The 71897-nt window shown below is 43.6% G+C and overlaps 1 protein-coding gene across 6 annotated transcripts; it reads left to right on the top strand.

The window, feature by feature from the left end:
• Window positions 1–13149: 13149 nt before the first annotated feature.
• NAB1 (NGFI-A binding protein 1) lies at window positions 13150–68212 on the top strand. Of its 6 annotated transcripts, XM_036422116.2 has the most exons (8): window positions 13150–13284; window positions 22600–23437; window positions 31087–31220; window positions 34535–34586; window positions 41969–42058; window positions 43850–44012; window positions 46752–46868; window positions 50571–50763. In XM_036422116.2, the coding sequence occupies exons 2-8, from the start codon at window positions 22619–22621 to the stop codon at window positions 50675–50677; spliced, it is 1482 nt and encodes a 493-aa protein (XP_036278009.1). In that variant the 5' UTR covers window positions 13150–13284; window positions 22600–22618; the 3' UTR covers window positions 50678–50763. The 6 variants fall into 6 exon arrangements, with proteins under 6 accessions (XP_036278009.1, XP_045431734.1, XP_036278012.1 ...); XM_045575778.1 differs by lacking the exons at window positions 13150–13284; window positions 50571–50763 and adding an exon at window positions 68138–68212; XM_036422119.2 differs by lacking the exons at window positions 13150–13284; window positions 50571–50763 and adding an exon at window positions 53503–54108.
• Window positions 68213–71897: the final 3685 nt, after the last annotated feature.

Raw genomic sequence — 71897 nt, 5'->3', positions numbered from 1 at the left:
CAAGGAAGGAGACCTCCAGCGCTTCCGAGAACATAGAGCCCGACAGCACACCACACGTTCCATGAGCGTGGGCTACATGGGGGCGAGCAACAGTAGGTTTACAGCTGTGAATATGTGAAACACAGTTTATTCTTATATTATTATTGTATTATTACTATTTTTTAAAATATATATTTTTTTATTAATTTCAGAGAGGAAGGGAGAAGGAAAGAGAGAAAGAAACATCAACAATGAAAGAGAATCATGGATCAGCTGCCTCCTGCATGCCCCACACTGGGGTTTGAGCCTGAAACCTGGGCATGTGCCCTTGATCAGAATCGAACCCTGGACCCTTCAGTCCAGATGCTGACACTCTAACCACTGAGCCAAACCGGCAAGAGCTATATTATTTTTCATATGAACAACTGGAAACCTACTTTTGCCCCACCCTGTATGTGTATAATACACTTTTCTTTAAAAATAGAACATCAGTTCTGTAATGCCTGTTAACTCCAGCATGAAATACTGAGTGAAGAGCATTCCCCGTACCTGAGCCGGGCTGATCAGAGTCTCTCTCACAGAAGTCTGGGTCGGAGACAGAAAGGCTTACCTCTGTCTGTCCTGGTTTCTCTGACAGAAAGCTGTGTACTGGGATCCAGATCAGCAGTGTTTGGGGCTGTGTGCCCCGAGGCAGTGAAAACATCTGCAAAAGAGAGAGAGGGAAACAACGAGTCTACAAAGAAGAGCATGCTTCCTGGCTTCCACAGGCTCCCGGGCTCTTGGTTCTGGTCCCTCAGGAGACTGGGCTGCCTCCACCCTTGGCCTGAAGTTCATTTTTCTTATAAGCAACGAAAAGTCTTTCCTAAAGCATTGACTTCACAAGTTTCCTGATAACAAGCACAACCATAATCCTTTCATCAAGGTCAATTGTCCAAACTCTCAGAATCTGAACTAGAAATGAGAACCAGGAGTAATCATCTGACATCCCCGACAGTAGAAGTTTTGTTTCTGATCCAGGATGATGCAGAGCCTCCCTCCTAGCTGCGCCTGACCCTGCCAACTACCCCTTCCTGGAAAAACAAACAAACAAAAAGCAATGCACCAAATGCCTGTGGGCAGCAGCTATATGCTCTGGGCCAGGTCACATGTTCAAGGCTGGAAAGCCCTCAGAGCACTGCCCCTGCCTCCATAGGGGAGGGGGTGGGGAGCTCAGGTAAGCAGAATGGACCATATTCACCAACGCAGCTGGCGAAAGAACCCAGTCTTCTTCAACATCGCTCCCAATGAGAACCTCAATGCTGATGACGAAATGATAATACTCCTTGGTACATTTTATTGGTTTAATATTTCAAGAGGCCAAGCATGATGGTCAACTACAAAAATCTCAAGAATTTTAAAGGCGTTGGGTGAAGGTCGCAGAGTTCCAGATGAAAAAGAAACAGTGTCTTCTAAGACACTTACATACCCAACCAGGCGACTTGCACACAATTTAACTGCCCTCCCTGGTTGTGTGGATCAGGTCACACAACTCTGACGTGACCATGCACCCAAGTGTGTTGCTTTTTTAATCAGGAGGGAGGTCATCTCTGTGGAGATCACCTGAAGGAGCAAGGGGTCCCAGCCCCACAACAGACCCCCAGCCAAGGGTTCCAGAGCTGGGAAAAGAAGTCCATTTGGGCAGTAAGAACTATGGGCTGTGAAAACCAGTGCGGATTGGAGCTGAGTGACAGACAGGCTACTGGAGACCCAGCTGTTCCTCTTAAAAGGCTGGTACACAAACTGAACTTACAAGCTCCCGCTTCCTCTGGGCTCCAGTGTTGAATGAGGCCCTGGGGGACCCAGACACACACAAGGAGAAACTGGAATATCTGGCATCAGGACAGGAACTTGCAGGCACTTTCTTCCAGCAGTCATTGTTCCTGTGCTGGGACCTCCCCAATTGCAGGGATGACATTTATGTTTACTCTTCCCTGGTGATATCCTGAGACCCCACACCAACCAATTTACAACGCCACCCAAGCTGTAGGCAATGGCTTTTGCATATGAATGGCCTGTCCTTTCTCATGCTAAAAACCTGTCAAACAAGCTGCAGCTGGGTCAGGGAGCCCTAAACCTATTAAAAGGCCCAAGACCCAGAAGGAGAATCAGGCTGCCTTGCTTCACAGCTGGGCCTCATCTGGACACTTCCAAACCTGATACAAAGAGGAGGAATCTGCAGATGTCTCTGTAGCTCCTACTGGGTGACTGCAGGCAGTGGCTGACTTTGCACCTCCCTGGAGGCCCAAGAGCCAGTGTACCCAGCGGTCAGTGTCAGACCATACCAGATTACAACTCTTCACATCCATAAGCAACACAGTCAAGGGGCAGACTCAGTGAGCACCAAAGCTCCACTAAAGCAAGTCCTGCCCCATAAGGGTGTCTCCTGCACAATAATTCTCCCAATGTAGTCATAGCTGGTCCTCATAGCCAATTGGCCTGGAAATCAATTCCTCCCAGTGACACCAAAAGCTATCAAGGCTCAACTACAACAAGACTGTGCACATAGCCCACAAAGGGGTGCACCTAGAGTGTCCACATCAGATGATTGGGGAGGCTGAGCCACTGGGCCCTATAGGACACCTACTATGCAAGGCCACTCTATCAACTCAAGGAGACTTAGCAGCTCTATCCAATACATAGAAACAAAAACAGGGAAGCAGCCAAAATGTGGAGACAAACATTTCACTAATTAGAGAAATGGCAGAAAGCAAACTACTGGATATAGAGTTCACAATCACAGTTATAAGGTTACTCAAGAATCTTTTAGAAACCTCCCAAGGACTTAGTGTAATTTTCAAGGATCTTAGTGAAAATGCAAAAAAAAAAAAAAGGAAAAAAAAAGTTGAAAAGGACCAGTCAAATTAAGCATACAGTGACTGAAATAAAGAATAATATACAGGAATTCAACAGTAGACTAGAGGATCCTGAGAATCAAATCAATGATTTGAAATATGAGGAAGCAAAAAACACCCAACCAGAAGAGCAAAAAGAAAAAAGAAACAAAAAATATGAAGATAGTGTGTAAGGAGCTTCCAAGACAACTTCAAGCATACCAACATTCACATTATGGGGGTGCCCGAAGAAGAGAGAGAGCAAGATACTGAAAATCTATTTGAAGAAATAATGACCGAAAACTTCCCCCACATGGTGAAAGAAAGACTTACAAGTTCAGGAAGCAAACAAAACTCCAAATAAGAGGAACCCAAAGAGGACCACACCAAGACACATCATATTTAAAATGCCAAGGGCTAAAGACAAAAAGAGAATATTAAAAGCAGCAAGAGAAAAACGGTTATTTGCCTACAAGGGAGTGTCCATATGACTGTCAGCTGATTTCTCAACAGAAACAATGCAGGCTAGAAGGGAGTGGCAAGCAATATTCAAGGTGATGAATAGCAAGAAACTACAACCAAGATTACTCTATTCAGGAAAGCTATCATTTAGAACTGAAGGTCAAATAAAGAGCTTCACAGACAAGAAAAAGCTAAAGGAGTTCATCATCATCAAAGTAGTATTATATGAAATGCTGAAGGGTATTCTTTAAGAAGAGGAAGAAGAAAAAGATAAAGATAAAAAATATGAATAACAGTGTGGCAACAAATACATGTTTATCAACAATTGAATCTAAAAATCAAACAAATAAAAAATCTGATGAACAGAATAAACTGGTGAATGGAATAGAATCAGGGCACGGAAATGGAACAGACTGATGATTCTCAGAGGAAACAGGGTGTAGGGGGGTGTGGCAAGAGATTAGACAAAGATTTTATATGCATGGATGCATTACCTATGAACACAGCCAAAAGGGTGGCAAGAGCCTGTGGTGGGGTGGGAACTATGGGGGTGGGGGGTGGGGGTTGAGGAGAGGGACCTCTGTAATAATCACAACAATAAAGATTAATTAAAAAAATAAAAAGAAGTACGTGAGTCCCTATATTCTTAATCCTAGCCAACACTGTGTTGCCAGACTTTAAAAGTTTTGCTGATCTGGTGAATGGATGCACTCTGGTTATAAAGAAGTTAGTAACCATGGCAACTAAAAAGCCTCATGGCATTTCCTCAGTGCCATCGGTCATGAAGGAAAAGTCTGTGCTAACTCGGTGTCAGATTTGTGGACTTTCCCATTCCCTGTTCAAGGCCAAGTAGTTTCCTCTTTCTCTTTCCAACTCTGTGAACACTGAAGAAAAAACAACTTTGCAACAAAATGTGTCATCCCCATGTCCCCTTGGGATTAGGGTTTGGGAGAATACCATGTCCGTTGCTTTATGTCACAAAAATATCCCTATGATTATAAAGGGCACAAGGAAAAGAATTTAGCCGCTTTCCTGCAAATCTGTCATCACTAAGCACATGGCATAATGATGGCAGGTCAGGAGCTGAACAACCATTACTCATAGGCTGGGAATGCCCTCATCTAAAAATTCTAGAAAGTTGTTCTTTGCCCAAGAATATCTACTCCAAGGCTTTGTTCCATGCCTTAAATTCAAGTATTAGAAACTAGAGGCCCAGTGCACAGATTTGTGCACATAAAGGAAATTAATTAGAAGAAATATTTTAGAGGCCGGGGAGGGACTGAAGGAGGTTGGCTCCAGGGTGTGTCTGGCCCATCCTATCCAGTCCTGATTGGGGCCTATCAGAGCTGGGGAGAGACTGTGGGAAGGCTCCGGCCCTCTTGTCCAGTCCCAATTGGCCAGATCCCAGCAGCAAACTAACCTATCAGTCAGAGCATCTTCCCCCTGGTGGTCAGTGCACATCATAGTGCCTGGTCAAATGATCAGACACTTAGCATATTAGACTTTTATTATATAGGATGAGTGTACTTGGGTCAATCTTTTTCCTATTTCAAGAATCTCCAAATGAAAACACATCTCAAGTAATACATTAGTTCTTATAACCCATTAGCACCTATTTGTCACCACTCCTTCAAGAGCACACCAGGGAGGGGACCCAGGGCATGCAGATGCTGTCCTCTAAGACTGTGGCCATCCTCAGCTTCCTCTCCCTCATCCAGCGCAGGCGGATAGGCAGAGCTTTTGCTCTTAATTTCTTGCTTAAACCTTTTAGGTAACTCCCCACCAGCCCCAGCAGTGTTGTCCAAGTGTGGTCTAGGGGTCCCTTGTGTTTTTAGCTCCTCTAACATAATTGCTTAAAAAGTCAGATTCCTTATCCTTGACCCAGCTTCCTCAACCTGAATGACTGAGTGTGAAGCCCTGCAATCTGTGTTTTCAAGAAATTTCCCAGCTTGATTTTTTTTAAAACTTTTTTTTTTTTTAACAATTGAAAAGACTAATGCACATGGAAAAAAGTAGTGGAAAGAAACATGCAGCACAGGAAGTTCTTACAGAGAGGGCATTGTGTAACCATGCCGAGGACTGAGAAAGACAGCCCTGAGGGCACTTCAGAAACCTTCCCAAACCCCCTCCCCCCGTACTCAGGTTGCTATGCGGAGGTCTACCACCACCAGCTGGATGCTTACATTCTCTGGAGACGGAACCACACTGACAGGGTGAAATCCACGCTGCTGCGAGTGTCATACGAGGCCATTGCCTAACTTGTTCTTTGCAATGTCACCTCCCACCTCTGCCCTCTTCACATTTCATTCTCCAGTCCTTTGGGAACAGTTGTATCTTTTACAATATGGCTCTAATGCATTGCTCATGCACCATGCTGTGTCATTGACTCAGTACTCGCTGGAGATGCTCCTCGTTCCTGAGTCTTTCTGCTAAGGTCATCCCTCAAGACTTGTCCACTTTTTACTTTCTTAAAAAAAAAAAAAAAAAAAAAATATATATATATATATATATATATATATGTATATGTATATGTATATGTATATGTATATGTATATGTATATATTTCAGAGAGGAAGGGAAAGGGAGAGAAAGAAACATCAATGATGAGAGAGAATCATTGATTGGCTGCCTCCTGCATGCCCAACACTGGGGATAGAGCCTGCAACTGGGGCCTCCGCCTGGGAATTGATCTGTGACTTCCTGTTTCATAGGTTGATACTCAACCATCGAGCCACACCAGCCAGATCCATTTGCCACTTTCTTATAAGCCTCATGACTTTCACCTGTGCCCCATCCAAGGCAGAACCATCACTCTATCGTGTGACCAGGAACCTCTTATGAGGTGGAGCAGCTGTTGTTTTACAGTCCATTCCATTTTCTAGACCAGAAATCAGGGCTGAGAGATCTCCTTTAAAGTTCTGAGTACATAGGCTTAGGCTGTGTCCCTCAGTAGGTGCTTAACAGTTGAACAAACAAATCACTTCCAAGCATGCACATCTTCAGACACGTGGCACGTGCAATCAGCACACCTCCAGGCCTGTTTGGATCCGATCACACCCTTCCTTGTTGGGAAGCAAACTTGGATGTTAGGAGAATGTGGGGTGCCTGGAAGTGAGGCGAAAGCAGGTGCAGGAAGTGGGATGGAAAAGAAAAGGGCACTGGGGAGCCAGATCCCGGGGCCTGCAGAAAAAGCAGCGCCGACTGCTCCAGGCAGCACTGCGGGGCCTGCCTCGCCTGGTCCTCCCTCCTTTCTCAGATAGGACCCCTAGGAATCAGACCACTGTGCTGTGTGGGAAGCCTAGACTGTTCCGACTTCTTTACATCTTCCCCTGCCTCTAATTATCCTCAGATTGCCTGTGTGCCGGTGAGTGCCCATTCTTGCTTGAGAAATGCCACCTTATAAGAAACCTGCCTATTTCTTGACCTTAGCACACAAGGAAGGTGGCGCGTTCAGTTCTTCAACTCCTACCCATCCACAGTATGCGTGCGTGGGAGGGCAGGGCCGCAGCCAGACACACAGAGGGCCTTGTGTGGCTGCCCTGGTGCTCGGATTAGAAGCATCTGGGCAGCCTGCCACGGGACCTTCGCAGCAATGCAAACAGTCCTGGCACAAATGAGCCTCGACTGTTAGGCAAACTAAGAGATTGGAAGAACAGGAATGAGAATGACTCAAAATGGATGTAGTCCAGAAAAGATACTGTAAAGCAAAATCAACATCAATCAAGTCATGTTCTGAAAGGGAGCCATTGCTGATGGTTGAATCCCAGGGCTGGGGAGAGGGATGGTTTGAGTCTGGAGGTGCACATGCCAGCAGGGAGCCCACACTCTTGGGAGGTGAGCAGGGAGCCCACAGGGCGATGGCTGTGCTTGTGAAATAAGGAGAGCTGAGCCCCACAAGCGCTGTCTTGGAGACAGTGGCTCCTCTGTCTTCCCCTAAAGAAGGGGAAGGGTCTCCAGCAGCAAAAGGGTCTCCAGCAGCATCAACCAGCACTGCAGTCAGTTTGGTGGCAAAACAGGACCAGTGAGAAACAATGACATCAGAGGCTGGCCTATCACCAGTTCTATCACTGTTGGGATGTGGGAGCCCAAGGAACTAAAGCCATGCTGAATGACAAAGGCTTGGGATTGGGCAAGGCCCTGGAGCAGGGGCACCTGCAAGAAGATAGAAGTGGATGCATGCTTGAACAACTAGTCAGAAAAATATATGGCTGTATTTGTAATGACAAATTAAAGCAGTTCAGGCAAACTTTATCTGTATCTACCTGGCAGGTGATTGACTCTCAAGACATGTGGGCTCAATTTATTTGTTGGGCGAGTTCCCAATTTTTGTTGTCCTCTTCAAACAAGTAGATAAATATAGTACAATTTTGTCTTAATTTCCATTTCATTGTAAGCCACTTTTAAAGTAAGATCTTTGTTAAAAATAACATTTAAAGATTTCCTGATTTTTACACTAATGCATATTTATGGTTGAAGTTTTTGAAAATTAAAAAAGCATGAAGAAGATAAAAATTATCTATAGTATTATCAGCTAGAGATAACTACTGGTAACATTTGGTAAATGTCCTGCCATATTTACTTATAGGTAGAGAGATTATAAATTGTTCTGCTCTGTTTTGACCAATAATATTTTATCATGAGCATTTCCCAACACTATTAAATATTAATTGAATATATTTCATCATAAAGATGAAATATAAATCAACAATCATAATTTTTAATGTTTTAGTTTTTTAATTTATAAATCAAGTTGTGATAAATATCCTTTTCTTAGATGTTAATAAACTTTGGATAACATCCTAGAAGTGAATCTGTTGGACCAAATCATATTGAAACTCATAGTTCAATTTACCAACTGCCCTTCTAAAGGTTGTTACCAGCAATTTGCACAGCAGCCCCTAACCTTACCAACAACAGGGAAATTTGGGAACTTTTATCTAAGGAACATATTTTATGGCTGGAAAGAACTCTCACTCTCACTAATAGAGATTGTTCTTAGAGGAGGAGGTAAAAAGTATAGCAATCAATGGAAAGATCCTTAAAATGTTTGACTATTGCATATTATCGCCAATCCTGGGCCAGCTGATGAGTCACGATGTCTAAATCTGGGTAAGCACAAAAATATAATTAAAATTGTAAACATGTTAATTGGCAGTAATTATAAGAGAACAGAATCATCTTTGATTTACCTTTGCTTCAATAGCTTCACATCTCTCATTGCGCAATATAAGCACTGTCCTTCCCAAGTGTCTGCTCTTAGAAGGCAGGCAGAGTTGAGTAACTTGTGGTGACAATTAGCTCAACTCATTATTAACATACTCACCTTCTTTATACCTTAGCTGCATGGTGAAAGCACTTGGTGCTTCTGAACCCACTGAACCCTTTGTCTTCCTTTTCCTGACGTACACATGCCCCTGATACACGCACCACTTGTTACCATCTAATTGAAGGGCATGCGCAGGATCTCCACCAGTGAGAGAGGCTTTGCTGACTGCTGTTCTCTTTCCTTCTTCCTGCAGATCTGACCCAGCCACTCCATCTCAGCATTGCCACCTGTCCCCAGTCAAGAGCACACTTTCATGGCCCGGATGAATTTAAGTGAAGATGATCTCTTTTCTGCCTCTTCCTTTTCCCTCTTTGGGACAGTCCTGTACTTGGGTACTTTTTCTTTGGTTTAGTACTTCTCCCTGAATAGTCATGTCCATTGCAGTCAGCTTCTCACAAGTGCAGTTGTCTTCTTTCCATCCTTTGATTTCCCCTCATTTTCTTCCAACTCTTGCCCAATTATTCTAAGACTCTTCTCTTTACATGCTCTCTTCTTATAGCCTTGCTCCCTTTTAAATATATATATTTAAAATATATATTTATATATATATATTTTTTAAAAATATATATTTAATATATATATTTAATATTTTATATTAAATATATATTTTTTTCCTTTCCTAGCTTCCTTTCCTTCTCCACTGCCCTGCTTGCTTCTCCTGCAGCGCTTGACTTCCTTCTATGCTGTCTTCTGTTTTACTCTGTGCCTAGATATGCAAATTAACTGGCATCTTGGTTGGGTTAATTTGCATACTCACTCCTGATTGGCTGGTGAGTATGGCTTGTGGGCATAGCAAAGATACAGTTAATTTGCATGTTTCTCTTTTATTAGATAGGATTTCAGAGGAAGAAGATAGAAACACCAATGATGAGTGAGTAACATCGATTGGCTGCCTCCTGCACATCCCACACTGGGGGACTGAGCCTGTAACCTGGCCATGTGTCCTGACCAGGAATCAAACCATGACCTCCTGGTTCATAGGTCGACACCCAACCATCTACATTTGAATATTTTAAATCTACAATATACATCTAAAGCTTTAAATTCCATATTGCACAATATGAGAATTTTAAATTATATTTCTGGTAATATGCATATTGAACATAACTCAGTTAATTGCAGGGCCTCCACCACACAGAGCAGAAAGCCGTTAAGTGTATTATTGTTCTAAGGGAATAACAGAACAAGAGAACAGAATTGTACCGCACCATAGACCTTGTAGGTCATAAACCATGCAATTCTTTCTCTCTCCTGAGAACATTTTAAGTCAATTATAAGTTCTTTTGTTTTGAATCACTGAAGCATTTTAAAGTAATATGACTTTCTGAAAGTAGTAAATTAATGTTCTTTCAGGGAAATTTTTGCTCAAATGTCAGAACCACTACCAACTTTCTACATTATTAGTTTTACTAAAAACTTTTTTAGTTCCACAATGTGGAAAAGCTTTTTTATTTAATCTAAATAATTCCTTATTTTTGCAAAAGCATTAATAATTGAAGTATTTTTAACAATATTTTTTAAATCCCATTAAACATATATTTTCTGAATTCAAGAGAATAAGATGCACTTACAGATGGAATGGAATATGGAATAGACACTATAACCGTTCTTACAGAGGGAATACTTTCCCTCTGCAAACCACGAGCCTAGCAGTGGGAGAAGACTGTGTGTGTGTGTGTGTGTGTGTGTGTGTGTGTGTGTGTAGGAATGGAGGTGGTGTTTTTAGGGGTGGGATGGGTGACAAAAGTGGTAAGAGATAATAAGAATCCTAGTTGTATCAGATACAGGTGAAGGCCCCTTTTTGAGCAGCCATATTGAATAAAGTGTTGTCATATAGACATACACAACTGGAAGCCTACAAGCTTAACATTTTATCTTTTCTTCATTTTCCTTCCTCCCAACACCTGCCCCAGCACCAAAGGACACTAAGGACGACACAGAGTGGGTCAAGAATGCCATTCCTTTTTGTGTATTCATCCTCACCCAAGAATATTTTTTTCATTGATTTTTGAGATTAAAACAGAGGGAGGGAGATATAGATTGTCTCCTGGATATGGGGGTGGGGGTTAGGGGGCAGGGGTGGCAACCAGGGATCAAACCTGCAACCTAGGAATGGAACCTTCAAACCTTCGTGCATGGGCCAAGGCTCTAACCACTGAACACCACCAACCAGGGGCAACAATGCCATTCTTAATGTGGAAAACATTCTATCTAAATGTGCTTAGAAACCAAACCAACCAACCAACCAACAGGACAGTTTCAGCGTTTCCCTGTAGAAAGCACCAGCCGGAGGCAGAAGAAAGGGTGTCTGCCCCCACACCCTTCCTCTCAGCCTCACAGTCAGCAGCAGAAGACAGACAACTGGCAGAGAGGATTGAACGTCCTTTGTCCCGAGGCCGGAGGCAAATGTCCCGGGAGGCTCAGTCCAGGTACAGCGACGCGTTTCATGACTCGTGAATCACTGATGGTTCATCTTTGCGGAAGAAAGTCATTTTCCCCTAGCTGCTCATAACCAGCAATGTTTGCACAACATCAGGAATCCAGAGAATAACCGGAAGAGAAGACAGTTCAGACTTCATTGCCTGACAACTTAACTTTCATCTTTCCAAGAAATTGTCTTTGTTTTGTAGCAACTTTCTTTTAGCAGAACAAGGTCCACAGATGCAAAACCAGGACAATGAGGCTAAGACAAACTTCCAGGAATGATTTATTTCTTCAGGAGAGGAATCCGGTGAAGCAAACATGCTTATTCATTTGAAACATCAACACAACTACCCAGGACAGAACTTTTTACTAACACTGGAGAAAGGCATAAGTACGTATACAGGCTGTCCCCCCCCCCCCCCCCAAAAAAAAAAGAAAAAGAATACACACTTTGAATGTAATTATAAAGGCGGTGCTTATTAAAATACATTTCATTTGCATTTAACGCTATCAGCTAAAAATGTATACATTTGGGGGGAGGGCATTCTGTATGTCCCATTGTGGCATTGCTCATTCCTATAACGTTTTCCCAGAAAGAAGAGAAAAGAGGTTCGGCACTTTAATAAGCTCGTTTTCTTTCAATGTTATCACACCACCCAGTGCTCCAACATAAAGATGTGGCACGAAGAATTCCCCATCTCAAAGCATGCCTTGTGTCTCCAGAGCGAAGTGGGCCTGCCCCGGAGGCCGGCCAGGCTGTGGGCGTGGCCGCCCGTGGAGCGGGTGTTCCGTGTGTGCTAAGCAGACTCCACCTGCATTTGCGCTGGTCTCCTGTTTACCGAAGCTCCCTGCCCTTTCAGAACGCGGTGCCAAACACGGGGGAACTCTCTCATCTTCCCATCTTTGCAAAGAAAGGAGTAGATTTTTTTGGCAATGGTCCAAGTGCATTTTTGGAGGTGTTTTAATACTTTCTTTGGCTAGAAGTTCATGCAGGCTAACCCCAACACTTCTGTATCGTGTCGCGGGCACTCTCTTTTAGCACACCCCAGGCCTGACATGGAAGATGTTAACCGGCAAACCAGCAGGCAGGCTTTGAGGAGGGTTGGTAAGGTTGGAATTAAGTTAGCAGCCAGCAAGACCCTTGTCACCGCTGTACTTGGGGCTGATGGGTTCCTATCGCCCCCGCCTCCCCGACTCGCAGGGCCAGGGCTGCGGTGGGGAGGAGGCACCATGGGCCAGGCAGGTCCTCTGTGAACCCCGGTTTTCCACCCGCGCCTGCACCTGCCACCCCCACCCACGCGGTCGCAGCCACCTTCCTGGGGCCTCCCAGCCTCCAGAGGCGAGGACGGGGGCGCCCCGGCGCTTGGATCCGTGGGCCCCGCGCGCTCTTTGTACGTTTTAAGCCTGTGTGTGTGTGTGGGGGGGAGTCGGGTTTGGCGGGCTTGCTCTTTGAAATACTATATCGGGAACCCCACACATTAAAAAAAATTTTTTTTTTTAATATATAAATATAAATGAGTCTTTTTCTTTCCATTGCAAACCTTCCCGGCTCCCTCGGCAGCTGGAGAGCAGGCCCGAGGCGGCGTCCCCTCCCCGCTGCCCCCGCCCGGAGCCGGAGCCCGAGCCGCCCCCGCCCGCCGCCCGCGCGGACCTCCCAGCTGCCGCGTGCGAACGGGCCGCCCTTCGGGGCCGCGGCGCCCACGCCGAGCTGCGTCACTCGGCCGCACGGGGGCGGCCGCCGGAGCGGCGCTGGCGGCGGAGCGGAATCTCCCGACGTGACAGCGCGGGGGCGGCGCGGGGGCGGCGGGGAGGGCGGGCCGCGCGCGGGGCGGGAGGAGCCGGCGGAGGCGGGGAAGGGAGGCGGGGAAGGGAGGCGGGGAAGGAGCGGGAGGAGGAGGGAAGGGAGGAGGAGGAGGAAGAAGGGGGAGCAGGAGGGAGGGTCCCGCTGGGGAGGCGCCACGGCCGCAGCCCGCGCGCCCCGCAGCGGAGGAGCTGCCCCCCCACCGCGCGGCTGGGCGAGAGCCGTCGGGGCTGCGGGCGGGAGGCGGGCGATCGGAGCCGGCGGGGAGCTGAGCGCGCGCCCGCCGCCGTCCCTTCCCCCCTCGATGGGAGCGGGGGCGTCCCGGCCGCCGCCGCAGTCTGTGCAGGGAGAGCCGGGGGCCGGCACCTCGGAGTCGGGGCTGAGCAGCCTTCGGGGGAGCGCGCGCCCGGACCGCTGGCCGAGTACGTACCGAGCGCCGTCCGCGGGTGCGGGGCGCGCGGGCGCTGGGGGTGGGGTAGGAGGGGGTGGCGGGGTGGGGTGCGGGCGTCCGTGGGAGCAGGCCCCGCGCCGCCGCCGCGGCCGCCGCCGCCGGGAGAGGCGGCATCCGGCTTGTGTGGGCGATTCCCGGAGAAACGCGGGGCGCGGGGGCCGCGAGGCGAGGACGAGCCCGGCGGCGGGCCTGGCTTGGGAGGCTCCGCTCGGGGAAGCCGGGGCGCCGATCCCTGCCCTCCCGGCGGTGGGGGCGCGCCCGGAGGGCCTCCGGGGCAGGGTCTCGGCGGTTTGTTTACTTTGTGGAAGTCGGGCGCACCGTCCTCGTTTGGTCCTGGGCATCCTCGCCCGAGCGGAGCGCCCTGCACAGCGGAAGGAGTTTGCCGGGAAGTGGCTTCAGAAACTTGGCACCGGGGCGCGGGGAGGCGAGAGACTCGTTGTGCGCGCCGAGGGCGAGCGTGGAATTTGCAAACACACGTGGGACGCTCAGGGCTCGGACGCAGAGGTGTGTGACCCTCCTCGTGGAGACACATTGCGAGTGCCATCAGAGGGTTAGGGTCTGCAAACGCAGGGCTCAGAGCGCTGGGGATGGGAAAGGACCCTCAGCGAGCTGCAGAGGTCTGGGGGGAAGGCGACTGGAGGAGGAATATGCCTCTCGGTTTCGCTGACCCAGCTCTGCAGCTGGCGATCTGGAGGATTCTTTAACTTGCATAGACTGTACTGACCTCTCGCACCAGCAGACCTTGGGAGCGTTCAGAATTTGGGGATAGCTGTCATTTTAAAATCTCATCCGAGTTAACCTGTCACTACCAGTTGGTTTGCCAGTGATGTGTCTGCAAACTTGCAAACTTAGGGAGTGCAAAGATCAGAAGCTGCAAGGGAAACTCTCGGGTCTTGTTTAAAAACATTTTGGCAGTTTTAATAGGTGATATTAGATTGCATAGGAACAGAGGAACGCAGTTTAAGATGGATTAGTCACGCAGGAAATGCTAGGCTGTTTTGTTAGAAAAGTGCACGCAGTGAATTACCTTCTCAGGTTTTCACTTTTTGCAAGTTCCTCCCTGTGAAACAGCAAACGATGACATGTCATAACGTACGTGTGGGTTTCTGGAGAAATACTGGCAGAGGATGCATAGGATTTACTTTCTTTCTGGTGGAGGCCGGTGTCTTTGAAGACTTGAAAGAGCTGCTTCTAATCTAAATGCCAGGCGAGTGGCCTTTGGGTGGGTTCAAGGGGATCCTTTTCCCTTCGTTTTTCAGTAGTAAGACATTAAATATTGTCCTCTCATTAACTTTTTAAAATTACGTTGTTCTTAAGGCTGTCGATCCTGCATGTATGGGTCCTTATAGATGTCTGATGAGGTCAGCCGCCCTTATTCTTGTTTGAGTGTAAGATAGTGGAAAATTGGGTCTGGCAAAAAATTACTTCAAGGAACCATTGAAAGGTTCCTTATTTTAATTTTATTTTTAGCATTTTGCACAAACGTTAACATGCCATCTTGGTATTAGAAAAGTGTTTTCCTTGGCTATTATACTTTTCTGTTATATGTGAATATCAATGAGAAGAATAGGAGTAATAAAAACACTGCGGCGTATGTTTTATTTTATTTCATTCTGTCTCTGATTAAAATGACAAAAATCCTTACGCATACTAAATGTAGTCAGCTTATATGTCTAGTAAATAATTTGCTATGTTTAATAACTAAATACTTTACATCTTGGCTTATTTCAGAATTATTGATAAAATTGAGTAATCTAAGCTAAATTAATTTTAAAATTTCCTTTTTGTGACTAGTAAATAACATCCATTGTTCAATAGGAAAGTTAATAGATCTTCATTCTCCTTGTTTAGAGAATAAGTTAAAGCAACAGAGCCAAATATCAACAGGACGATTGAAATTTCTTTTTAGAGCCAAATTTTTTAAACTTAAATTTCTTCTAACGCCACTTCTTCCAACATCGACTCGCCCAGGTATTTTGTGTAAGAGCCACACTCAAGGGCCCAAAGAGCTGCATGTGGCTCTTGAGTTGCATGTGGCTCTCGAGCCACAGTTTGCCAACCACTGAGTTAAAGCATTAAATATTTTTTCTTTTTTACAAAATATTTTTATTGATTTCAGAGAGGGAAGTAGGGAGAGAGAGAAACATCAATGATGAGAATCACCGATGAGCTTGATGAGCCCACAACCCGGACATAGGCCCTGACGGGGAATCTAACCTGACCTCATGGTTCCATCGGTCTGCACTCAGCCACGGAGCCACCCAGGCCAGGCACAGATGTTTTCCTTTAATACCACTTTAAGGCATATTGGTTTGTTATTCTAGATTCTGGAGCGTGGCACTGTGGGTTCTTTGAAATAAGAAGTTACATGTATTACAAAATGGGGGTTTGAAACCTTTGAAGGATTTATTGCATAAACTTGAAATATTTAAAGCAAAAGATCGTTGGATGGAAATAGAAGTATGTCAGGTTTTTGTGTCTGTTGACCTAGACACTGTCCTAAGACTTAGGCCTCATCCATTCCATTGTAATAAATCTAATTGTTTTTGTTTGTGCCATTCATGGACATTATTGGAAATGAGAAGGCTGTAAAAACACCTTTAAACGTGAGTCGGTATTCTGGATGCCACAGAAACATGATACGTTTTATTTACATGAAAATGACCATTTTATAGTATGTTTTGAACAGTTTAAGGTCTTGATAATGTATAATTAACTTGCATACATACATACATTTCATTGTGGAGTGTTTAAAATATTTTAAGGAATTAGTACAATACCACTCAAGCATAACATGTTAGCTAGGCCCTTTGCTTTGGATTTATCTTAACTACTTCTCTTACTCTTTTTAGTAGAATGAAGAATTGCACAGTTATATTAAATGCAAATTTCCTTTCTGAACTGACATGTTCAAAAACTAGTACAATAGAATATACTCTGTTAAACTTAATGATGGAACTTAGAGAAATTGATGCTGGGGAAAACAGTAATCCTTGTCAGAATTCTCACAGCTAAAAATACCATTAAGCTTTCAGATAGTTTGTCATTTCTCAGTATGTTTTATTTAGGAGGCTGCACATTAATATAAACAGTATGTTAATTTTGTAATTTTTAAAGAGAACTTTCTGGAAAAGATGAAATTTAGATATTCTGTATGTATACTAAATGATTGGAGGGCACATATTGTGTGATGAGTGACGTGGCTGTTGGTTGTTTGAAGAATTTCCAGTCATATTGTATGATACTGATATTTACCTATTGGTATTATAGTGAGGTTAATGCATAGGTATGGCTTACTTGCAAAATAAATCTGGTTTACTTCTTTCTAATTTTGATCATTTTAAACTTACACTTTCATTAGAACTTTAAGGGATCTGAAAGAATTTTTCCCCGCAGCGTCATTCAGAATTCAGAAAAGAATCAATAGAGAAAAATATTTTAAGTTTCCCAAATTACCATTTAATTTTACTAGAAGCTAATGCTTAATTCATAGCTATAACAGTATTAAAATCCAAAAACATCTTGATTTAGCTTACAAGTGCCTCTGGGTAAATCATTTGGTACCTGAAACACATACACAGGAGTTTACTACCCAGGCCAGCCCCTCAGTCACGATGTAACTGAGGTACGTTTGTTACTTTAGCGGAGCTCTAGGCCTAGGAAGAAGTGAGAAGAATCCATTTCCTAGGCTTAAGGCCCATCCTTCCCCAAGTCAAATTCTCCTTATAAACCTTTTCAGTTGCAGCCTTTCAGTCTACCTACCCACTGCCCCCTTCTCCCAGGCCCTCTGGGCCCCTCCTCCGAGCGAGAGGTGGCACCTCAGGGCCTTCCATGTAGTCTCTGCCCTCAGCACCCTGCCCTGCCCTTCCTCCTGCTGGCCCTCGCTGTCTTTCTTCCCACTGGTGTGCATCTAGATGTGGAGATAATTTTAAAGTAAAAGTTTCAGGCAGCATTGGGAGGCAGGAATTTATGGTTCTCTGCATAAGTAAACCACATCTTACTGGAGTTAGCCCCAGGTTTCTCTCCACTCCTGGAGGAGTGTCTCTTTGGAATGCCATAGATTTCATAAAAGTGTGCGTATACACACACTGTGTGTGTGTGTGTGTGTGTGTGTGTGTGTGTAGATATAGATGCCTGAAATGTCTATATATGTTTCCTACATCATGAAGAGGAGAATTTAAGAGTGATGATTATGAAATCATCTGAATATAACGATCATTTATAAGATTGATATTTGTTGTTTGGGGATAGTTTATACTGTGTTTTAATTTATAGGAACCATAAAGAAAAAGATCTAGGATCTCTCATGACTAATCATATGTATATAATGCCAAAACCAGTTTGGCTCAGTGGATAGAGCGTCAGCCTGCGGACTGAAAGGTCCCGGGTTCGATTCCGGTCAAGTGCATGTACCTTGGTTGTGGGCACATCCCTAGTAGGGGGTGTGCAGGAGGCAGCTGATCAGTGATTCTCTCTCATCGATGTTTCTAACTCTCTATCCCTCTCTTCTCTGTAAAAAAACAATAAAAATATATTTTAAAAAAAACAAACCCCAAAACATATGTATATGATAACACTAACCAGGTGGAGTTCTTATATTTGGGAGAGGAGCCTTCGATCTCTTGGGGGAAATACCTGTGTCATGAGAATTCAACATACAGCCTGATAAGAAAGAGGAAGTCCTGAGGATGAGAGAATGAAGAGGGCTGGTCTGTAAAGGAGCAGGAGGTTATTAGATTGCTAATCCCCTGGGACGCCGATCATCCGAAGGCATCCCTTTTGGATACCAAGGAAGCTGCTGGTCAGAGTCCAACTCGGACATTGGGCTTCATGTAACAGCAGCCTTTATGGAGATGGTGCTGAACACTGTGCTAGGAACAGAGGGGGAGAGAAGATGATGAGACCACGTTCCTGCCCTCGGGGGGCTTAGCCCTGACCACTCCTGCTTAGTCCTTGAACCACAAGGAAGCCCTTGGCAGGCTGTGGGAAACCACTTCCCTGACATCCTCCACGCTGGGACGTGGGGATTCCGGGTAGGACAGAGGCCATTCGTGGCCACTGGGGAAAAGAGCTATTTCTTCATTCCTGCCTCCGTCTATTCCAAGCTCCAGCCTGTGGTATGGCCCCACAGCTCACTCTCAAAACTCGCCAGTAACCACTGGCCTCTCTCTAACCTCTCCGCAGCTTGACGCCAGTCCTTGAAATGCTTTTCACCTAGACTTACACGGTGTCTTCCCTACCTTCCCTTTGCAGTTCTTTGCCAAACTTTAATTCAAAGTTTTAAAATTCGATCTTTTTTCTACTGTCTTTTGATATTCCCCCTCGATGAGCACATCCACTCCCCAGCTCCAGTCACCACCGCCTCTGAGAGACGGCCCTCCAGATTGTAACTGTAGCTGGAGGAGGGGCCCCTGGGCCGGGGCCAGGGTTACTGCCAAGTGCTCTCAGATCCAGGTGCACAAGCACTGACTGAGGAGTGAGATGCCTCAGTCATGCCAGGTTTGCAAATGAAAAGTAAGTACTTCATGACTTAATAAAATACAGTCTCTTAATTAAAAGTATAACCAAAGTCATAGTAGTCATTGTCATATACATTCTCAATCAACAAATGCTACAAGCAGAGCTATCAATATTTGCAACTTTGTATTTAAAGTGATTTTCATACCTGACAAGTTTGAAAACCATTGCTCAAAACATTTTTCTGATTCAGCATTTCAACTACTACTTGGGGATTATCAAAATCTCAAAATGGGTAATTCTGAAAGCAAGGATGTTTCTCTTACCTTCCTCCCTTCCAGACTCCCATGTTTATTCTTTCCACTTTATTTCTCTAGTGGCACCACTGCTCTCCCAGTTTCCTGAATTAACGGAAGCAGGGTTGCATCTTTGTGTTTTCCTCTTCCTTCCGCAAATCTGGGTCCTCAAGCCACAGCATCCCCCCTCTTCTTCCTCTGCCCCAAAGTTCTAGCTCTCAAGTGCCTTGTCCCAACAACTCTCTCACCTCCTCTCTGCAGCGCCAACTTGCATTTCCTGGAGCACAGGGTGGCTCTTGGCTCACCTGTGCCAATGTCTCCACTAGAGAAAGAAGTCCAGACGGCTCATCTGGGCATCCCAGGTCCACAGCTGGCTCCCCAGCTCGCTCTCTGGCCCCTGTGATGCCCTGCGCTCCTACCAGCCAGATGGAATGAGCGTCCCTCACGCGCCTCCAGCTCCCCACTCCAGGCCAGGCAGCCTTCTCCCCTCACACCCCCAGGCCTTTTCCAGAAAGCCGCCCACACCAGGGCTGTGGGGCATGCTCTCCTTCTCTGAGCTCCACGGTATGCCCACTCTCACTTAAGTCTGCCAGCGATTGAGCTGTCCTGGGATTCGGAGGGAAGGTGGGCTCGCCTGGAGAAGCTCTTGGCCCACACCACCGCTGTGATGGATGCTGTGAAGTGGCTGGCACACGGGAGGAGTTGTGAACTGCCGGGTGGATGTGCTCCCTGTGCACGGTGTGTGAGGAAAGATGCAGTTAGGGCTTTCTCTTGGTGTATTTGACCTTCATGTTGAAGCATGAGTAGAATTTGTAAAAACAGAAAATCTCATCATATAAAAATTTTCTTTTACATTAAATCTAATTAGTATGTGAAGTGGTGGGTGTTTAAGGATCACAGCACACCTTTGTGGGACACTGAAGCACTCTCCTCCTGCCAGAGCTCAGGGAAAAAACTCCTTTCCCAGCAGGCAGTGCGGCCTCAGGAAGCCCCCTGGACTCTAAGTTCATCTCCTTCGCTGTCAGCGGGTATCTTGACTTTGGAAATACACTCTTGCCCTGTCAGTCCTTACAGAGCTTTATAATCACAACTACTTTCTCACCAGTACTGAGCGTTTTCTCCTGTGAGCTAGGGAGTTTCCTTTATTTCTGGGTAAAGATGAGAGAGAATAAACAGTTGAAAATGAATATATTCTAAAATTGTTGCCTTTTCTCTCAGAAGAATAAAACTTAAGCTTGGGTCTTTAGTTCTCCTTTTAAGTTTCTTTTTAAATTTTATTTGCCTAACATTTTTTTCTTATAGCTCATAAAAAGATTAAAAACTCCATTCTAGGTTTTCTCAAATACTCTCCCCTCTATTCCATAACTTGGGGAGTACATAGGATGAGATAGATAATTGATGGTATCATAAACCTTGCAAAATTACAGCCCTCTTATAAAAAGGATTTGGTGTGTGTGTGTGTGTGTGTGTGTGTGTGTGTATGCTCTTGAGTTGATAACCTGTGGAGCTATTGCATTAGGTGTATGATGGGAAAGTAAGTTACTGTCCTTCTGCCTTAGACAGTTTTTAGAAGCCTTTGATGTAACGGTGGGAAACAGAATTGAGCTCGTGTCTGTCACCCCTGAGAGCCACGTTTTTGTGGGTCAGTTTCCAGCTGGGTGATACTCAGGCGGGGAGGGCCAGCAGACCATCAGTGGGGACGGGAAGATGTAAGACTGTCTTTGTCCAGTGGGCTGAGGTGACGTGGTGGTGAAGGCGGACCTTAAGCTCCTGGATGATCACTACACAGAGGAGTTTGTAGTGCTCAGAGGGGTAACTGAACAGGGATCTTCTTCTGTGGTTTGCCGGAGAAGTCTCTCGGAAAGTCATCAGTTCACATGGCAATACCCCTGACAAAGAAAAAGCCTTAAAAGTTGAGGAGTCGCTAGTTGATCAAAGCACATTATGGGTGACGGGTTCCAGGAGTGGGGCTTCCCAGGAGACAGCCTTAGAGTGGCAGAGAGAGGGAAAGAGTGGTCGAGACGCAAATCCGGGGGAGCATTCTGATTGATGGCCTGGAGCACAAGTCCCAGGTTTGGTCTGGCCTTCGGGGTGTCCCTGGCATTCCTCTGCTGGCCTGGTCTCCCAGGGAATTTTCACTTGAGAGTGGAGCTTCCATTTTCCCCTGCATTCTTTTCGCCTTCTGTAATTTTCTCCACAGAGGGCTGCAGGGTCCTTTTAATCCTAAGAGGGTGCGCTATTACAAGTTTGTTTCTCTTAAATGGAAGCACTTGGCCCACACCTTTGTATGTGGGAGGTCTCCAGGCAACGGCGAAAAAACGTGAAGGCTGCTGAGAGGTCAAGAAGTGCTTTGCTGGGTCTTGTTCTTTCTAAGGCGGCTCCTCTGTCTTGCTTGGCTCTGCCCTTTCTGTCTCTTCTGTGGCTCTGTCTTGGGCTCTCTCGCCCTCCCTGGTGTCATCCTGTATCTCCAACCCGTGTGCACCCTGAGACCCCAGCGCTGTGCCATGAAGTGCAGGGTGTTTGGAGGACATCCGTCGTCCGGATCTGTCTGTGTCCCCAAGGCCTGTCATGGTCTAGACTCCTGTAGTCAGCCATCACTCCTTTCTTCCTGGGCATGCGCAGTAGGCCGAAGGATCACCAGGTCTTGTCACTGGTTTGTTGGAAGTCTTCCTGCCTTTTTTCCTTGTTCCTAAGATACTGTCTTCTCTCTTCTCATCTGCAGTTCATGCTGAAGGCACTCTCTTCCTCTGCCTACCAGGCTGATGTGGCTGTTTTTTCTTTGGAGAATGAGAATAACTACGTAAACCTACCTTGCAGGTTAGACATGATGAATGTAATGTACAGTGTTTATCACATTGCCTGGCACAAAGTAAGTATTCAGCGAATGGTGGAATGTCAGGCTTCTTACCTCCTCCTGAAGTTGAGTATTCCTTGCTTCCCCTCGGTGTGCACACCATGGAAGCAGCGAAGTGAGTATCAGAAACATGGGCGCCGAAACCGGTTTGGCTCAGTGGATAGAGCATTAGCCTGCCGACTGAAGGTCCCAGGTTCGATTCCGGTCAAGGGCATGTACGTTGGTTGCGGGCACATCCCCTGTAGGGGGTGTGCAAGAGGCAGCTGATCGATGATTCTCTCCCATCGATGTTTCTAACTCTCTATCCCTCTCTCTTCCTCTCTGTAAAAAGTCAATAAAATATATTAAAATAGAAAGAAAGAAAGAAAGATGGGCTACGGCGCCCTGAGCACTTTGGTTGGAGTCCCTAGACTTCTTGCTCAACTAGCAGTGAACCCACAGGCAAGTCTGAGCCTCTGGGTTTCTCTCTTTAAAATGGAAACAGCTACACTGGCCCATAGGCTTGTGGGGAGAGCAGAAGGAGATGAGGGTACGGAGGGCTCGGCTCTTTCACAGTCATTGGCTGTGCTGATGCATCTGGCTTTGCACTTCCCACCCCCATGCCCAGATCCCGAGTGGCTGCGAGTCCTGGGTGAGGAGTTTGGGGCCCTGTGATGAGCCTGTCCCTCTTCCCTTGCAGGCTAAGCACCCCCGCAGGGATGGCTGCGGCCTTGCCGCGGACGCTGGGGGAGCTGCAGCTGTACAGAATACTGCAGAAGGCCAACCTGCTGTCCTACTTTGACGCCTTCATCCAGCAAGGCGGTGATGACGTCCAGCAGCTCTGCGAAGCCGGAGAAGAGGAGTTCCTGGAGATCATGGCCCTCGTGGGCATGGCCAGCAAGCCCCTGCACGTCCGGAGGCTGCAGAAGGCGCTGCGGGACTGGGTCACCAACCCCGGCCTCTTCAACCAGCCGCTCACCTCCCTGCCCGTGAGCAGCATACCCATCTACAAGCTGCCCGAGGGGTCGCCCACGTGGCTGGGCATATCCTGTGCCAGCTATGACAGGGGCAGCGGCGCCCGGGAACCGCACGTCAAGGTGCCCAAGTGCGCGGCCATCACGTGCGTGCAGAGCCCGGGCCCGGGCAAGCCCGACGGGGCGGGGAGCCTGGCGCTGCAAGGGGTCGGGGAGCCCCGGCTCTGGCAGGGCCCCCACGGCACGGAGAGCGAGCACAGCCTGTCCCCCGCCGACCTGGGCTCCCCCGCGTCCCCCAAGGAGAGCAGCGAGGCCCTGGACGCCGCGGCCGCGCTCTCGGTGGCCGAGTGTGTGGAGCGCATGGCCGCCTCGCTGCCCCGGAGCGAGCCAGGCGAGGCGAAGGAGCTGCTGAAAGCCAACAAGAAGCTGGCCAAGATGATCGGCCACATCTTCGAGATGAGCGACGAGGACCCCCGCAAGGAGGAGGAGATCCGCAAGTACAGCGCCATCTACGGGAGGTTCGACTCCAAGCGCAAGGATGGCAAGCACCTCACGCTGCACGAGGTAAGGGGGCGCTGTGCTGCTGGGAGGAGAGCTAGGGGACAGCGCCCAGGGGCCCCCTGACAGCAGCGATAGGCGGGGATGCCTTCGGGAAAGGGACCGTGTCTCCTGCGCTGGGGCGTTTTCATGTTGAGCTCAAACATGTGCTCCAGAACTGCAGTGAAGGATAACTGAGAAAAATGCCAGAATTTAAACAGCGAAAAGCACCAAGTCTTTGCACTTACAAAGCACTGTGTGGTTTTTTGTTTGTTTGTTTGTTTGTTTTCATTAAATGGGATTTAAATGTAACCATTCATTAAAAATCATTTTTGTAGACATCTTTTTAGAAAAAAAAATTGTGGAAATAACCAGAACTTAAAGCAGTTTTCAGTGAGCATAGAAAGCAAATTAGATGACTGTTGGAAGAACTATTATAACTTTGGTTTCATTTGTTTGGACTTCTATTGTTTTGGTTTGATATTGGGCATTAAAAGTCCTGGTTGTTTCCTCTTCCCAGCACTCTATCTAGAAATGCTCCAGTTGTGTGTGAGATGCCTATGTATCTCATTTGCATTTTCTCCCTTTCTCTTGCCCATCTGGCCACACACTGGCTTACGGTTGAGCTCAAGCGTAAGCTTAACTCTGATCCGGGATGTCTGATTGCTGGTTTAGGCCCGATCCCTGGGATTGGGGCCTAAACCGGCAATCAGACATCCCCTGAGGGGTCCCAGATTGGAGAGAGTGCAGGCTGGGCTGAGGGGAACCCCCCTCCATGCACAAATTTTATGCACCAGGCCTCTAGTCCTATATAATAAAACTCTAATATGCAAATCACCGAACAGCAGAACAACTGGTTGCTATGATGGCGCACTGACAACCAGGGGGGCTGATGCTCAATGCAGAAGCTGCCCCCTAGTGGTCAGTGTGCTCCCACAGGGGGAGTGCCCCTCAGGCAGAAGCTGTGCTCATGGCTTGTGAGTGCAGTGGCAGCGGTAGCGCTAAGGAACAGTGAGCAGAGTGGTAAGGAACAGTGAGCAGGCGGGTGGTAAGGAGCGAGGGGTCCCGGCCTGCAAGAGGGATCCCAGACTTCGAGACGGTGCAGGCCGGGCTGAGGGACCCTCCTCTCCGGTCCCCAGTGTACGGATTTAGTGTACTGGGCCTCTAGTATAAGATATAAAAATAATATAATAATAAATGAAAATTTTCCCACTTAAAAAAAAATTGCTCTCATTGGCTGATTTTTGTATATTAATCATGTTTGCAGCAACTGTACTATCTAATCTTTTTTAAAATAAAAGACTTTATTTTTTAAAGTTTATCTTTATTGTTGAAAGTATTATAGATGTCTCCCTTTTTCCCCTGATTGACCTCTGTCCCCACCCCTACTGCTTCCCAGGTTTTCACCACAGTATTGTCTATGTCCATGATTTTTGCATATCCTATATAATAAAGAGATAATATGCAAATTGACCATTACATAAGAGATAATATGCAAATTGTGGCTACCCCCATGTGGCCACAACATGGCTGGCAGAGGAGGGCAGTTGTGGACAATCAGGACAGCAGGGGAGGGCAGTTGGGGGTGATTGGGCCAGCAGGGGAGTGGTTAGTCATTGACCAGGCTGGCAGGGGAGTGGTTAGGAGGTGATCAGGCTGGCAGGCAGGTGAGTGGTTGGGAGTCAGCAGTCCTGGATTGTGAGAGGATGTCTGACTGCTGGTTTAGGCCTGATTCCCATGACATCCCCCGAGGGGTCTCATATTGGAGAGGTGCAGACTGGGCTGAGGGACACCCTCCTGCCTCCCCTCCCCCCCGCCCAGTGCACCAATTTTGGGCCTCTCATATGAATATAAGTTCTTTGGTGAATCTCTTCCACCCACTCCCCTCTCTGCCTTCCCTCTGAGATTCTTCCGACTGTTCCATGCTTCCACAATAAGTCTCTGGGTCTATTTTATTCATTAGATTCCAAATGTGATGCTTATCTTTCTTTGGCTGGCTTATTTCGCTTAGTATAATACTCTCCAGATTTAGATATGAGTGTATATTGGAGCTTAAGATCAGAGAATTGATTAACAAAAGTACTTAGTCACAGTGAACCTGTGATTTGATCTATTTTGGGCGTATCCTTTCGCAGATGTTATGCCTTATTGTTGCCATACAATAACTGACTCTCGAGAACTTGTAAGTAGAGCTAGAAAGTACACTTAGTTTATAATTTGGAAATACTTGGACACTTTCACTCCCTGTGAGCCAATAAAAGAGTCTATTAAAAGGCTATATGGTTGTCAGTATTAGAAAACAAAGAGCATAACTTGTTGGCAATTCTATAAGGATATTTTATGCTTTAACCCAGCTTTCATATATCGGGTCTAGTAATAATTAATGTCGTTTTTAAACATTCGTTTAAAATCTTGCTTGGCGTTGACTTGTATTGACATAACCTTCAAACACGTGGTATCTACAGAACGTGTGAAGTGCAATTAACAAGTTTTGCTTGAAAAAGTTTGTGTTTGGTTTGGTTTTTGTTGCAAAACTAGGGCTAAGAAGATGGTGGATGAAGAGCATATTCGGCACTGCATGCTTTACGAGTTCCAATTAGGAAGAAAAGCAAGTGAGGCTGCAAAAAACATCTGTAGTGCTCTTGGTCAAGATGCAGTTAGCGCCAGAAAATGCCAGTGTTGGTTTGAGAAATTTCGCGAGGGAAATTTTTCGTTAGATGACAAGAGTGGTCGAGGCCGTGTGTCCAATTTTGATCAAGAAGCTCTTCAAGCTCTTTTGGTGCAAAATCCTCAAATTACCCAACAAGAGCTTGCGACAACTTTAAATTGTTCACAAAAAACAATTTCCAATCAATTGCGTGCACTTGGCAAAGTCCAAAAGTTTGGAAAATGGGTTCCTCATGAGTTGACCGACAACAACCGTAATCAGAGTCACAATTTGCAGTTCGCTCCTCTCTCGTCAAAACCTTTGCCGTTTTTAGAGCAAATTGTTACCGGAGATGAAAAATGGGTGCTGTATGTTAATTTGAAAAGGCGGCCTGAATGGTTGGACAAAAATGAGGCTCCGCAGCCCACGCCAAAACCTGACTTGCATGCGAAAAAAGTGATGTTGTGTGTTTGGTGGAATTTTAAAGGAATTCTTCATTATGAACTTTTACCATCTAACCAAACCATTACAAGTGCAGTGTATAGTGCCCAATTGGAAAGGTTAGCCCAAGCTTTAAGAGAAAAAGAACCCGCGCTGATTAATCGGAAGGGCGTAATTCTTCACCACGATAACGCACGACCGCATACTGCAAGAATCACTGCTGAAAAACTGCGCCAGTTGGAATGGGAAGTTCTCCCTCAACCTGCATATTCTCCTGATATTGCTCCTTCCGATTACCATTTGTTTCGTTCTTTGCAAAACTTTCTTCTTGGAAAAAAATTTAATAATGAAGAATGCCTCAAAAATGCATTGACCGAATTTTTTGCATCAAAATCACAAGAATTTTACAACAGAGGGATTAAAATGCTTCCTGAGTGTTGGGCACAAGTAGTAGAAAACAATGGCAACTATATTGTTGATTAAATTTTGTTGTATTGTTTAAATAAATTCGATTTTAAAAAAGTATTAGAAAACGACATTAATTATTACTACACCTAATAGTTTTTAAAACAGCAGATGAAACACAAAGTTTCGATAAAAGACTTGTATTTTTTATCAGAGCAGAAGTATGTTAAAGAGATGATTTTAATAAACCAAATCGACCTCACATTTTTAAAAAAGAACCCACTATAACCTTTTTTAAAATATCCAAAACGAATAATTTCACAGTTGGCTTTGCTAAGGGGCTGTTTGCTTCTTTAGATAAAGAGGTATAGATGGTATGTAAGTAATAAAACTGTGGTGGTTTTCCCAAAATAAGGGGGCACTTAAAATGAATGCTAGTAGGCTGAGATGTGGGGTGAGGGCTTTGGAAACTTACACCACTAGTTACTTGCAACTCTAGTATATGAATCTGATCCAATATTGTAGTTCAGGATAGACGTTTATACATAAATCAGAATTTTTTCCCAAAGTAGTAACCATTCAAAAACTTGGTGGAAGTTATGAAATCCTGAGGGAATTAAAAGAAAGTACTATTAAGTGTGCCTTTTAGATAGTACAATAAATACCAGTAGTAGTTGTTTTTTAAATCCAGTCTTATATTCTTTGTCTTTTAACTAGAACATTTGGTTCATTTACATTTATTATAGTGACTAATATTTGAATTTATTTCCATTGAATTGTTTTGTATCTCTTCCCCTTCCCAACTCTTCAAAGCAGATTGGCCATCTGGAATAAGTTTATTTTAGCCTAAAGTGCATCATGTAGAATTCCTTTAATGAAGGTCTGCTGATGGCAAACTCCGTCCTTCCCTATCCACTAGAAATTATTTTTATTTTGCCCTGATTATTATTATTATTATTATTTTAATCCTCACCCCATGACATGCTTATTGACTCTTTAGAGTGAGAGGAGGAGGGGGTGGGTAGAAGCTTTGGTGTCAAAGAGCAACATAGATTGATTGCTTTTCCAAATCCTCAACCTAAGTGTATGTCCCGAGTGGGAATTGATCCTCCAGCCTCTCCGTGAAGGGAGGACGCCCCAACTGAACCACACTGGCCAGGGCTGCCCTGATTCTTAATTGACATTTATCCTGGGTATTCTATATTGTCAGTTATTTTCCCTTAGTAATTGAAGATACCATTTCCTTGACTTTTGGTTTTCTTTTTTGTGTTTAGAAGTTTAATGGTTATCTGACTACTGTCTGTTTTTGAAATCTTCTGTTTGCCTCTGCCCCAATTTCTTCTCTCCTTCTGATTTCTCCATTTTCCTGTTTGTTTTACTATAGTACCCTTTAGTCATATTTTCAACTTTTGTTTCTTTAAACGAAGTATTTAAGGGTCTGATCCTGTTATCTGTTGTTTCTCCTGGTTTTTGCTTTTGATGCTTTGGTGGTTTTTTTTGTGTGTGTGTGTGTATTTGTGTGTGTGTGTGTGTGTGTGTGTGTGTGTGTGTGTGTGGTGTGTGTATGTGTTTGGATCTTTTATGATTTCTGTCGATGAACTCATTTTTCTTGGAAGTGTGGGAATATTTTGAGGCCTGGGAGGAAAATGGATTCTTCTAGAGGTTATTTGCTTTTGACTTTACCAGGCATCTGTACTCTGTACACTGCAACCCTGGGACCCTGTGGGGGAAAAAATCACAGCCTCCGTAGTGTGAATTAAGGCTGAAATATGAGGGCTGATTTGAGGTCAGGAAGCCTCGAGGGAGATCACTGTTCTCTCCCTCTCTGTAACAAGGTTCAAGACGGGTAATTTCCCCTGCCCTGTCCCTGGGGGTGCAGGTGCGTTCCAAGCCAGCCTTCATTGGGTGTACAGTGCTTAGTGATTTCAGCTTTATGGAGGAGAGGGCTGAACTCCTCACCTTGGATGGGTCCTGAGTGTACCCTCCACACTCACTTTTCCTCTCACCACTCTTCCCTCCGCTCTCACCAGCCCCACAAGGCTGTGAAAGTTGAAGCTCAAGTTCATCTGGTTTAGTAACTGTCCCTAATGTACTCCTTTGAGATACTGTCTTCATTTTGACCTGAATCGTCCTTACTGTCTTACCGGTCCACCAGTGTATTTAAGATCATGTTCCTCCCCTTTGTCTTATCCAGAAATTTTAGTTATCCGGGAGAGGGGCCAGGCATGGTACCCAGCTCCCTGTGTGCCGGAGAGCCTCCCTGTCACCCAGCACTCATCCAGCTTTTTATGCTGACGACACTGAACCCAAGTCACAATCATTTGATTGTTAAAGGTTATAATTTTAACTCCCAGCAAAGAGAGTTTTTAAGTCTGGTTATGATAGAAAGCTAAGTTTAAGAAAATTTTTACATGAAGTTATGAATGGAATTTTGGTATTTTTATCCACGGAAAGAGGAAGCGGAGGAGTAAGTAAAACAATTAGGGAGAATATCTTACTTCATACTTTAACAAAATTAGAAACTTAGAATTTTAAAAAATTAGCATTGTGATCCAGTCTGCGACTACTGTTTGGGGGTACGTATTTGTATCATTTTGTTAAAATAGAATCGTTGTTGATTTAATTATTAGTGCCTGGGAGCATGTAATCTATAAAACATGAACAGAAAATACATTTTTGATGGGGAAGTTTGATGATCATCTTCTTACTACAACTTGGACTGAGCTACAGTTATTTCTCTAGCCTCATTTTTTTTTTTTTTTTTTTACCAGAAAACTCCCTGAGGGCCTAGAAAGTTCAGTCTACCTTTTTGGTTTATTAGAGCCAGAATCCAATAACAAAGAATGTTATGTTTGTTTTTCTTAGTTCCTGGTAGGATAATGGAAGGAATGCTAGAACATTGTTTTCGGTTTATATTGAAAAGTTATTTTCTTGCCAGAACCGGTTTGGCTCAGTGGATAGAGCTTCGGCCTGCAGACTGAAAGGTTCCGGGTTTGATTCTGGTCAAGGGCATGTACCTTGGCTGTGGGTACATCTCCAGTAGGAGGTGTGCAAGAGGCAGCTGATCGATGATTCTCTCTCATTGATGTTTCTAACTCTCTATCCCTCTCTCTTCCTCTCTGTAAAAAGTCAATAAAATATATATTTTTTTAAAAAGAAAAAGAAAAAAGAAGAGTTATTTTCTTTGGTTGTGTGTACTCATTTACCTCCTGGTGACGCCCTAACCTCTGAGGTGGCACTATACCCTGCTGGGCCCTGGGGAAACTGAGGCTCTGAGTTTTCACATGACCAAACCCCCATGGCTGGCGAGTGACCGAGCAGAACTTACCTCAGACCTGTCTGCCTGCAAATCCTATTCTCTCTTTGCCCCAGTCATGCCTTGAATAAGTATATTTCTTGCTTTTAAAATAAGTCTAATGTTAACCTTTGGCAATTCCCTACATCTATTTAAATTGACAAGTTATGTGAAAACAATTTTTCTAGCTTATAAAACAATTACAGGGTTTAAGTTTTGGATAACATTTGCTATTTTAAATTTTACTACAGGGTTTTTGGTCAACTAGTAACTCTGTATTGGCAATGTTTAACTCTTAGGTGGAAGAATAGAATTAGGTGACTGTCAGCAACTCTAAGACCTTGCTTTTCCACCATAGTCTTAATTTGTGATAACTATTCTAAGTGATTTGGTAGCTATTTAACTAAAATCATTTAAGTTTTATTCCTTGAGGAATTTTGATGTCAGTTCACATTGAGAAAAAATCTCCTAGACCATGCACATGCACTTTTAGTTACGGGAATATTGTCACTTTATCACACAGTCATATCCCTTGGTTTTTCATAAGAAAAATGAGCTGCAGGACATCTTATACTTTTTATTTTGCTTTAGCTTATTTCCCATAAACTCTCACATCTGACCAAAAATAAATAAAGCACGTATACAAGTAAACCTACGGCAACTATTGACTACTTTGAGTTCTGAGAGATGATCGATGCTTGATTTTCTTTGGAAATTAGGCATTAGGTCTAATTGGGAATAAAGACCTTGATTTTTTTTTTAAATAAATTCTGATTTCATTATATAATGATATGACATGCTTATAGTCTATTCTTAAGTTAAATGTTTTATATGTCGATAAACTGAAATAGAAATGTTTCTAATTTTGAACACTGTGTTGATATGCAGCTCACTGTTAACGAAGCAGCTGCTCAGCTGTGTGTGAAGGATAATGCCCTCCTGACGAGAAGGGATGAACTTTTCGCACTGGCGAGGCAGATTTCTCGAGAAGTCACCTATAAATACACTTACAGAACCACCAAGTAAGTCTAACTCACTGCAGCACTTTTGCATTGCTTTAGAGAAGTAGAGCCTGAATACCAACCCATTGATAGTACATAAATGAGCATTTCTGAAACAGTGTGATGATAGTTCTATAGAATTAAGTAGTAAAGTGACTTTTCACAACATTGCCAGCCAGGCTGGCGTGGCTCAGTGGTTGAGTGTCAGCCTTCAAACCAGAAGATCATGGTTGGATTCCTGGCCAGGGCACATGCCTGGATCGCAGGCTCGATCCCCAGTGTGGGGCTGCAGGAGGCAGCCGATCAATGATTTTCTCTCATCATTGTTGTTTTTATCTCTCTCCCGCTCTCTCTTCCCCTCTGAAATCAATAAAAACATTAAAACAAAACAAAACAAAACAAAAAACATTGCCAGTGTTTTTTATTTTATTTTGTTTAATTCTGTTTTATCTTTCTTTAAAAACAGTAGTTCCCTGGCATTGTTCTGCTGGGTTTAAAAGCAAGAAACCCAGACATTTTCTCATGCATATGCTTGGGTTGTGAGTGTGATGATGGGGTTTAGTCAGTCAGCATTTATAGACGGATCTGTACACCACTCACTATATGAAATTGAGCTCAGAGGAAGAAGCAGATTAGTTCCTCTTGCAAGATGTTTGAAATTAGATGAATAAGTAAAAAGAATCCATTGACCAGGATTTAAGGGAAATTGGAAAATGCTTTTATTACTAGCAAGTGGTATATGGAACATGTGTTTGGAAAAAAAAACAACAACCCACTAATGTTACAAAACAGTGGTGGTTCTCAAATGTAATGTAAGCACTCCTCACCTGAGCTCTAAGCACTGGGTGCCGTACCCCTCGACTTTGCCCCCTTCGTTCCCCGTGGGCTCTGGTTCCCAGGGCCCATCTTTGGTGCATGCGCCTGCTGCTGCGCACCTGCAGATGGCCACCCACGGGACAGTGACAGAGCCTGTGCTGGAAAGCCACCTCCTCGGTCTCTGGGGATGCAGCCTTGGAATTCACACGACACGCCTCCGAGTCTGAATACCCCCTCACAGCCATTGTGGTCATTCCTAACTCAGAGCGCTTCCCGTCCCTGGAGCTCACACATTTACAGGGACAACTGAAATCATGCAGACTAAATGAACAGGGAAAGAATACAGCGATATTATAGGGTTACTTACAAGATTTTTTTTTTTTTTTTTGGAGTTGGCTCATCAAGAGCTGACTTAGTGATTTTTTAAAATTTCCTTACTGTATTATACAAAATTTTCCTTCTGATTGATTTAAACAATTTTCTTTAATCAAAGTAATATGTGTCCATGATTTAAGAAGTCATAAAGTGCACAAGGTTTACAATGAAACTCAGCAGTTCTCCTGCTAACCCCTTTCTCGCTTTCCCCTTCTTAATATGTATGGCTACTAGAGGCAACTACTTCAACAGTTTTTAGCTGTTGTTTTTTTTTTTTTTTTTTTTTTTTTTGGTTTTGTAGTATTTGTATTTCTTTTTTAAGTTAAATATAGTTCAAAATACATAACACTTCTACATAATTTAGAAGACAAAATTATGTAAATAGGTAATACAAAAAAGTTGCACTCCCATTCCTGTCTCATTTTACCTTGTTTTCCTCCTCCATGTAGATAGCTTTTTAAATGTTTTTTTTATAACCTTGCAGTTTTTGTTTACGTACATGCAAAAAACTATATAGTTTCTTGTTTTTCACTATATTACACAATAGGTAGCACGTGTCTACATTATTCTGTATTTTGCTCTTATTTTATTTTATTTTTATTGATTTTTCACAGAGAGGAATAGAGAGTTAGAAACATCGATGAGAGAGAATCATCGATCAGCTGCCTCTTGCACACATCCTACTGGAGATGTGCCCGCAACCAAGGTACATGCCCTTGACTGGAATCGAACCCGGGACCTTTCAGTCAGCAGGCCGACGCTCTATTCACTGAGCCAAACTGGTTTCGGCTGTATTTTGCTCTTATTTTAACACTAGAGGCCCGTGGGGTCCCTCTGCTTGGCCTGCGGGATCGGGCTGAAACTGGCTCTCTGACTTCCTTTGAGGGGTCCCGGATTTCGAAAGGGCACAGGCCAGGCCGAGGTGCACAATCGGGGTGGCTAGGGAGGGACAGCAGGAAGGATGGCAGGAGGGTGTGTCTGGCCCATCTTGCTCAGTCTAAATCTGCTGGACCCCAGCAGCAAGCTAATCTACTGGTCAGAACGTCTGCCCCCTGGTGGTCAGTGCACATCATAGTGAATGGTTGAGTGGCCTTAATATATCATTAGCATATTACGCTTTGATTGGTTGAACGGATGACCGGACACTCAGCATATTAGGCTTTTATTATATAGGATGTCTTGGAGGTCTTTCTCTATACATATTAGTACATTTACATCTTCCTCATTATTTTTTACATTGATGTATCATGATTCATTTAGCCAGTCCCCTGTTGATGGATACTTGAGTTGTTTCTAGTCTTTTTCATTATAAATAATACCTCAGTAAATAGCATTATTCATATCTTATTTTATTTATTCTGCAGTTTACGTTTTTTGACATTTTAACATCTTTTATATCAGGAGTGGGCCTTTTTTCTGCCCAGGGCCATTCGGTTGTTTAAAACATCATTTGCGGGCCATACAAAATTATCAACTTAAAAATTAGCCTGCTAATTTTGGTCATACATTTAATTAACTCACCCCAATGCCTTGGCAGGGCCAGGCCAAATGATTTGTTGTGCCTCATATGGCCCGAGGGCCAGATGTTCCCCACCCCCGTTTTACCTGGAAGCGTACCAGAATTGATGGCTTGCCGTAGTTTAAGTGGCAGTAGTAGTGGCATGTCTGTGGAGGGCCTCTGAGGGTTAGGTCCCAGCAGAGGGGTCTCTAGGTCAAGGGAAGTGCATTGTTGTGTCGGGAGGTAGATAAAAAGCATTTTAATCTCATGTAGCTTCAAGTATTCATCTTAAATGGCCACTGTTGTCCTTTTGTCTTTTTTGTTTGTTTCTACTGATCCATAAAGGGATATTATGGAATACAATCCTCAATTTTTTTCTCCTTGTTCATTATGGGATAATCATTATAATATATACTCATTGAGTACTTTCTGTGTGGGGAAATCTAATTGGTGGTCTTTAAAAATGTATAATATAATTGCATCTGCATATTTCAATATTAATTTAGAAATGAAAAACCTAGTTTTCCTCATTTCAGTATTCGTTATGCATGTCTTATTTTTGGTGTCAGGTTGGAAGTTTATAGATTAAGATGTCTCTAGAATAAAATTTCTTCTCAAGTTTTTCTCGCTCCCCCATTCCTCTCAGGTCAAAATGTGGAGAACGAGATGAATTATCCCCGAAGAGAATTAAAGTGGAGGTATGATAATATTCTTTTATTTTCTTATGTTAATAATGTTTGCTTTAGTAATTTAAAGTAAAAAAAAAAAAAAAAAAAAAAAAGGATGGTCCCATAAACTAGTGAAAAATATGAAATATAGTATCTTAAAAGCAATATATAATTTTTTATTTTGACATATCTATGGTCATTAACTAGGATCCTAAGGAAGTTCTTAGAAGGAAACAACAATGATAAGATTGATGTCCAGTTGGTTTATCAAAGGTTGATTTGTAAATAGGTGTTTTTTACAGGTTTTAAATTCTACAGGTTAAGCTATTTCTTTTTTAATTTTATTTACAGCGTAAGTCACCTTATTAAATATTTTTAAAGGAGTTAAGATTTCATTTCTTTACTATAGAGGGAGATGACAAGTTAGTAGGTGTAAATTATAGAGACTTTACTGTAATTAAAGCCTCTTTTAGGGGACATGTTTGATTTCAGACCCGCCAGTGGGAAGGTGGGAGGTAAGCAAGAAAAATGTGCTTCTCTTCGGGCTCTCAGAACTCTCAGATGGTCTCAGAACTCTGTTCCTTAATTTGGGTCGAATGCAGTAGTTCCCCCCTGCCCAGCCATGGTTTCACTTTCCATGGTTTCAGTTACCTGTGGTCTCAGTTTCCCACCGCCAGCTGCAGTCCAGAAATATTAAGTGGGAAATCCCAGAAATAACCATTCACAAGTGTTAAATCCTGCACCATTCTGAGGATGGGTGAGATGTCACTCTTTCCCGCCCGAGAGGAGAGACTCCCTTTGTCCAGAGCACCCAGGCTGTGTATCCTCCTGCCCATTAGTCACTGGCCCACATCTCGGTGCTTCTGTGCAAGGAGTCCGTATTGGACTTAATAATGAAAGCTGAAGGCAAGGGTAGTGAGGTTGGCCGTTCAGATAAGCCAAAGAGAAGCAGTTAAAAAAAGGCTTTCCTTACGTGAAAAGGTGAAAATTCTCAACTTCATAGGAAAGAAAAAAAATCCTATGCTGATGTTGCTAAGATCTACAGTCAGAACAAATTGTTTTACCTGTGAAATTGTGGGTAGGAAAAAGAAATGTGTGTTAATTTTGCTGTTGTACCTTAAGCGGCAAACATTATGGCCACAGTGCGAGATAAGTGCTTAGATAAGACGGAAAAGGCATTAAACTCGTGGGTGGAAGACATGAGCAGAAAACGAGTTTCTATTGATGGCAGTGTCACACCAGAAAGCACTGAGCCAACACGAAGACTTCAGTAAGGGTCTCCTGAAATGACACACACCAGCCGTTTCCTGCAAGTAAGGGATGGTCATCAGATTGCGGGCTAGGGTTAGGCTGAAAAATAGACAAATTACTGGAAAGGAGGGAGGAGAGGTGGCCACATTCACATAACCGTTACTACAGGATATTGTTATACTTGTCCTTCTTTATTAGTAGTTCATCTCTTACTGTGCCTGATTTACAAACTTGATAAAGGAATGTATGTGTAGGAAATGTATGTGTAGGAAAACACAGCATATAAGATTCGGTGCTATCTGCTCTCAGCCACCCGCTGGGGGTCTTGGGATGTGTTCCCTGTGAAGAAGGTGGGGCTGCTGTCCTTTCTTAGGTCAGCCAGTGGCAGAGGAGTATTTTGAAGCCCAATGGCACCCTTCTTGTTTTCTTGGGTAGGAGATAGGGTTCGGTGCTCGGAGCCACCCGTTATTGAATTTCAAGTTAAAGCAAATAAGCTGTGTTTGACCACCCTAAATATCTACCATCAAGTTATCCTTACTGAGCATCTGTTTGTATTGGAACAGTCCTTCGTTTATACCAAAGCCACAGTCACCCGTTAAAAACATAAATTCTGCCGAAACCGGTTTGGCTCAGTGGTAGAGCATCGGTCTGTGGACTGAACGGTCCCAGGTTCGATTCCGGTCAGGGGCATGTTGGTTGCGGGCACATCCCCGGTAGGGGGTGTGCAAGAGGCAGCTGGTTGATGTTCCTCTCTCATCGACGTTTCTGGCTCTCTATCTCTCTCCCTTCCTCTCTGTAAAAAATCAATAAAATATATTTTAAATAAATAAATAAATAAATTAATTAATTAATTAAAAAAATGTTTTAAAAAAATAAATCCTTTTGTGCGTACATCTCTCCAATGGCTGTCTACTATACCCTGAATAAAATCTACATGTTTCCCTTAGACATCTAAAACCCTACGTGATCTGACTCTGGCTGGCTTCCCTGACCTCATCTGCTACCACAGCTCTTTTTGTGTCCCAGCTACATGGACCAATTCTCTGTACCTGGAACATGCCAGATTCACGTGTGCCTCCGCATCAGCTATCTCTGCCTAGATCTCAAGATAGGCACTTGGTTCCTCTGACTCCACTGCCTCCCTTTCTAAAAGGAACACCCTAACCCCAAAATCACATAGGCTCGTTCTTGTGGTTTGTTTAATTTGTTTTCCTACCTCTTCCCAATATCTGGAACTAGTATATATCATATTTGTTTTAAATTTATTATCAGTCTGCACCATTAAATGTGAATAGAGCTTTTATTTGTCTATCCAGTATATCTTAGTACTGAATGTAGAACAGTGATTTACACTTGATAGGCACTTCATAAAATCTGCTAGATGAAGTAGCTATGGATAAGCCTCTTTGACTTCTAAAGTCACCAATGATAAGAGCACAACATCCATCTGCTGCCTCAGTGAGGAGAGCCTGCCATCAGGCCTGCGCCCGGGCAGGAACCCATTGACAGCCTTTTGGTGCCCGGGACGTGCTCAACCAGCTGAGCCACACCTGCCAGAGCTGAGCTTCCTTTTAGTAGTTTGGAGTATGGATATAGCAGTAGATGTGGCCCTTCTATCCCTTTAAAAGCATTCCACTAGAGATGATAGAATTAGAGTTCTGTATGGTTGGTTGATTGATTTACTGCAGTTCACAAAGCTCTTTGAATAGTTTTGAATTTAGAATTAAGACAGTCCAGGCAGCATGGCTCAGTGGTTGAGCATCGACCTATGAACCAGGAGGTTATGGTTCGATTCCTATCAGGACACATGCCTGGGTTGTGGACTACATCCCCAGTGTGGGGCATGCAGGAGGCAGCTGATCAATGATTCTCTCTCATCATTGATTTCTCTATCTTTTCTCCCTCTTTGAAATCAATAAAAATATATTTTAGAATTAAGATAATCAGTGTTTCCTTTACTGTGAATAATAATCCTAACCCTTTCTAAATAAAACATGTGACTAATCAGTCTCAAGCTTCTTTAAATGCTCTTACAGACACTAAACTCTTGATTTTTGTTTCCCAGAAATAAATAAGGACTTCAGCTTTGAATTTAGGACAGTAGTTTACTTTTTTGTTGTTGTTGTTTTTTTATTATTAAATATATTTTTTATTGATTTCAGAGAGGGAAAGGAGAGAAAACATCGATGATGAGAGAGAATCATTGATTGGCTGCCTCCTGCATCTCCCAACTGGGGATCAAGCCCCCAACTTGGGCATGTGCCCTTGGCCAGAACAAACCCTTCAGTCTGCATGTGTCACAACGCTCTATCCAATGAGCCAAACTGGCGAGGGCTGTATGTTTTTAATTTTTTTTCTACTTAGTTTTTTAAAAGCACTCACGTATTGTAGGATATCAATAACTTTCATTGCACATGTGTGTTGTATATATGTGTGCTACTTACATGCACATATAGTGTAACTAGAGGCCTGGTGCATAAATTTGTGCAGCAGTGGGGGCCTTTGGACTGGCCTGTGAGATTGGGCCGAAATTGGCTCTTTGATATCCCCCAAAGGGTCCCAGATTGAGAGAGAGGGTACAGGCCAGGTCAAGAGACTCCATCGATGCATGATCAGGGCCAGGGAGGGATGCGGAAGGTTGGCTGGCTGAGGAAGGACTGCAGGGGGGCTCCAGGGTGTGTCTGGCCCATCTCACTCAGTTCTGATTAGCTGGAACCCAGCGGCAAGCTAACCTACCGGTTGGAGCATCTGCTCCTGATAGTCAGTGCAAGTCATAGTGACTGGTCGACTGTTTTCCCCCTGGTGGTCAGTGAATGTCATAGCAAGCAGTTGAGTAGCCTTAGCATATCATTAGCATATTATGCTTTGATTGGTTGAACGAAGGACTGGACACAGCATATTAGGCTTTTATTATATAGGATTCTTTTCAAAATATACAGTGTTGGCATAAGTCATTGCCTACATTTTTCTGTGTACTCTAAGTCAAATTAGAAGTGCCAGAACTGTTCATTTGGTTTGGGAAGCTGAGGCTGAGTTGGTAGTATGGGCTTTATAGGATCACTACTACTCCCCTAAGACTTTTCCATGTATTAGTGCTTTGTTTGTATCTCCCTTTTGTGTGGCTGCTGAGGAGGGGGGAATTTCTGGCATGAGAAGAGATTAGGGAAAGTTCTATTGAGGCGATATCATTTGAGCTGGGTTTAGAAAGAAGGGTAGGATTTCAGAGGGTAGAAATGTGGGTTGGAAGTGGAGGGGCATTACAGAGCTAGACTAACATGGGCAAAGTCAGAGAGGTAAGAAAATACTGTGAGTGCTTAGAGAACATTGAAACCAGTTTGTCCAGAATATATGGCTGACACAAAGGACTTGGTAAGTAAAACTAGATTTTAGAATTCTTTAACAAACTTGTTCATCTTATTTCATTTGAATATTTCTTTTGGGATTCTTAGCTTCCTGGTTTTCTATTTAACAGTATAAATTGTTGATCCTTGACAATGACAAATAAACATACATGTAAATAAAAAATTAGCTTGATTTGTTCTGTTGTACCTCTGACAGGAAGGAGTTGAGACAGCTTGACAGCTAGAAAAGGAGATGAAAAACCAAGAGGCACAGGCCCTGCCACTTTGTCTCCACCTCTTTTTTGTGAAACATTCGTTAAAAGTGGACTCAGTTGCTAACCTTTTTCATAAAGAACACATTGCATCCCATGAACAAACCCTGTCATTGCCTCCAGTGTTACAGGCGATATCTTAGGAAGAGGGAAGAACATGTAAGAGCTGGTCTCGGGACCGGCGTGGTAGCTGACTACATGGGCTGTTACTGTTCAGACCTCATCTGTGAGGTCTCTTGTTCCACCGAAATTGCTGGAGACCAGGCAGAGAGATGGGAGGGGACCGCATTCTTGATCCTGTGTGGGCTGGGAGTGCAGAGCCATCAGAGATAAGTGGATGAAAGAAATGAAGTTTGTTAATCGAGGCCAGAAAGTCAGAGACTTGGGGCTTAAAGAAGAAAGACTCAGAGGAAACATCTGCCAGCAGCTCCCGTGGGTAGGTGGGTGGGTGGGTGGGGAGCCGAGGGAGAGGAAGAGGATCAGAACCCACCTACGCTGTTACTAAGCTTGTTGAAGAGGAAGCTGGTCTAATTTGATGTTGATTCTTCCCCTCTGGATCAGAAAACAGAAGCCTTACAATCTGCTGTTCATATAGAAAGTGTGAGTAGAAAAAAGGAAAATGCACGTGTGAGGCTGAGAACATCTGCTGGAGCGAGTCAGAGGCGGCTCGGCAGTGACTTGAAGGCAGCTTGCTAGTGCTCAGTGGGGAGGTGGAGGGGTGGGGGTGAGAGTAGTGAGGTCACACGCAGTGTCCCACCCTGCATCTCCTGTCTTCTGTGCTCAGACGCAGAGGGAGTGCTGTGGTTAAGGCAGCAGCCAAGAATAGGACATGAAGGTAAAGGGCTCCAACATGGTACTCTGGTTCCCTGGGGAAAGGCTTGAGAGACATAACGGAAGACCTGCCCCACACAGGATTCCAAGAGCCCAGCTTCTTGGGCCTGGCCTCCCTTTCCTTTCTGAGTCATTCCTGTTGGGTCCCCGGGACTGCCTAGTATGAGTGACGGTGGCTCCTCCACCCTGTAGTTTCCCACCACAGTGAACTGCCTGCCTGCCAGAGGCTGTGGGAGACCACAAGAAGGCTGAACTGCTGGGCTCAGGTGTTCCTCGTCTTTATTTTCAAGAGGAAACAAAGGTTCAGGAAGTTAAGGCACTCATTCTGGGTCACAGAGCTACTACCCTGTTTTCCCGAAAATAAGACAGTGTCTTATATTAATTTTTTCTCCCAAAGTTGTGCTAGGTCTTATTTTCAGGGGATGTCTTATCTTTCCATGCGCTAGGTCTTATTTTCGGGGAAACAGGTAAGTGGTGGACCTGGAACATGGACCCAGGTCCTTCTAATTCCAAAGCGCCATTGCCTGGCGGTGAAGGCACAGGAGAAATCACACTCGACCTGGAAGAATCCTTCAGAACTCAGATGGAGACTATTGGGTAGCACCTTAAAGAAAACTTTCTTTGGATCTTTACCATGTTACATTTAACAAAATAAATTCTTGATGGGTTGGAGAGTTAAACACACACACACACACACACACACACAATAAAGGCTTAGAAAAACTAGAGGGTAGATTTGACTATCAAATCTCTAAAGCAGAATGCTTTTCTAAACTTTATAGCATTAGAAGAAATCACAAAATAAAATAATTATTTGCAACTACAGTATATAAAATTTAAATTTTTGCACATCAAAACAAAAATATAAGTTGGCAAAAACTGTGAAAGCAACACCACCTCGTGCTGGCCAGAACTGTCATATATTCTTACTCGAGGCCCAAGGCATGGAATTCGTGCAACAGTAGGCCTTCCTTCCCCTGGCTGCCAGCACCGACTTCCTTCTGGACCCTGGACCTGGGCTTTCCTCTGGCCGCTGGCAGGCACCCGGACTAGGGCTTCCCCCTGCCCACCCGCTGCAGCCCGCCGGCCCATGGTGGCTCGTCTCAGCCTTCACAGCCCTGGCTTTGTCCAGGAGGTCGTCCAGAAGGATGTCCGGAAGGTTGTTCGGCTGTCCAGTCTAATTAGCATATTATGCTTTTGTTATTATAGATTATTACAGATGATATGGCAATCAGTGAAAGGCCCCTGTAGAAAGTATGTGGAAAACATAAAAATGTTCATCTCTGCAGTAATTCCACTTGTGGGAATCTCTGAGCTATGTGAAATGCTATTTCCATGGGAAGGTTTTTGCAGTGTTTTTCAAACCAAAAATAAGGAAAATAATCTAAATGTCCAATATGGGGATAGTGGTTAAGCAAGCAGATTGCTAGATGAAATGTTATATGAAGAGTTAGATAACCATTATCATCATTGGTCATGAATTCTGCCTTCCAATGTAAAATGATGTGGATGTACAAATCTTTTTTTCCATGTACGCTTTTTTTGGGGTTACAAAAAGAATTTAGGTAGTTCTACCACACAAGACTGAGACGAAACATTGTACATTGAAATCTTACTTAAGATGGTTGTCTTTGCTTTATTTTCTGAGCTTTAGATCATATGTTTGTTTATTATTTACAAATCCTAAGTAAGAAAGGACTCTTTCTTTGATCTACAGGATGGGTTTCCGGATTTCCAGGACTCCGCACAAACCCTCTTCCAGCAGGCCAACGCTAAGAGCCAGGAGCTCGCTGCTCTCGGTTCCCAGGTAACATAAGTTAACACTCATAAGAAGAGCTGTAGGTTGGAAAGCAAACGGCTGCGTCAACCGGCTCCAGTTTTAAGCATCCAAGGACTGAATTAATTTCTGGTTCTTAAAATGTCATCCAATCACAGCTGTGTCAACAAGATAGCAATAACAACTTAGTTTGCTTTGGGTTATGAGCAGAATCTTTTTGAGCAGAATCCGATACAGTGATACTTATTTATTCTTCGTAGTTTTATAGGAAGTAAAATAGGTTTTCTACCTAAGAAAACCCAAAAGAAGTAATTTGATACCAGTAAAACAGCCATGCTTGACTATGTGTGAGATAAAATAGTACTAGTTTTCAATAAAATATTGATAGTCGACTTTGTAGCTTTTGTTAAGTTATTTCAATTAATGGGTAATAAAAGTTGTTAAATTAATATGCAGCTTCAGGTACTTTTGCTATTGTTTCATTATGTACACGGACGTTAACATTTTAAAACGTCATTTCTGCAGACAGCACCTTTTGGAAAGTACTGTGAGTTTTATTCCTGCTGATCTTCTCCCCAATGACTGCTTCTGGTCAGATTTAGTGGTGCCAAGTTTTGTTTTTCACGTTAAGAGCATGAAAAATACATTTCCCACTCAGAATTCTTTTGAAGTTTTATTAGTTAATTAGTAACAAGTTCAAATGAATTGAAGTTATGATTTCCTTTGTTCTGATTTATGAGCATTCAGAAAAATAGGAAAAACTTGTATCCTATTCTATGAATTAATATATTTCACCTATTGATTTTTACCATTGTGAATCAGGATTGTTTGTAAATTATTTTATACAGCAGTTTCCTTATATTACTCTTTTATATAGCATAGTAATGATTCATGTCTATAATTTTTAGCATTTTTTTTATTGATTTCATATAGGAAGGAGAGAGGGCAGGGAGAGAGAGACACACACACCAATGATGAGAGAGAATCATTGATCAGCTGCCTCCTGCAGGCCCCCTACTGGGGATCAAGCCCAAAACCTGGGCATGTGCCCTGACTGGGAATTGAACCATGACCTCCTAGTTCATGGGTTGGTGCTTATCCACTGAGCAACACTCGCCTGGCTTAAGTCTATATTTTGACTATTACTCTTTAGCAAGATATCATCAATACACTGTTCTGAATATCACATTTATGTAATTTAGAGCAGTACAAAGAGAAGGAACTTATAAAACACACACTGAGATAAACTTTTATTTTAGCCAACTAATTGCGAGTTTGAAAACATGTATTTTATGATTGGTTGGAAAACACTGCCATTTCATTCCATGACGAAGGTGAAGGTCCTCGTTGGCACTGATGCTTTTCTGCAGAATCCTCATTGTAAATTTTAGGGGAAGCATCTTCTTTTTCTAGACAGCCGTTTTACACTTTCTCCCCCAAAATACTGTCATCGTTCCAGAGTCTGTGTAGCGCCAAATCCTAAAATAAAAATGCCAAGATTCCACCCATTAGAAGCAGCTTCTAGCAGCCGCTGCCTCTGCACTGAGCTTCCTTTCTCAAAAGCCCTTCCAGAGGACTCGGCACTTGGGAAAACAGAGCTGAGGTTATTTTGCTTTTGAGCTGAACTGGAATTCTCTCTGTTGGATTGAGCAAGAAGGTTTTCTTCGTTTGCATACTTATGGAACATGTATGCCACATGAAGTGTGAACTAATTTTAATGAATTCTAAATATATCTGCGGGAGTCTGAAATTGGCATCTTCAGACCATTAAAAAAATCTAGAATGTTTTGGTTACTGATTTTATTTTTGCTTTCTTACTAGCAGCCTGAGAAGGGAGTGACGAAGCAGATGGAGTTCCTGTGCACACAGGCCGGCTACGAGCGGCTGCAGCAGGCCGAGAGACGGCTGTCCGCGGGGCTGTACCGGCAGAGCTCAGAGGAGCACAGTCCCAACGGCCTGGCCTCTGACAGCTCCGACGGACAAGGTGCTTGCTTAGCCCGGCCACACCTTCAGACCCTGCTATTGGTGCACTTCAAAGAGAGACAAAACCTTGCTGGTTTTTAAATCTTGATATTTTTAAGAGATCATCTTATAGATTCTCTACCAAAATTAATTTACAAATTGCCCCTTTTTTCAAAAAGGGAAGGAATTCACTCTGCAAATCTAATTTTTAAAGTTGTGTGGGTTTTTTCTTTTTTTTTTTTAACCTTATCATCCCTAAATAACAGCTGCACATAGAGTTGATCTGTATTTTGTGAAGGGTGGTGTGAATGGGAGATGTGAATAGTGCAGTATCCTGGGTACCCACAGGGGGATTGGCTTCAGGTCCCCCTGAAGACACCAGTCTGGATGCTCAAGTCCCTTAGATAAAACAGCGCAGTATTTACATATAACCTACGTGCACCCTCCCTCCCGTCTACTTTTAATCATCTCTAGGTTACTGATAATACCTAATATGATGGAAATGCTATGTAAATAGTTGTCACACGCTAATGTTTAGGGAATGATGACAAGATGAAAAGGCTTCATGTGTGCAGTACAGATGCATCCATGTAAGTCGAACTACATATTGCATGTCAGCAACAGCGTCACCTTTCCCCTCCAAATATTTGTGACCTGCTGTGGGTCCGCAGATGCGGAACCCCTGGGTGCAGAGGACTGATTGCGTTGACCATTGTTCTCAAAGAAGTGGATTCCATGGGGGGTCTCTATCACTTTTTAAAGATGACAACTTCCTGTTTCTTATGGCTGAAGAGCAGATTTATTTGTCTGTGGAATGTGAGACGTTGGGTTCCTAAGAGAATGTGGTGAATGCTTCCTAAAGGGGACAGAGCCCCGAGCGCTGAGGAAACGGGATGAGAATGGAGAGTCTAGAAGACGTCCTGCCACTCTCCGCTCCACACTGTCCCGCAGGCCCGCTGGGAGCCGTGTGGGGTGTGCCCTCTGGGAAGTGTCCTCTTCAATGTTTAGGCCTAGGAATCTACGGTTTATGAGTATAGTTACCATTTTTAAAACTACTTCACTCTTTTCTCATTGGCACATGAAGAAAATCTCAGGTCACTGTCACCCACTCATTAAACGTGTGTTAGTGTCTCCCCTGTGCCAGGTAGGCTCCTAGGCACTGAGCGGCAGCGGGGAGCAAGGAAGGCCTGCTGCTCGGAGATCGCACTAGTGGAGGGAGATCACGGGACGAAAGTGCGGGTCTAGGACCCCTACTTTCAAATGGTGGTAGTGCGTGAGCAGAAACAGTAATTTTCTAGGGCCTTATTTTTTTTTAAATCCTCACCCGAGGATATTTTTCCATTGATTTTCAGAGAGAGTGGAAAAGAGAGGGAAAGACAGAGAGAAATATCTACATGAGAGAAACACATCGATTGGTTGCCTCCCGCATGAGCCCCAACCAGGGTCAGGGCCAGGGAGGAGCCTGCAACAGAGGTACATGCCCTTGACTGGAATCGAACCTGGGACCTTTTGGTTTGCAGGCAAGTGCTCTCTACTGAGTCAAACTGGCTAGGGCTAGGACCTTCTTTTTTATATGTTACTGTTATACTTTTCTAGAGAGTGGTTACTATTGTCAAGAAGATAAGATTTCCTTCTGAGTGGGAAAGCCATGTGAAGCACCATCTAACTGTTGAATAAAATATTACCGTGTCAGCAGGTCACAATGGTGAGGAGAATGCTCTTCCCCTTTTAAATGTTACAGAAACTTTCTAGTTGAGGTCTTGTTTAACCTCTCCAGTCATCCTTGACAGTGAAGACTTCAGAGTTAAGAAGCAAAAGCATTCATGAAAGATTTTGATGACTAATTTGTCACACCAGGATAATTCAGTGGGGGTGGCAGTTTGCTAAGTGTGATAGATTTAGGTTTATGATTAGAAGCCTGGTGCGCTAAATTTGTGCACTGGAGTGGATCCCCTCAGCCTGGCATGTGCTCTCTCGCAGTCTGGGATCCTGAGACATGTCCAACTGCTGGCTTATGCCCGCTGGCAGACATCCCCCAAGGGGTCCTTAGCACTGCCGCAGAGGCAGGAAAGGCTCCTACCGCTGCCACTGCGCTTGCCAGCCATGAGCCTGGCTTCTGGCTAAGCGTGGGAGTGCACTGACCACCAGGGGGCAGTTCCTGCATTGAGCATCTGCCCCCCTGATGGTAAGTGCGTGTCATAGCAACCGGCCATTCCGCTGTTCAGTCAATTTGCATATTAAGGTTTTATTATATAGGATATGTTTGTTATATAAGGTATTTTCACCATGTCTGTGATAATTCTATTTTTTCACAGATGTGCAATAGGTTTTCCTGTTATTGTTCTTAATTATAAACAGTTGGCTAGAGCCATCTCTGTCTCTGTAGTATTTATTATGTAGTTCACGATAGGCCATGGCAGAATGGTCACACTAGTAAGAAAATGCCTGAGAGAGGGGATGTATTACAGTATATACCAGAGGTGAGCGCTTACTCAGAATCTCAGTCTTTTGTTTAGTTTGTGATTGGTTCTTAAAAATGTCTGGCAGAATTGTAAACTTGGGACTAGTAAGAATTACCATTTTCCTCCTCTATTCTTTCACAGACTATATCTACCGTTACTGGATTCTTCTGTGCCTGCCTGTGGACTTTTCCTTACTCCTTTCTGAAGGAGTGTTGAGGCAGTTTGTGGAAGTTATTTTTAAGAAAAACCATGGTGTGTTTTTAATATTACTCATGCTGCTTTCTTTTTCTTTCCATTAGGAGAAAGACCCTTGAATCTCCGAATACCTAACCTACAGAACAGACAGCCCCATCATTTTGTGGTGGACGGGGAGCTGAGTAGACTTTACCCCAGTGAGGCCAAGTCCCACTCGTCAGGTGAGAACAGGATATGATTAGAGAGAAATACTGAATACGGCATCTTTAAGTTCTGTTCTTCATCTCCCACTGGAGAGCCCTAACAATGTGACTAGTCAGTTTTTCTTCCCTTGAAAGTAAGAGATGGCCATGATAATGGCCATTCTTCTTGAGACCATGGTCTTCCAAAGAGTGGACAGGGAACAGCTCAGGAAGGTTGAGATTTTTAAAAAATATATATTTTATTGATTTTTACAGAGAGGAAGGGAGAAGGATAGAGAGTTAGAAACATTGATGAGAAAGAAACATCGATCAGCTGCCTCCTGCACACTCCCTACTGGGGGTGTGCCCGCAACCAAGGTACATGCCCAAGTGAAGTGAGTTGGGCAGAGTTATATTGCTAGAGATGATACCATGCAAAGGAATCATTCAGTCTCTGAGCTAAAGTAACATTAGGAGTCACTTGAAGTCAGGTGCTTCATCTATAAAACAAATTCTTTCACCTCATAGAATGGTTATGAGGACAGACAAGACAGTTACATGAACTGCCTGGCTGATAGGAATTCGACAAATGATAGCTACTATTTTTATTACTCTCTTTGCTGAATTTAAAAATCCACTTCTTTGTATAGGGAGGATAAATTCATAAATGGAACCACCTAATTTCAGATAAACTATGAGTATTGGTTACCTTTCCAGATGTGAGTGTGTGTGTGTGTGTGTGTGTGTGTGTGTATACATAGCCCCCAGTATTAATACTTTGTATAACTGTTACATTTTATTGTCATTCTGTAGTGTTTGTGTGAGATTCAAATAACTGCACACACATAACTCTAAGGCATTATTCCTTATGAATGCGTTTTCATTCTTTTATTCCTGTTTCTCCCACTTAAATGTTTCATGGCTAGAGAAACTTTTAAAAATAGTTTCATGTTTAAACACAAAAGATGTTTTTCTGTTTCATTTTTTTTTCATTGACAGTAAATATTTTGGCTATTAACTTAGTTGTGTATGAGTGACTGGTTTTATTTTATATATTTTACTTACCACATTGGACCAAGCATTAAACAAAAGCCAGTATGTTTTGTATGATAAATGCGTTACGTGCACTTGCTGACATCGCCCAATAGAGGTATTATCCCCAGTTTGTAGATGAAGACACTAAGGCTTAGAGAGAGGGTTGACTGCCCTGAGATGGCAGAGATGGAATTTAAATATAGAGTCCAAGCTCTTCACAGCTCCCTGTAAACATTAAAGTTTTATGTGGAATCGCAGCATTATGAATCATTAATACTGTTTGCTGTGGACTTTGGGGCTTGTTTTGCACGTTTGTTTGAGTTTGTTTTGTGATCCACTGATTTAAAGTCTCTTACACTTGGTGTTTCCCTCTTTATGCAGAGAGCCTGGGGATTTTAAAAGACTACCCTCACTCCGCTTTTACTTTAGAGAAGAAAGTCATCAAAACAGAGCCTGAAGATTCAAGATAGCTGTGATTTCCCCACTGTTCTCTGGAAGCGGCATCAGTTTTAAGGATAATGCTCCATCGTAGAAATAAGCCTTAATAACCAATGTTGCCTCATTCAGCTCAAACAGATTTCATAGCCAAAGCGTAAGGACTGACACAGTGTTCTGGAAGCCAGGAAGACAAAGCAACAGCCACAACAGAGAAAATAGAGAGAATGTTGTAATAGAAATATTGATCCATTCACATTCCTGTGTAATTCATTTTATGTGGAAAGGCTTACAAAGTAATATTGTAAGCATTTATTTAAGAATGTACAATGTATTTGTGTAATTTATAGAAGTAAAATGTAGATGTTGAGACCTGTTCGGTCCGGTAGATATGGATACAGTTTATTTTACTTGAAATTTCATTGTCTACTTTAAGCGTACTTAGCGTAAATTTTATATGTCAGAGTTTAGAATCTTTGCAGTCATAAAGAAAGTTTAAGTAATGTAGTTATTGGCAGGGTAGCAGTGACTTTGGAAAAATGGAATTTAGCAAGCACCTGGTTTAAACCAAGGGAAATATTGTGGATTTAATATTTGATGAAACTGATTTTGTTTAGTAGGAACTGTCATTTTGAGTAGTAAAGTGTCATTTTTTGCTGGCTTACTCAGGCACGTGTACACACATAATCAGTACTGGAGTAAAGTTAAAAAGACGAGAAGCACAGAAGGCCATCTTTCTTAGCCTTGTTGCCAGATTGCATTGTATGATCCCTACTTGAGCTGTAGCAGACATAGGAAGCTGTTACTGGGACAGAGACCTTGAAACAAGCTGACGATGGGTACAAGCCTCTATTTAAACATTACTGTTTCTGAGCATGTGAAATAGATTAAGACATAGTAAGTTAGCCCTAAATGTGACCCGGATAGTGACTGTTAACAAAGGATGTAACATAATAAAGGAAGTACTGTCTTATGTCCAGAAGCTCTTCTCGACACTCTGCAGTTGGGGAAACTAGACTCTCCCGGGGAGGTCTCCCCATCCAGCCCCTCCCAGGAGGGCAGAGTCACTACATCCACGTGTGCAGGCATGTTTCTGTAGCGGTTTAGTTGACTAATTATTTATTTTATAATTTCATTTTTGTACAACTTTCAGATTTGAGAATGCAGGTTTTTTTCTTTAAAATTCATTTTCACTTAAAAGTCTTTTAATTCCCCCTATTTAATTAATGGGCTGTGTGCCTATACGTGGTGGCGGGGGAGAGATGTGCTTCCATGTTTATAATGTACTTGCACACTTACGAGAATTTCACATTGGAGCTTATACTAAGAAAACAAATACTGTTAGAAATTAACATTTTTTCTGTTGGTTTAGGAGGAGAAGGTATTAGACAGCTTTACCTGCTTCCTCCAGATTCATGTAAACCCCGATATTGCTAAGAAGAGCAGATTGACTTGGAATAGGCGTGGTTTTTGTTTCAGTTCTGCTCTAGGTCATAACTGCATAAAAATATTAAGGCATAATCGGTTATACTACAACTCCTCAGCCCAATGCTAGATGAAATGTCTGTGCTGGAGTTGCGTTCACTGTCACATGTACAGCTGCTTTTTCACTTTGGTTTGTAGACTGGCTTTCCACAGAAACACCAGTGAACAGCGCCTGTCCTATCCGAAACTGCCCCTCCCGTGTGTTCATTGAACCAGAGCATTTCCCCCCTGAAGAGTTTCTCATGGACCTGGCAGCTCGTTGCTAGCTGGAGGCTGAGGGCTGTGCTTGTCTTGTTCACTGTGTGTAGAAATAGTACGAGTACGATTTAAATAGGTTATTCCGTTTTTAATATTAGCCATAGAACTGGTTAGTATCTCAGTAGTTTCATGAAACGTTTCCTGTATTCTAATCTATTTGGAGAAATTGTGTAGGTTTTTTTTTTTTAAATTGTGTCTTACAGTTGAAGTTTGTACATTTTAATAAGCAACAATTTTTAAAGATGCTGTAATCTTCCAACTAATATTTATCTTTCATGGCCAAACAAACTGCATCTTTAAGTCCATAAGTAAGTTTCCTTAAGTATTAGACGTTTCTGGTCTTTCAAGCTTAGTGATAAGAGGGAAGCACAAGAAAAATTTCAGTAGAATACAGTTTTTATTGCGTAAACACTAATATATTAAATTTGCTATACATTGAAGCAAATAATATATATTTTTATTTGAATTGTATATATGAATTGGATGTTATAACAGTTTGGCGTTTGTTTTTTTTTTCCATTGTGTTAGAGGTATTTTCACTGAACAAGGTCAATTGGTTACCTCGGTATTACAGCCAATGGCCCCTCCCCCAAGGGGCCATTTCTCCCTCCGTTGCGTTGTACTTTATTATGTGAAGTCTGCGTGTCTGTGACTCTCAGCTGTTGTTGAGGCAGGGTGAGTGCCCCCACTTCCCGTGGCAATAAAGGTCTTGTGCCTCACACATGCATGTTTCTAGAACTTTCTGCACAGCACTGTCCCCAGCAGGTGTATTGGCTCTTCTGCCTCCCTCTCTGGGTACTTGGTCTGGGCTTGGGACATAGGGGTCAGGGGCAGTGTCTCAGTCAAGACTAAAGGTCATTCTCCACTGCCTGTCACGGCCAGAAAGTAATGTGGCCAATAGGTGCTCAGTCAACTCTGGGCTGTCAGGGAGAATTCGGTTTGTTCCCACAAGAAGTTTATAAAGGCATTAAAAAAACAAACTATACTGTTTTTAACCAACTAAGTATTTAATAAGCGAGAGGAACACTAGGATTTAACACTGTTGAAAGAGTTACTGTGGCTTGGCTTTAGTATTACAAGCTACTTCTATGAAATTGAGCTAACCTGTGCTGGGAAATTAGCAAAAGCTTTGCACCGAAGATTTAATTGATGCTCTTCATAGATTAAAGAAGAGCTGCAGTGTGTCAAACACTGTGCTAGGTGCTGTGGTGAGGGTGGGGCCATCAAAGAAACATAAGACATGATGTTTGCCCTCTGACAACTCTACCTGGTAGGATTGTAACCAGTACCACTCAGATGAAACTACCGATGTTTGTGTGCCCTGAGCTTGGGATGGATAGGAGCTGACACATCAGTGCATTCGATGTGTCTGGGCACTTTGCAGGTGAAAGAAAGCACAGTTAGTGAGTGAGACTTGGAAAAGAGGGATCAGGATGGAAATAGTTAACACAAGGCTGTAGGGTACGATTTAAAGCCATAGTGGTTGTGCATTTCACTTGGAGGCCACTTAAGAGAAAATCATTGCTGTTTTATTTTGAAGCTGAATGCCAGTTAGATCTTCATACCAGGATAGTAATTATTTTGATCGTCTCACTGAACCTGTCACAAGACAGGGGGGGAAAATGGGCTTTTTTCTGTCCTTAATTAGTGAAACCACTTGGGTAAAAGCTTAAGAATGCTAGCACCTAGCAGACATTTACAATTATAGTTGACTAGAGCCCAGTGCACAAATTCATGCACAGGTGGGGTCTGGCTGGCCTGCCCTGATCAGAGGCGATTGGGCCAGGGGGTGGGGCCACAGATGGTTGGCCGGCTGGCCCCACCCCCCAGTTGAACTCCTGGTCAAGGGAACAATTTGCATATTAACCTTTTATATAGGATAGGATGGTACTAAAGATTTAAAACCTAAATAAAATGTGGAATTTGTGCACTGGGCTCTAGTCAACTATAATTGTAAATGTCTGCTAGGTGCTAGCATTCTTAAGCTTTTACCCAAGTGGTTTCACTAATTAAGGACAGAAAAAAGCCCATTTCCCCACCCTGTCTTGTGACAGGTTCAGTGAGACGATCAAAATAATTACTATCCTGGTATGAAGATCTAACTGGCATTCAGCTTCAAAATAAAACAGCAATGATTTTCTCTTAAGTGCATGCACGGAATTTCCTAGCCTGTTGCATGCGGGTTGGCTACTCAAATGTTTAAGCATTATTGACACGATGCCCATTTTGCTTATGACTACTTAATACTGAGTCTTGAAGAGAAGATGAACCAGGGTACTAACCTAATGAAACTAGGAGGTCTATCTCTTATGGGAAATGAATTCAGTTAGTGAATCGCACAAGTGTTCTGTGTTTGTAACAGTGTGAAGCATATGACCAAATATGGCAGCTGCTATTTAACTCAAAACCACCAAATGGTCCAGCTGTGTGCATGGGTGGTGGTTCAGGGAGTCCAAGTTTATTTATTCCTTACTATCTTAGGGTGTCTTCATAAATGAGATTCTCAAGTGGGCCTGCAACATTAATAAAAGAATAATGTCCAGAAATTTATTTTTATTGTAAATACATTCAATCTCAAAAACCTTGCTGTTACATGTAGGACTCTGTGGGGTGACCCTTATTCTACCCAGAAGTCAAAGGCTGAATGGTAGGGCTAAGGTTTTTAAAATTCATTATTTTGAGTATGCAACAGGTGCAACTGTAAAACCTCTTTTCTAGCATCTGTTTCTGCTGACCTAGACAAAAAAAATAAAACACCATCTCAAACGTGTTTTATTTCTTTTGTTTAGAAAAAATTCAGAAATTTATTCTTCAAGCTCAACTTACAAACCTATAAGTTTAGCAGATTTTATCTACCACTTTTATGGGAACAATGAATAATGATTTGTTCCATTTACAAAATTGGTTAATTAAGCTCCTGTCTTTATTCTTTCATATTCTTCCAGTTTTAAGGGCCAGGGAGTTTTTAATTATTAAAATATCCTGTGGAATTCTGGATCTCCTGCCTGTGTCTGTGTGGCCACAGCTCCCCAGGTTATTCCTTCGATAGCTCACCAATGACCTTCCACCAGATCACTTCATCTTCGCACTTCCTCTCAGGTGAAGGAGAGTCAAACAGGGACACTGGCAGTGAATCGCACCAAGTCCTCATCCTGGTTTTACTGCAACCTTCAAATAAAATGTTTTTTGTTTGTTTGTTTTATTGCCTTTTCAAGACCCTTGAGTGAGAAGGGTCTTGAAAAGTGCCTCAGTCTAGTTTTTTTTATTATACAATTGCTGCCTATAAATTTTTCAATGTTATGTCTTAAAAGAATTGACTTCACATTCTGGGAGAAGCAGTTAATTGAATGCTGCCATCAAACAGTGTCGCAGAATGCAGGTTAAGTACATATAACACTGCCTCAAGATGGTAGTGTGCACACGACTGTTAAAATCGCCCCAGAATTGTTCTTATCAACAGGTTTTGTGAATTTCCTGGTAGTCCAAACCATTTGGCATCAACCCAGGCTAGTGTTGCTGTGGGTGAGCACCAATGACGGGGTAAGTTAACCTCTGCTTCAGATTGACACATTCTGAAACCTTGTGAGTCATCTTTGCATTGCAAGTTTGCACCTCATAAATTTGTGTTGAAGTACCAGGTTCACGCCCACACAACGCTAAGCAAGCACGGCGTTCTCGCGTAACTGTCACAGACACCCCTGCCGGCGGGTCACTCGGGCTCCAGTCTGTGGGCAGATGTGTAAGTAGCACACACGTGGGTGGGATCTTACCGGTAACTGGCTCAGCAGAGGCAATTTATAATTTTCTGAGACTGCCTGCCGCCCTCGGTGTGAACGGTTAAACCAAGCATCTATGGTCTCTAGACCCAGGTCCTGCTATCTGTTATCCTTCCCAGAAGACACAGTGATTGGTTTGGTATCATGTTCTCAGACTGGAGGCCCTCCAGATCTCATTTTAGTTCTTTCAAAAAAAATACAGTTGACCCTGAACAACACTAGTTTGAACTATGTGGGTCCACTTATACACTTTTTTTTTTTTGTCAATAAATACTAAATGTATTTTCTTACAATTTTCTTCTCCCTACTTTTATTGTAAGAATTCAGCATATAATGCATGCAACACAAAGTATGTGCTAATCAACTATTATATCAATAAGATTTCCAGTCAACAGTATGCTATTAGTAGTTAAGTTTTTGAAGAGTCAAAAGTTCTATGTGGATTTCTGATGACAGGGGTCAGCGCCCCTAACCACCATTTTGTTCAAGGGCCAACTGTACACACTTTCTACCCTCGGATCCCCGACAACATATTGGAGGGATGTTTCCTATCAACAGTTAAATTGGATTGGATATCCTCTTCCTTTCCGAGTTCAGCCAGTTTTTCTATCAGAAAGAACTTGCTCATGTATTGATTGAGTGAATTTCTCTTGCATGCAATGGCTAACTCAAATTAGACCATGTCTTTATAACTTATAATGATGAGAAGACAAGACAGCTCATATAATGAAGAGACAGCACTTAACTCCGGGTACTTAAAAAGCAACTTACACTTTAAAAAAAAAATTAGCATTTCAAAGTGAAATAATTTGTGGTTACCTAATTTATTCAAAGAAAAGAAAAAAATATACTTAAAAGTGAGAAGAAATAAGGATCTCACTTCCCAAGATTTTAAGATTGTAGTTTATAGGAGAAATAAGTCCTTCTCTGCTCCCTTATTTATGATGAGAACTAGTTCTTTGTAAAGCGGATGGCCTCCAGTGGAGGCTTACCCTCTTCCCGTAGAAAAAAATGTAGAGGGGCTGACTGTCCAACCTCCCCTTCTCAAACGGCTGACATTTCATCCTCTGCAGCCCCAGGGGGTAATTCTCACCCCGTGTTGCCGAAGAGAAAACGAGGCTCCGGCTGGGCAGTGAGTAGCACACTGCCAGCAGGTAGTGACGTCCAGTCCACTTGGTTGATGCCAAGGTCCACGTGCTCTCTGTCCTGTAAGATTGCCTTTGAACCAAGTGGCCTGCACCATGTGAACATTTACTAGTACACTTGAACATGGTGAACACTTGAACAGGCAGATAAAGCCTCACAATAGCCCAACATAGAAACCACAAGGCTCTGTGAGTCTTGATCACCGGTTAGTTGATAGTGGTGTCTAGATTCCAGCCGATGCTCCTCAAAGAAGTGAGGACCGTGCCATGGCCATGGCCAAGGCAGGTCTGTGCACAGGCAGTGCAAGAATGTGGCACTGCCTGAGGAGAAGTGTGTGTGAAAGGCCCAGGTAAGAGAGCAGAAAGGCCACTTGTAGGTACCGCTGGGAAGTTGAATGGACTAGAGCAGAGATTTCAGGTAAATGAATTGGAGATGAAACATCCAGAAGAGAATGCCCACCAGAGGAAATCTTTTGAAACGCAAAGTTCTCATTTAATTTGGGAAGCAATTAGAAGCTTTTGAGGAGGGCAGTGAAACAGTCCAAAAATGTTTGGAATGTGAGGACCAAGTAACACAAATTGGATCCTTAATATAAGAGGTTCCCAGCAGCTCCCAAGGGGCTTGATTCTGGCTCTGAAGGAGGAAGAAGCATTGGGAAGATTTAAAAGTGAGAAGCGACAGTTGCAGTGCCCAGCCTTCAGGTGGTCAATTTGAACTAGAGCTGTGACAATAAGGACCATGGGGAATAAGAATGAAGGCTGGTTATTCGTTTGTTCATTCATTCATTCATTCATTCAGCAAACATTTGCTAAGCCACCTGCTTGAAAATATCCAGGCACAACGAACTGGAGATACAAAGATATCATCCCTGTCCTCAAGGGCCACTGTTGATGATGAAGTGGCAGGAGTTGATAACAGGTGAAGTATGTGTCTGGCTCATGGGAAAGGAACAGAAGGACCAATGAGATAAACTTCACCCATGCTGTGACCTTTGGGTAAAAGAGGGAATACTAGCAACACTCTTCAAAAAGAGGACTTGGGAGGAGAGAGCTTGATATTCAATAATACTTGGTTTCAGAAAAGTTCATTTTGGGGGCTTGTTGGTTTATATGAGGAGAGTTGCCCAGCAAGAAAGATTGAACCAGTGACAATGTAAAAGGTCCAAGCTGGAATTGGGGTTCTTGAGAATTTGAAATCATCTCCCTGGAGGAGTTGCAGATAAATTGATAATCCATAAATAAACCTTAATGAATCCCCTGATTAAAGGATGAGGTGAGTTTTATGTGTATTGTTGAAAGGGAGAAAGTATTCAGTGAAGGAAACAAATTAGCTTAATTTCAAACCATGGGTCATTTACCTTCATTTACATCTTCACATTTTACCCACAAATTATTTATTAATTAAGGCGGGAAAAGCCTAATTTTGCGATCTAGTCTGTTCTGCTTTCCTGAACTGAGAAAATTTCTAGAAAAAGCACCTGTCATTAAAATTCTCAAGGTTATCTTTACTGTTACTGACCTAATTAATCTTTTTCACAAACCAGCATATTTGGCTTTATTTTTCTCATTTTAGAAAAGAGAAAAACAGCACCAATGTAGGAACTCGCTGATCGGATACCCATAGAAGGAGTTAGTTTGCAGGTGATAATGGTTTCAGCTTTGGTTTCTGTCCTTGCTGTGGAAGGACAAATCAACCTATGTACATTTAAAAACATAGGTTGCACCAGCTCCTTTGAGTGGGCCATTGTGAGGGCTCCGGAAGACGGCTGTGGAAGGCTGAGGAAGCAGCAGCAGGAGCACTGATAACTGCAGATACATTCAAAAACAAATGTAATTATTGTGCCTTATCTGGTTCTTAAATGCGGGTCTTTTTTAAGATGGAGAAATCACATGTTGTTCTGTTAAAACATATTTTTAAAATATATTTTATTGATTTTTTACAGAGAAGAAGGGAGAGAGAGAGAGAGAGCTAGAAACGTCCCCCACCGGGGATGCACCCGCAACCAATGTACATGCCCTTGACCAGAATCGAACCTGGGACCTTTCAGTCCGCAGACCGACGCTCTACCACTGAGCCAAACCGGCTTTGGCAGTTAAAACATTTTTTATTCAAAGGCTTTCTGATACAACAAAAATTACCATCACTAACATTTTTAAGCTCACCGGAAAACAAGGTAATCACAGGCAAATTAAGGGCTGATCCTTGCACTTGAGACATTTGTCATATAAAGTTGTATGATATTCCGAACAAATGCCAACAACAAGAGAAGGAACTACCACCTGTGCCACCCCCAGACTTAGTCTCTGCCTCTCTCAGGGGTGCACATTCGGGACAGGGTCCCTCAGCAGCCATCCTGGAGGAGGTGCTCCACGCTGAGTGTGAACGAGGAACTTGGCTTGTTGAGGTAATCTCAGTGGGGCTGGGTAGGATTTACTTGAAAACTGGAGTCTGGAGATCGGGAAAGCCTGGTGCTCAGGTCAAGACGGGGTCACAGATTTGGGAATTATGGGTGCCTCATGAATTGTAGTTGAAGCCAAGAGAGTGAATGAGAATGGTAAAAAATAGAAGACAGTTAAAGATGGCCTCCTGGGAAATATTAACTCATGGAGCAGGCAAAATGACAAGTGCTGCCAAAGATACTAAGAAAGGAAAGTGAGAGGGGAGAGAGAGGGAGGGAGAGGGAGATGGAGAGAGAGATGGAAAGGGAGAAAGAGGGAGAGAGAGGGAGGGAGGGAAAAGGAAAGGGAGGAAGAGGAAAGGAGAAGAAGGGAGAGGGAGGGAGAGGGGTTGAGAGAGAGAGGGGGAAGGGAGAGAGAGAGATATCCTCTCTCTGAAGCACTGAGTAGAGGTCATCAGTAATGTCAGTAAGAGCCAGTAGGATGGGAGCTGGCTGTCGGACTGTGACATTAAGGAGGACATTGTTAACCTTTAAGAGAGTGCTACCAAACACAGTAATTGGGAAGAAGAGTTAATGTGCTTTTTAAATGGGATTTGCTGATAAAAGTAAACAAAAAGAGTATGAAAATTAGTAATGGATCTGCACCTCTTATTGAAATCAAAGGATTGCCTGTTCTTTGCTAAACACCGCATCCCTTGTTCATCATGGAAGGTTAGACAGATTTGCTGAGTGCTGTTTGGCACACCCACGCTCACCAGGGAAGCAGAATTCAATGCACCTAGAAACCTTGAGTGCCTCCTCCCACCCCTCTCACATCTGTGTCTCCAAGGGCTGGAGTAGAATCCGTAGCAGACCACAGCAGATCTGTGTAAAACAGAACATTTGTGGGGCTTTTGTTTTCTTTTCTTTTCTTTGTTTCTCTACATATTTCAGTTAGAAAATACTAATGATTCTTGACCCATGCTAGCCCGGCCACCCTGATAAACATTTGACTGTTTATAACTTGGTTTTCTTTGTTTTCAAACACTACATTTATTTGATCATTGCTAATTTCCAGTTTTTATGACTTCAAAAATAGGTAGCAAAAATCAAGAATGTTTAGCCGAAACCGGTTTGGCTCTGTGGTAGAGTGTCAGTCTGCAGACTGAAAGGTCCTGGGTTCGATTCCAGTCAAGGTCATGTACCTTGGTTGCAGGCACATCCCCGGTAGGGGGTGTGCAAGAGGAAGCTGGTCGATGTTTCTTTCTCATCGACATTTCTAGCTCTCTATCTCTCTCCCTTCCCCTCTGTAAAAAATCAATAAAAAAAAAAATATTTTTTTAAAATAAAAAATGTTTAGAAGAAAACAATAAGAATTTACCAATGAATACATTTTTTAAAGATTTAAAGTATGTTTTAACTTCTGAAATGCACCTGTTTTCTTCATGCTGTGTTAAGGGTGACTTTGAGATATGATTAGAACACCCTACCTAGTTCGACCTAAACATATTCTCCCTCATCTCACAGAACTGACGAACTTTGATGACTTTAATTCCATGAAAGTAAACTTAATACATCTGTTCTTTGCTTCTGCTCCCAAAAGAGTGACTGTATAGTCTAAAAGGAATAGTACAGTTTGGGAGGATAGGATCCGCCCAAACTCAAAGAACATAGGAATTAAAAGTAAAGAGCTACAAAAATTAAAATTCTAGTAACCGACAATTCCTGAGCTCAAGTGCAAGGTAATTAACCTATTTTTAAAAATTTCAGTAAAGGAAATTAGGCTAATTAGCCTTATTCTTTGTAATGTGCTGTTTTTAACTTAGTAAAAGTAATTTTCAAAATTAACTTCCTTCTCTCCAAGTCTCTCACAAGATGTCCATTTCATGCCCGTCTGTCTGCAGATGGGGTACCAGCACCCCATGAGTTAATATCACCACTTGGGCTGTGGTACACATATTGATGGAAGAATCGGAGGAACCTTTTCTACTGAAAGAGTGTAGGATTTTGAGATCACCTGCTCAAGTCTCAAAAGGAACCCAGGCCCCCGATGTTAGAGGAAGTGGCATCTTGGGGCGGGTAGAGTGGGGAAGGAAAGCAGCTAGTAATTTCCAACTGTATTCTATTAGCAACAAAAATGCACTCCCGTTTTTTAGAAGAATCTTCATCTAGCTTTTGATAAAGAAATGGAACTCTGTTCCAATGAGTAGGCTGGATTAGAAAGATACATATCAGATACCTGAGGGGATGGTGAGCTTTGCTTGGGCATAGCATGCCTTTTTCATTCCATCTGCATCTCAGTGAATCCAGTCCTATCCTTTCTATGCCTTACAAGTTCTTCTCTGTGGCTAAGGCCTGCGTCCCCCAGCTGTGCCACTGACCACTCTTGATTACTCCTAGTAATCTATGCAAAGAGTCGAAGCCCCTATTGGTATTGTGTAACATCAGAAATACCCTTGGAAATATACAGTAGGAACACAGGTAACTGTGTATGGCTAGAAAAATGTAAAGTGTGCTACTACCACTTTAATATTTAACTGTGTTATTCAATGGTTACTATGCATGTTTAAAGATCCATAAAACTGATTTTCTACCCACTGGGTAATACGTGGGCTTTTTAGAACCATCGGCCCACAAGCAGATCTCCTGAGGGGCAGGAGCTCACACTTCCCTCCGGATAATCGCCCACAATTAGTGCAGATCCTTTCAGAAATATAAATTAAGCCGTGAAATTAGATAACTATAAATAACCATGCTTGTTCAAACTGAAGGAACTGAGCTGTAAACGACAAACCCTTGCCCAAAATAACTTTGTTCTGTCGTTGCAAACACTGATAAGAAAGGGTTATGGAATCACCAGATGGGAATAAATCTTAGTCTAGTGCAATTTTTTTTCCAAACTAGACTGGATCCAGCCTTCCAGAGGGACAAGAATCTGCCTTGTGTTAATCAGCCATGTCAAGGACTCTCCCTGAAACAGACTGAAAAAGAACTGGGAGTGCTTATGGGTGTCCCTTCCCTACTGATCACACCTGTGCAGTATCCCTTCCCTAGCAGGTGGGAAGTGGGCAAAGGCTGGCAGGTCCCACAGGCTGTGGCCATGCTCAGGGCAAAGCATGTCTTCTTACCTGTGGCTGGGATAGTGGAGACCAGGTGGCAGTACCAAGGAACTTGTTCTGAAGAGGCTTCTGAGATGTTAAACCTGAAATTGGGATGCCAGTCTATGGGGAGACCAAGAGTGAAGGTATAGGACTAAAATAGAGCAGAATCAAAAACCAAGAATCCAGAAGAGCCTGGATGGATGGGTTGGGTCTCTTTAAAAGAATATTTCTCTGTGATTATGAGGTGTGTGTTTTTAATTCATCTAATCCTCAACCCTCCTCCTCTCACCAAAAAAATATCTCTATATATAAAACTTAATATGCAAATAGACTGAATGGCGGAACCCAACAACCAGTTGCTATGACGTATGCTGACCACTAGGGGGCTCACATGGAACATAGCAGGCATTGGCAGCAGGTGGCAAAGAGCAGAACATGGCTGGCATTGGCCACAGCAGGATGGTGGAATAGGTGAGCAGGGGTACCAGAACAAGATGGGTCACCGGTCACTATCATCAGGGCAAGCCTCTGGTGGATACTGAAAATTCTTGGATCCTGTGCGCCGTGGTCCCACTGGGCACTGGCACCTGCTGCCAGCACCTGGCTCCAGTCCTGGTTGCTCAACATCATCAGTAGGTGCAAATGGCAGCTGCTGGCCCCAATCCCAAGGGCTTCTCCACCTCCTCCTGCTTCTGAGGGGCGATTGGGGCAGCAACCACCACTAGCACCCACTGACAGTGTTGACCCCACACACCCACAGCTGGCCCTGGCCCCAATTGCTCCATACTGTCTGTGGGTGTGAGAGGGGCCAGCGCTGTCAGCACATGGGAGTGGTGGTGGGAGCGGGGCTGCCGGCAGACAGGGGACCAAGGCCCTAGGGGAGAGGCTGGGTGGGATGTGAAGGATGGGCCGAGAAGTGCCCCTGTGCCCACCGAAGCCTCACAGCCCACAGTTCCTTTCAAGGTGCATGAATTCGTGCACTGGGCCCTTAGTAAGTAATAATATATTGGGCTTTAAGGCTCACAGAAAATCATATATATGATGGCCCAAAAACAATGTCTGGTATTGTAACGATAACACAACATTCTAAGAAAGTTTTCTGGGAATCCAATGCTGAGGGCAAAGTGTCAAGGATCAAACAAATAATAATCCATCAACAGGGATCAGACATCCCTTTCAGGACTTATCAAGAAGTGGGTTGAACTGGCTCTGCCTCCCCAGCCTTCATCTCTGTCACCTGCTTCCAGTCCCAAGAGCCAGGAGGAAAGAATTCCAGGAAGTTGCCTGTATTCTTGAGGTGCCACATTGTGAAAGATGCTTTTCCTGCTCCCTTCTCACTCACAAATTGGGTGTTTCCTTATACCCTAGAGAGGCTGGTCTCCCTCTGTCCAATCTAATATGTGGAAGACAATTAGAAGGAGGAGGCAGAGCAAAGAGAAGTAGGAGAGTGCAGCTTCCATGCCCAGCAGCTAGCATTTGGTCATGGCCAAGTGAATTTTCTCACCAGGATCAGAGGGACACGGTGGAAGACGGTCAAGCCTGCGGCTCTCTCACTGGTATCCCACCCAAGAGAACTTGACACCAGGAACAGGAATTCTGATAATAAGAAACACTGGCGTGAATCACCGAGAGTGGGAACAGATGGTGGAAATGGTGATGTGGGAGGCCCCCCCTTGGGGCTTTGGGAAATTCACCAAACAAGGGATCCAGATTTGGATGCCTAACACAAAGAGGGAGCCAGCAACCAGCCATTACTGGCCAGAGGGGCCTTTAACACCCAGGCACATAACCTGTCTGTCTCTCCTAGCCCTACACAGAAAGGAAGATAGCAGGTAGGAGAGGAGGGTGCCCAAGAAGCAAGAAAGTCCCCAGGCACTCTAAGTCCCTCCTGTGAGGAAACTGGCCAGGCCTGGGAAAGGGGACATACTCAGTGTATTATAGTAAGACTGAAGATTGATTTATTGTTTTTAAAGGAGAGGGAGAGAGATCGAAACATCAATGATAAGAGAGAATCGTTGACTGGCTGCCTCCTGTACACCCCACACTGGGGATTGAGCCTGCAACCCAGGCATGTGCCCTGACCAGAATCGAACCGTGACCTCCTGGTTCATAGGTCAGCGCTCAACTTCTGAGCCATGCTGGCTGGGCAAGACTGAAGTTTTAAATTAGACTAGACTGGATTCGGATTTTTACCCCGCAACATGACGGGGACTTTAGAGACCTGCCCAAGATGTTGTCAGAGGACGCACAAGGAGATTGTGAACACAGCAGAGTTGTGGGCAGTGACTGTAGGAAAATAAAAGCATTTTGTATTTGACCCTTCTGTGAACTGGGCTTGTTTGATAAACCAGATGTGGTAGCTACTGTTTTCATTAACAACCAAGTAGCAAGGGGCAAGACCGAATGATGGAGCTTTGGGGTAATGCACTGGCCATGAATCACTGTGACTATGCGGGTGGGGTTTCCCCTGAAGAACGGAAAGGCTCCCTGCTGGCTGTCCTCATCAGAGGTCAGTGCTGGGGCAGGAAATGAGCATTCTGGGCCCTGGAGTCTGACTTCCTAGATCTCCCAGGAAGGGGGCACCCTGAGGCCCCAAGGTGCCCCCTGGGGCCGGGAGTTGCCAGGAATAGCAGGCTTCCCACTGCAGGGGAGGGAGCCTGTCCCAGGCACTGACTCATGCTGTGCTCTTTCCCATTTGCAGTCCCTCTGCCTTCACTAAGATTTGACCAATGTCTCACAAATTTTGACTTCTACTGCCCTGAGGTATTGTGGGAAAAAGTCATCAGCCACACTCTGGGAAAAGAAGTAGAGAGGAGGGTGTGACGCCTGTTCTAAGGCCGTAGTGGTGGGGGCAGCAGCTCTAGTGAAATGAGCTTTGCCTAGGAGTGACCCTTCCACAACAGCCAGATACTCGAGGGTCTGGCCTCTTATACACATGACAGGGAACCTCGAGAGATTATCAAGATTCCCAAGCATAGCAAAGGACACTGAAGGGGGGCAGAGTATAAGTTATGTCAATGAAACTAGTGGGAGTCATGCCATATAGTTTAAGTTAAACCATAATTAGAGTTATTCAACAATGGAAGGAGCTCTTGTCACTATAAGTGTTTAAAGTATAAATATTTTCCATTTAGGGAGTCTTCTAAGGGTGTTTCTGTGACATTTATTTATTCAACATGTATTTATTTTGCGTTTACTGAATAGAAAGAGTTATACTAAGTGCTTAATAACAAGTTTTATAGATGGAGAACCTGCTGCTTAGAAGTTAAATAAGTTGCTGAAGGTCTTAACAGCTACTAAGCAGTAGAGATTGTCTAACTCTAAACACTACCTGTACTCCTCCAAAAGTGAGTAGACTAGTTGAGCACACTAATCTAGTCGGGAAGGCTGAGAAATCCTAAATAATAAAGAGGGATATGCTAATTGACCCTCGTGTCATTGCAAAGATGGTGGCACCCACAGCTAATAAGAAGGGAATATGCTAATTGCTGCCCCACCCTCAAAGGTGGCGGCACCCACAGCCAATAAGGAGGGAATATACTAATTGACTGTCACGCCCTCACAGCCACCAGATGGCAGTGTCCAGTCCCCTCAGTCCCCCAGCCACCCAGGTCTGGCCCAAGGCACAGGCAAGCCTTGGATGGCGACTGCCCAGATGCCAAGGACTGCCCAAGGCTCAGGTAATCAGGGCTGGCTGAGGCTTGCGCTGCTGGCAGTGGCAGCAGCAGAGGTGTGATGGAGTGTCGCTTTTCCCTCATTGCTGGGTTGCCTCTGGCCCCTGGACTGTGAGAGGGGTCAGGCTTGGCTGAGAGACCCTCCTCCCCCTTCTAGTGCATGAATTTTCATGCACTGGGCCTGTAATTATAGAATAATTCACTGATGCAGATATGCACAGACTGTTATGGGCACATGACTTAGCATAATGGAAGGAGAAGAGTAAAGTGGAGGGGATAATCAGAAGATAGGTGGCTGAGAGGAGGCTGACATTCCAGATAGAGGGACCAAGAAGCAATACCCACAGCAGGACACATCAATATTTGTTTAGTAGTTGAATGACAGCATGGATGAAGTCCCTGAAGACACACTAGGTGGGAGACTGCAGGCATGTCAGGGTGGGATGCAAAAGGAAAGGTAAGGCACACCAGTGAGGCTGCAGATATCATGGAAGGTCACGAGCCAAATGGTTTAAAAAACATAAATAAAAAGCTGCAGCAGCTGTGGAGAGGAAATGTTTGGAGGTTGTTTTCCAAGACCTTGGAATCTAAGAGTTCTGCTGCGGAGCACTTCCAAATAATGAGAAAATGAATGGGGTCACTGAAGAGTTGGCTGCACCAAGCAGGTGGTGAAGGTCATTGGAGTTCAAAGAATGTCCCAACACCTGAGGCCAAGCAGATTCCTCACAACCCTAAGCACCTCTGGTTCTAGTAATTACTTGGCCTTTCTTGAAATGAATGAGTTTGTGAAATGCTTTAGTATTATTATAGCAAAGCTGGTTGCCTCATTAAAACTTGCTATTTCACTCAGCTTTCACAAATACACTGCCAGGGGGTTACCATCAAAGCCTTTATTTTTGCAATCAAGCATTTTGGTTTTGTGCTGTGTGGACAGAATGTTTGTTTGTGGCCATAACACCCCAGAACTTAGTGCAATGAAAACATATAGATCCAGTTCACTGGCCTGCATGCAACTGATCAAGCTCACATATGTGTTACCATAGGAAACGGATGGCCTACTTGGCTGTAAGGGTGCCGGCAAGAAGCTTAGTGGGAGGACTCTGACAGCCCCACCAGCACGTGCGGCATCTTCGGTGTCTGTAGAAACCGTGAGAAGCTTCCCCCGATTCTATGCATCCTCTCCTCGCCGCCTTCCTGGTGTATGAGGCACAGGTAACCACTCCCACCATAATCAGTCACTTGAACCAGGCTCTGTAGAGAAAGCACATCGAGCACTGCAGGATGTTTTTACCTTCGAACAGCTGGCCTGCGAGAGGCCATGACTTCTTGCCACAGTAACCCATTACAGATTGCTGTTCTGTTAAAAAAAAAAAAAAAAAAGCCAAGATCCCAACAATGTCTAAGAAACCGTTCAAAAAGGTTCATGCTACATGTAATCATTACAGCTTGAACTTTTGCCTTCTCCCCCCAAAAAAGATAGCGTAGAAACGCAGATAATGAGTCACACTGAGAAAACCAACAAAGGCCATCACCATCTGCAAAGGCCATGTGAGAGAAATCGGGGAGTCTCTGACAACTAAACCCAGGGCTGTTGTCCCCTGCTACCTGCTTCTACCCCGCTCCAGGGCCTCAGGGGAACAACATTCTGGGCTTTACAGAATCACCATAATTTCCTGTATCATCTGAGTGAAATTCAAAAAGATTGTCCCTGAGGGACACCATCCCTACCCAGTTTCAGCGTTGGAAACAGAATCCTTTATTGTGCTGTGTATCTCAGAGCCACACCCCTTCTCTGCTGCTCTCTGGGAAAGGTCACTTTGGTCTGAACTCTATCATTTGAAAAAATACATGTTCTCAGCCCTTAAAGAAATGCCTCAAATTGCTCCTTGTGGTGAAGGTTGATGGTTGACTTACAAAGGGCTGGAGACTAAGGGGACCTGAGAGGCTGGAAGTGGAAATGCTGACGGCTCTCTCCCTTCAGCGGTGCTGACAAGCATCTGCTCACTTACATCTCACAGATGCAAACACCTATCTTTCACTTCTGAGTTTCTGTGGGCTTATCGATGAGAGAGACCACAGATGTGCTGACCTCACTGGAAATTCCCTGGTGAAAGGACCCTTCCTAACATTTTGGGTCTCCGGGCTCTGATAACTCTCACCGACCATCTAAGTAGGGCTTCCTGACCAGTGTAGCTCATGAGAACAAGAGAAATGAGTCTTCTCCCTTAGCCACATGCTCGCCCCCTCGCTCGGGAGGAAGAGGCCGCAGTCAGTGAGCAGCTAAATGCTTGCCAGTGCTCAAGAGGAAGGGGCCGACCCTGACCGGCCACGGCAAAGGCCTCTATGCATGGCTGTGCGTTCTTAGTCTCTACTTCCTTCAGACAACCCTTCCTAGAAACTTGGGATGAAAAACTCCCACTATTGTGCTTCCTCTCAGTATTTCCAAAACCAACAGAATCTCTCATACAGCAGGATATTGAAATTCCCAAAGCAGGAATGGGTCCTGGCAGACCTCCACCATCTCCTGGTTCATTATGTTTGTGTCTATTTAGTCTCTAATTTGCTGGTGATTCTTGCACTTTGGCCCCAAATAAAACAAAATGGAATGCTTCAATGTTAATTTTTTAACACTGAAACTTTCCCAGACTCAGGATTTGGTTCTGTCTTCTAAAGAGAGATCTGATGGTGATGCAGAGGAGACATGTGGGAAAGTGGAAAGAATGCTGGAACTCAGGCTCATCAGCACTCGGCCCCCATCTGCTACTTACTGGAAGTGGAACTCTGGCTCATCCCGTAACCCTGAAGCCCCAATTTCCTCAATTAGAAGAACTGTAACTAGGCCTGCCAAAGTTTCCATGAGGTCAGAAGATGTAATAATTATAGAGAGATTTGAAAGACATCAAGCAAAATAGTGTCTGAAAACCACTGAGTGGACTAATTAGGAAACTGGACACTTGTATTTAATGGACAGGATGCTTCCATCTGCTACTGGAACAGATTCCTTGCTCCTGGGCAAAACATTTCAACGCAGAATTTCTCTAAGTGTCTGGTAGGGTTGGTAATAGGGTTTAATCCTAGTGAATGGCTGATCAATAAAGTTCGCCATATGGTCTTCTGGAGAAAAGTTAGGGCTGTCTGAGGGCCTTTAGGTGCCAAGATGTTTTAGAAATATCCTATCCTATATATCCCATATATCTTCATAGCTTGTCTTATATACTTACTAGAGGCCCAGTGCACAAATTTGTGCATGAGTGGGGTCGGGCCAGGCTGATGTGGGGAGTGGCTGCGAGCAGGTGGTCAGCCGCCCTGCCCCAAATCGGAGTGGGTTGGGGGCCAATCGGGGACGGGGCTGGCCTAGGGAGGTGCTGAGGGCAGTTGGACAGCCAACCCTGCCCTCTGGTCAAACTCCACATTGAACTCCTTGTTGAGGGGACAATTTCCATATTAGCCTTTTATTATATAGGATACACCATCAATGCTTGAATTTAGGTCCCCTGAAAATCAAATTTCTGATATCATTCCAACATCTTCAAAGTGGTTGGATCCCAATAGCAAAGAAGCAATGATGCCTTTTATACAACCAACAGCACTCAGTTCATCATGCCCTTGAGGTGGGTGCTAGGGCATGCCCATCGCAGGACACTCACTGGCCCACTTCCTGGGAGATTGCCCACACAGGGCTCAATTCCTTCCTTCTCTTAGGAATTGCTCTCAGCTGGAGGGAGCTCACAATGCCTAGTTTGTGTGGGGGTAGGATGGTCTGGCCCCTAGGCTTGATTTAGAACATATGTGAAGAGCATCCATTTCCAGAACTCTCAAAGGGCCCTTTAACCATCTTCTCTCAACAAAATTCTATCACTGTTTTTCAATGCCAATCTTTTGAGAAGCCTCTTCCATAAAACCTTTCCAATCTGTCTTCTCAGGTAAAATTAGTCTTGTCCACTGCTCTACAGCAAAAACAGATTACTATGTCTCCTATGTGTGTCTCTGAAAGTAATAACAAAGCTTCCCTTTATTGTAGATTTGGCTAGACGATTGCAAGAGGAAATTCTTGAGCAAGAGTTTTTATTCCTTATGAGGTAAAACCACCAATAATTTGTAAACTGTATCCTCTGGACCAGTGGTCTCCAAATATTCTGGATTATGTACTCCAAAGCCAATTTGAACATATAACTTCAACATTATATGTACTTGTTTATATGGGGTATATGCATGTACATTATACTGACATTTTCTGTACATCATAGATCACACACATAAATAGTAATATTCAAAGGATGAGATTAAAAAAAAAAACAAAAAAACAGATACAGAACATTCTGATGTTTTTGTGCCATGCCCTGTGAATCCACTCACACTGAGGTGTGTGCACTCCCTTGCAGAGAACCCTGAGTCCTACCCCAGGATGGTGTGCTTAGCTTTCCTTTGTGGCTGCCCTTCCTTGCGTCAAAGTTGGTTGCTATGAATGAAGTTAGGAAATACTAACTTCTTTGTGTGTCCAGAGAGCAAAAAGGTTGTCTTTCTCAAAGGAAAGGTGAACTTAATGAACAGTGCAAGATGCTGGTGGCTTAGCTGCCTCTGTGTAGCCAAGGCTGTCCACAGAGAATCAGTCTTATTTTCATGAAAGCAGGTAGTGTATTCAGACAGGCCCTGAGGATTTCTGTTGTTGTCATGTTGCCCTTGGGTTTGTTCAAACCACACCTTCTGATAGGCTCTACCTAGTAGAGTCTACCAGTATGATTAGGAACACTTCTCAGAGTCTGTGCTGGGCTGAAGGCATGTTGAGGCAGACATCTTTTCCTTGCCTAGCAATGACAAATCCATACTGATAGAGCAGCGTCTCAGTAGTAGTGACCTTGACTATGTGAAGGTCTAAGCTCACTTCTGCTGTCACTACAGACTCTTAAGCAATCCGAGCAGAAAAACAGGGGCACAGGAAATATGTGAAGGGGGAGGGGTGCATAAAAATAGCTATAGAAAGCTTTTCAGATATTATAGTCAAATGCATATTAGCATCAGGCATAAACTCAATAATATGACACGATAATATGAGGCTCAGAAAGAAAGCATATTTCAAAAGAACATTTACAAAACCTTGGATTAAATAATAAGATCTTTGAATTTGAATTATTAAGGAAAGAGAACCCAGAGGCAGAAAACTACTATTGTACAGTAAATTTGGGACTAGTATTCTTTCCCCACGTAACGCTAATGTGATCACATTAAGATTAACATGATTTGAGACCTTTGTGTTTACAAGTGGACCTTAGATTATCAAATAAAAATAAAAAAATGATAATGATAGCCATCCGTTGTGAATGAATCAAAATTATTCCTTTTTTGTGTGTGTGTGTGTGTAAAATTGACAAATATATATATATATATTCTTTGGTGTGCCACAGAGTTTTAGTAATTAGTTTCTTGCACCATAAGATGAAAAAGGTTTAAAATCTCCATTTAGGGGATAAGATTCTCTCAAGAACTTTGTGAGCTTCTGGTGAGTTAACTCCATTAGACAAAGCCACACCTGCAAAGCCCTCTCCCCTTTGTGCCTGCTGGAGGCCCCAGTGCTGAGGAGGAGGCTCTGTGAGGCACACTGAGTGTTCTTAAAGGGCCCGTTGTGTGGATGAATAGTACTCTGAGGAACCACAGCTGGTCTTTGAAAAGGCTTTACGGTCACACTTTTGGCCTTGGCTTTAGGTTTGGATTTGACCTTTACTCACAACCATTTCTTAATTGTATCAACCTGTGCTGTCTGAAGAGACTGCACATTCTCAAAATTACCCATTTCACAGTCTTCTCAATTTTTCTCTTTCCTTTCACACTTCACTATACGCCGGCTGTACCTTCAACACTGTGCGTGGAAAGCTCAGGTAGAACACCAAGTCGGTTAATGCTCTCCACATGGGACTGCTCTCCACATACTGAAGACACCAGTGCTGCTAAGATTTCTCCACTGCATCACAGGAACCTCCCTCCTGTGTTCCTTTCTTTGTGTCCTTACCACCAGCATGATCAGGTGCAGATTTCCACTCACAGTCTATTCAGAGAAACGTAGATTTTCTCTAACATGCTTCTCAAAAATCTTCTGGCTTCCACCTGCTGCTTGGTTCCAGGTCATTTGCACACTTTCAGGCATTTGTTACGGTGGCACTTCACTCTCAGTGCGGGGTTTAATCAGGGAAGAACCACTAGGATGGCTATCTGTGTACGCAGGATTTGATCTTCCTGCATTGTAGGAGCTGGTTATTGTGGGAGCAGTCTCTGCAAGACTGTTGTATTCCCATCTGAACCTGGAGCGTGAAGTCCGCTGGGCAGGAATAGTCTGGAAGGGATGTTGGAGATCAAGAACAAGCCAAAACCCACAAGCATGAGGTTTGAGCCCATGAATACAGACTGAAATTCATGCCAATTTTTATCGCCTCTACCTTTGGTGGTGTGAGTATCCTGCGGAAGCTATAGCTCATTGTCACAGAGCTTACCACTCATGCTGGGCTCAGGAGTAAGATGCTGAAGGAAATCCAGGGAAGATGGGGCAGTTGTTGCCTCACATCAATGAGGAAAATCCTCAGATCAGCAATAAGGCATGAGAACTACAAAATGGCAGAAGCTCTCTAGATCTCCTACACAAACCTGCTGTGGCCTGCCCTAAATGGAAACATACAGGACAGGGAATTCTGACAAAAGTGGTCAGACTGGATAAACTAACACAGTCCACGTCACCATATCCATCATATCTGAATCCAGCCAGTTAGAAGCAGGAAGGAAATGAAGAAAAGCTCACCCTCTTCCATTTAAGGACACTACATCAAAGGAATAGCTAATCCTATGGGCGAAGCTCTAGTCAGTTGACTAAGCCACAAGGAGGTGGGAAATGTAATCTTCATTCCAATGGTCATGGGCATAGGAATTCCTTTCCTGGGAAAGGAAAGATTGATATTGAAAATGACTCACAGTTCTGCCACAACATACTCGGCTTTGCCTGGAATATCTTTTCCTCCTTTTTTGCTTGGCAAACCCTAGCTCATCCCTATAGGCTCAATTATTATCCTTCACTCTATTTTCCTATTGGGTTTTATAAATACCTCCATTTTGGTACTTTCTTGTTTATTCATTTAGAAAATTTTAAATCCATTGTTCTGGATTCTAGGGATCTAGCAATGACCAAAACAAAGCCCTTTGGTTTGCAAAATTTATTACATCATAATCACATGGTATCCTCTCTACTCAATTGAGACAAGAAGGGTAAGATTTATGGATAACTTCAAGCATAAATCTGCTATCCAGAACTAAGATTAAATAATTGGGTAAGGCTTTAAAAGTATTTCATATTCTTTACTATTAATCATAAAGGTAATATTTGTGATTTATAAATCATGTCTTTTTAGGAGTTATGGACATTGAAAGGACCTTGGGGATGATCTAAGTTTAGTAAAAAAGTCTGAGTCTTGGATCACAGGATTATTTGCTCAGGATTATGTGTCAAGTTACTGTCAAGGCTAAAAAGTAGAATCCAAGAACACTGATTATTAAAACATTATCCTTGATGCATGGCATTTTTGTGAAACACACACACACACACACACACACACACACACACACACACACAAGAAAACAACTATGTTTATAAAATCAGTCTTTCTGAAAATTATAGCATCAAAATTCAGGTTTAAAAAAACCTGTTATTGAATTAATTTATTAGTTCTAATATATTTGGTAGGATCTTTAGGATTTTCTATCAATATATATAATTGTTCTAGTAGTCTCTTAAAACCCTTTGT

Source organism: Pipistrellus kuhlii, unplaced genomic scaffold (genome assembly GCF_014108245.1).
Source record: "Pipistrellus kuhlii isolate mPipKuh1 unplaced genomic scaffold, mPipKuh1.p scaffold_m20_p_7, whole genome shotgun sequence".
Classification (NCBI taxonomy): domain Eukaryota; kingdom Metazoa; phylum Chordata; class Mammalia; order Chiroptera; family Vespertilionidae; genus Pipistrellus; species Pipistrellus kuhlii.
The sequence above is the reverse complement of the archived record's forward strand: the minus strand, read 5'-3'. Positions and strand labels throughout refer to the sequence as shown.

Excerpts from the sequence above, each read along its gene's own strand:
- NAB1 (XM_036422116.2), top strand. The coding sequence starts at position 22,619 with ATGGCTGCGGCCTTGCCGCGGACGCTGGGGGAGCTGCAGCTGTACAGA. Across the intron at positions 23,438-31,086 it reads AGCACCTCACGCTGCACGAG|CTCACTGTTAACGAAGCAGC; the intron begins GTAAGGGGGCGC and ends GTTGATATGCAG. Across the intron at positions 31,221-34,534 it reads TACACTTACAGAACCACCAA|GTCAAAATGTGGAGAACGAG; the intron begins GTAAGTCTAACT and ends CATTCCTCTCAG.